Consider the following 72,089-nt stretch of genomic DNA (forward strand, 5'->3'; position numbering starts at 1 on the left):
ACTATCTTATGTTTGTTGTCAGTAAGTAGGCGGAACATTCTTTTTCAATATTAATCCTCTTGTTTTGCATTTTGTTGTTTGTCTTACTCATGCTGGAATCACTTTCTATTTCAGCACACCTTCCTTTCTATAGATAATCTATAATCTGCTCTGCCCTCCACTTCTTGGGAGATACATGAAGTGTTCGACGGCCAGTCAGGCAGCATAGGCCCAAGTTGCCATCATTTAGTCTGTGGTTAGGGTTATACAAATTCCAGCTGGAACCACCAGGGACTGCAGGGTTGGGATCTCTAGTCTGTTCAGGAACTGGCAAGGTCAGTTGAAGTTTTTTGGCGTGTTACCCTTACCCTTTGTGAGTTGCTGTACAAACATAACAATGCTGATCTAAAAAATTCCCACAGATACACAATGTCAGGGGGTGCTACGTTGGCCCTGCAACTGTAGGCCCTGTGCTCGCCCTGACCCTGGAGGTACCGTTGATGGGAGGGAAGTTTATGTCACCACCCTAAGCCCTGTCTCCTTTCCAGCCCTGTCCTTATAAACACCAATCCCGGGATGGGCAGGACTCCAGGTGTTATGATCCGGAACCATGGAAGATCACAATAGATCATTGGCAAAAAAGGTGACAAGAGCATTGGCAACTAATCTGGCTGCCATCCCCTTACTAACCATCAACACTAGAAGTAGCTGAGGGGTGAACGAACATCCTATGCACGGCGAACCCAGCCGGAGAACTATCCTAAAGGAAGGAAGGATGAATAACTCTCTGCCTTAGAAATAGACCGCAAAGGTATAGCAAGCCCCCCACATTCAAAGACTACGGTGATATAGGAAAACACAATACACAGATGGATGATAGGATTAGCAAAGGTGAGGCCCCATTGGCTAAATAGGAAAGGATAGGAAAGGGGCTGGTGGTGGCCAGAGAAAAACCCTACAAAAATCCAAATACCTGATAGTACAAAGAGTCCTCAGATCACGCGATCTGAACTCCGTCCTATATCAGGTGCTCTTGTCAAACCAATGAACAGAAAATAGGAACAATTACAAATTCAAGAAGCAACAAAACACATGGACTTATAGGAGCAATAATCCAAACATAGCTGCAGGGAGCTTCCCAGCTAAGCAACAGAGAGGGAAGATTCCTGCATGCAAATGAACTGACAATTACCACAGTAAATGACAAACCCAGATAAGAACAAAAAGAACAAAACAACATAAGAAAGAACAAAGCACTTATCTGGGGTAGATGTGGTCTGGAGGAAGATGAGCAGGCTAGTAAACTAAAGAACAAATGACAACCGGCTCAGACTGCTAGCAGACCATGGCTTAAATAGGCAGGGAGTTAGCAATGGAAACGTCCATTGCTCCAGCACACCTGGTCTCTGTCCAAACCATTCCTGGCCACAAGAGGGAGCCTCACAGCAGCAAAAGCATAACTGACATTCACAACACCCAGGTAACAATCTTTCAAAAGGCACATACAAGGGGATAGAATTGAAACACACTTAAACCGCAAATGACTACAGATGAGAGACAAAACAACACCAGGAGGGAATAAACCCAAAAGAGGTAGGAGAAATTCACACCAGGGAACTCTCAAACCGAGCAGACAATGATTAGCTGGTCACCAAATAGAGGTATGCCACGGAAGCCGGGATTTCACTACTGCAATCTGGGACTATCTTCGGCGGTCTCCTACTACACACCTCAGGCTTAAATAGGAGACCAGCTATGGAAGGAAATTAGCAACTTGGCTCTCAGCACGCTGCTCTTCAAGGATTAACTCCTGCATGACTGGGAGCAAATAAACAACTGAGCCAACACCCAGCCGAGCTGATCACTTAAGCGAGACTAGGTTGTCTGTCAGAATCTGCAATGTGAACAGAGATCGACGCCGTAAAAGTAATCCACGTGCATGGATACGGAGGGCACATGACACACATTCTTGCATGCCTATGAATTTAGAATAGGAGACCATAAATCATTTTGTAGGTATAATATATAGATGTCCGAATACTTGTGTATATGAATATCATACACTGTATATAATAATATACAATATTCAGTGCACAGGTGTGATTATATTTTAGAAATGTATATTCATGGTGGAAAAACATTCCTTAAATTTAGAACATCAATATGGCGTCTCCCTTTTATTTGTATAACAACTTAATTTTTGATAAAGGGAGTTTAATTTTAAAATAAATGTCACGTTGTACAAAGGGATGGTAAGACGTACACCACTGTGCAGACTTAAACAAGTTGTATTTTAGCGGATTTTTTATTACTAATCAACAACTATGTTCTCAATCGACCCAAAAGACTCAAATATCAAAGCTTAATAGTTTTGGAAGTTGGAGTGGGTTTTTTTTTAGATTTGGCGATCTTAGGAGGATATCTGTTTGTGCAGGTAACTATTACTGTGCAAACGTATTAGGCAACTTAAAAAAACCAAATATATTCCCATCTCACTTGTTTATTTTTACAAGGTAAACCAATATAACTGCACAAAATTTAGAAATAAAAACATTTCTGACATGCAAAAACAAAACCCCAAAAAATGAGTGACCAATATAGCCACCTTTCTTTATGATGACACTCAAGAGTATACCATCCATAGATTCTGTCAGTTGCTTGATCTGATTACGATCAACATTGCGTGCAGCAGCCACCACAGCCTCCCAGACATTGTTCCGAGAGGTGTCCCTCCCGTAGATCTTACATTTTATGAGGGACCACAGTTTCTCTATGGGGTTCAGATCAGGTGAACAAGGGGGTCATGTCATTATTTTTTCATCTTTTAGACCTTTACTGGCTAGCCATGCTGTGGAGTAGTTGGATGCATGTGATGGAGCATTGTCCTGCATGAAAATCATGTTTTTTCTTAATGATACGACTTCTTCCTGTACCACTGCTTGAAGAAGTTGTCTTCCAGAAACTGGCAGTAGATCTTGGAGTTGAGCTTCACTCCATCCTCAACCCGAAAAGGTCCCACAAGTTCATCTTTGATGATACCAGCCCATACCAGTAACCCACCTCCACCTTGCTGGCATCTGAGTCGGAGTGGAGCTCTCTGCCCTTTACTGATCAGCCACTGGCCCATCCATCTGGCCCATCAAGACTCACTCTCATTTCATCAGTCCGTAAAACCTTTGAAAAATCAGTCTTAAGATATTTCTTGGCCCAGTCTTGACGTTTTATCTTATGTTTTTTGTTCAAAGGTGGTCGTTTTTCAGCCTTCCTTACCTTGGCCATATCCCTGAGTATGGCACACCTTGTGCTTTTTGATACTCCAGTAACGTTGCAGCTCTGAAATATGGCCAAACTGGTTGCCAATGGCAACTTGGCAGCTTCACGCTTGATTTTCCTTAATTCATGGGCAGTTATTTTGAGCCTTTTTTTTGCCCAACACGATTCTTGCGACCCTGTTGGCTATTTGCCATGAAACGCTTGATTGTTCGGTGATCACGCTTCAAACGTTTGGCAATTTCAAGACTGCTGCATCCCTCTACAAGACATCTCACAATTTTGGACTTTTCAGAGCCTGTCAAATCTCTTTTCTGACCCATTTTGCTAAAGGAAAGGAAGTTGCCTAATAAGTATGCCCCACTTATATAGGATGTTGATGTCATTACACCACACCCCTTCTCATTACAGAGATGCACATTACCTGATTTACTTAATTGGTAGTTGGCTCTCAAGCCTATAGAGCTTGGAGTAGGACAACATGTATAAAATTAGCATGTGATCAAAACACTCATTTGCCTAATAAGCCTGCACACAGTATAGTACAGCGTATTCCCCACCAGGTGGCAGCAGAGTAGTGAAGGAGAGACAAAGTAACACTGTAACAGAAAGTCAGCTGCAGTACAGCAGAGTAACTTCAGCAGGCAGTTAACAGGTGAACCACCAGGGGGCAATAGAGTAGTCAAACAGTCAGAGTCTTAAGCCAGGAAAGTCGAGTCACTGCAAAGGGAGGATCAAAATCAAATTAAAAAACAGAACAGAGTCAGAAGCCGGGAGATCAGATATGCAATGGGAAACACAAACAACAGACAGGAGCGGGAAGTAAGGGACTGGGACAGGCGGACAAACAGGGAAAGGGTACAGCTCAGGGCACGGTAACAAGGAGTCAGATCAAACAGGAATTCTCACCAGAGCCAGTCATAGGCTGCAGAGCAAAACTATAAAGGCCATGTGCCCACGCTGCGTATTTTGACACGGATTTTGAAGTAGATTTTTAGAAATCTGCAGCAAAATCTTTATGCCCATTGTGAAGCCAGCAAAGTCTATGAGAATTCAAAAGTGCATGTTTCCCCCGTTGAGTATTTTTCCCTTGCATATCTGGTGATTTCTTTTTTTCTGCACCAAATACGCAAGGGAAAAATAAGCAACGTGGGCACAGCTCTTCTGAATTCTCATAGACTTTGCTGGCTTCACAATGGACACGCAGATTTTGTTGCATATTTCTAAAAATACGCGTCAAAACTACACAGCGTGAGCACTGGGCCTAACCAGCACCAGGATGCAACTGCAGAGGGCAGATATAGTGTCTCCTGAAACCAGAATGAGGCTGATGGGAGTTAACCCCTGAAATGACCAGGCCTGGGAAACTGGAGCGGAGAATCCCGCTTCTGGAACATGACAATAAAATTTTTTAAATTTTTGGGTTAGCTCTATAACATTTAACAAGAGTAGCTCACATAGAAAAGCATTTCCCATATTGTCAACATAGATATGGCTTCTTCTCTATATGATTTTTTTGATGGTTAATCAAATGTGATTTACACACAAAACATTTTCCACAGTCTGAACATAAATATGGCTTCTCCCCTGTATGATTTCTCTGATGTAAGCGAAGACTTGACATCTGATTAAAATCTTTTCCACACTCTGTACATGAAAATGGCTTCTCCCCTGTGTGAGTTCTCTGATGTGTAACAAGGTTTGATTTCTTTGCAAAACATTTTCCACATTTTGGACATGAAAATGGTTTCTCCCCTGTATGAGTTCTCTGATGTGTAAGTACAGATGATTTATCTGCGAAACATTTACCACATTCTGAACATGAAAATGGCTTCTCCCCTGTGTGAGTTCTCTGATGTTTACCAAGATTTGATATCTTTGTAAAACATTTCCCACATTCTGAACATGAAAATGGCTTCTCCCCTGTGTGAGTTCGCTGATGTGTAACAGCAGATGATTTATCTGCAAAACATTTCCCACATTCGGGACATGAAAATGGCTTTTCCCCTGTATGAGTTCTCTGATGTGCAACAACAGATGATTTATCTGCAAAATATTTCCCACATTCTGAACATGAAAATGGCTTCTCACCTGTGTGAGTTCTATGATGTCTAAGAAGATAATTTTTCAAGTTAAAACATTTCCCACAGTCTAAACAGGCAAATGCCTTTTCTCCTGCATGAATTCTCAGATGTACAACTAGTTTAGATTTTTCAGCAAAACATTTCCCACATTCTGGACATGGATATGGCTTCTCCCCTGTGTGACTTCTCCTATGAACAACAAGGCTTGATTGACAACTAAAATATTTCCCACACTCTGAACACAGAAATGTCTTCTTTACTCTGGTAGTTGTAACATCCCTTATGTGACTTTTATTTTTCTTAATATCCTGTGATGAATCAGAAGAGAGAACCTGTTTAATCGGATCAGATGGAAGATCTTTGCTGAGACGCACTGAGGATATAGCTGGGATAATGCAATATCCTTCATTTGTGTCTTGTGGTACACCAAGATCATATGGTTTAAAATGTGAAGATGCCAAAAGTCCCTCTGATCTCCTAATATAGTCACCTGTCAAGAATAACAGAATAATTTTTTTTTCAATAATATAAGCTTGGAAATATATATTTTTCATTAATACAGTAGGTTCAATGAAATTCGAAGTCATGTTGCAAAATACGATTATTCACGAAAATATTTATGACAAAAAAAGTTCACATTCTAACTGAAGACAACAAAGCAAGCACCACTAGATAATGATATTTGGTCACCAGGATCGGCTCTAGCAGTGTCCCAATTCAGTGTTGAATTCTGCATCTTCCCAGGTTCATTTCTCAGAGTGTCGGTCACCACTATTTTGTAGTAAGACCCACAGTGGAGAATCATAAATGAGGCTGTCGATCAGTACTATATGGGGGGATCTGTCCTACACAATTCTTAACAGCCACATGCATTTTAGAGCAGAAAGGAGGAGCAGTACAATTATGTATGAAGTTCTGACTTTGTAGAAAGTGTAAAACTGGAAAAGCAAATAAAAGTTGTCAAGAAAGTGGATTAAGGGAGAATGTGATAAATGAATATAAGCATTACTTGCCCGTTGAATACCTTGCCATTTCAGAGCTACCACTTTAGTGCTCATCTACGATATTGGTCTACTTGGCTATTATGACGAGCCCGATATCACACATGACTGTTGTTTCATGTATACTGTGAGGCCATTGATTGGCTGCAGCGCTTCCATATTGTATATGGCACATTATGGCTGCAGTCAAGTGCAGAAAGGCTGGAGATAAGCACCGAAGCAGCAGGGGCTGTGACTATTGAGTTAAGGTACCGTCACACTAAGCAACATCGCTAATGAGGCACAACTTGCTGGCGATGTTGCTTAGTGTGACATCCAGCAAGAACCTGGCCCCTGCTGTGATGTCGGTGGTTGTTGCTGAATGTCCTGGGCCATTTTTTAGTTGTTGCTCTCCCGCTGTGAAGCACACATCGCTGTGTGTGACAGCGACAGAGCAACAACTGAATGTGCAGGCAGCCGGCTTCTATGGACGCTGGTAACCACGGTAAACATCGGGTAACCAAAGAAGCCCTTCCCTTGGTTACCCGATATTTACCTTCGTTACCAGTGTCCGCCGCTCTCAGCTGTCAGTGCCGGCTCCCTGCTCTCTGCACACGTAGCCGGAGTACACATCGGGTAATTAACCCGATGTGTACTGTGGCTATGTGTGCAGTGAGCAGGGAGCCGGCACTGGCAGTGTGAGAGCGGCGGACGCTGGTAACGAAGGTAAATATCGGGTAACCAAGGAAGGGCTTCCTGGTTACCCGCTGTTTACCGTGGTTACCAGTGTCCGCAGAAGCCGGCTCCCTGCTGCCTGCACACGTAGCAGAGTACACATCGGGTAATTAACCCGATGTGTACTGTGGCTAGGTGTGCAGGGAGCCAGCGCTAAGCGGTGTGCGCTGGTAACCAAGGTAAATATCGGCTAACCAACCCGATATTTACCTTGGGTTACCCGATATTTACCTTAGTTACCAAGTGCAGCATGCTTCCACGTGTAGCGACGCTCCAGCGATCCCTGCCAGGTCAGGTTGCTGGTGGGATCGCTGGGGCGTCGTTTAGTGTGACATCTCACCAGCGACCTCCTAGCAACTTACCAGCGATCCCTATCAGGTTGTATCGTTGTTGGGATCGCTGGTAAGTTGTTTAGTGTGACTGGGCCTTACTGCTCATCTGATTTATCTTTTTTGCTTAATCACATACTTCCCCTAGCCCAAGGAGTGTCATGCATTGGTTAGCAAATGTATGACCTTGTGCTTTGTGGTAGTCTTATCTGTCTGCTTAGTCACAGCAGATTCTTTTTGTTACACAGACGTTTATACAAATATCGCCGAATGTCATGGCGGCGGCGGGAACTGTTCAGACTACTGATTCTAGCACTCTGCCTGATAACTTCCCTGAGGTCTGTAATCAGCGCAGGCTAACTCGGGCATTGACCAACAGTTTGGTAGTCCATAGGCAGACTAGCAAGATTTATCTGTTGTATTCCAAGATTTTGTTAATGATGTTTTTCTTTTCTTTTGGGGAAATCTGTATTCATTTACCTAGATGACATTCTCACGGGATTATGGCTCTCATATGGAACATGTCAGAATTCTCAAGAGAGAATAAGTTGTATGATAAACTAGAAAAGTATGTTGTCGCCGTACAGGAACTTCCTTTTTTATTTTACATAATTTCTGATTCTGGTTTTCAGATGAATCACACTAAATTACAAGCTATATTGAAATGGGAGCATCCTGAAAACCGTAAGGCTTTCGTTAAGGCAACGTTACTTAGGTTTTGAAAATTATCACAGAAAGTTTATTAAGAATTTCTCTGCCATTGCAAGACCACTTACTGACATGATTAAAAAAGTACGGACTTCTCGAAATGATCTGAGGGTGCTTTGTATACGTTTGATGGTATTAAAAAATTCTTCTCATCGGCACCTGTATTGATACACCCTAATATATCTGAAAATTGTTAAGTAGAGGTGTAAAGCTGCCACCAGGGGGAGCCGGAGCTCTGCAGCAGAAGAAACTACACAGAGCAACAAGAACCAGGAAGTAAATACACAGTGTTCTCATACACTGCCTCACAGCACAGCTGAGAAGCAGAGCTGCGGGGCGTGCGAAGAATAGTCAGGCAGGCTAGGTCAAACACAGTACGGGCAGAAGCAGGACCGGAGGAATGAGGAGAAATGGAGTCAAAGTCAGGCCAAGGTCAGTAACAGAGGAAGCAACCAAGTGGGGAGGTAGGAGAGGGGACAGAGGACAGGAGGGACGACCAGGGGACGGAACACAGACAAGGGCACGGGGGCACAGGAACAGACAGATCAGGATATCACTCACAGGACCAGCAATCACAGGCAAAGCAGTGCTAAGCTTATAGCCGGCGCTGGTTCACTGGAAATGTCAGCTTTTAAGTTATCCAGGCTCCGGAAGTGAGGCCCGGGAGAAGGCTCCGCCCCCTAGCCATGTGGACGGGGAGGCGAACCATGACAAGAGGTTGCTTCGTCCAAAGTGGGGGTGGGAGTTGTATTGTCTCAAGGTCCGTGTCTGGGTAAGTTGCGTCCATATGGCTTTTTTGCCAACAAACTATTATCGGCTGAATGCAATTACGATATTAGTAACAGGGAGTTACTGATGATCAAATTAGTGTTTGATGAATGGCGACACTTTCAAGAGGGAGCTATCCATCGTGTTACAGTAATTATTGACCATAAAAGTCTTCTGTACCTTGAGTCAGCTAAGCAACTTACACCAAGACAAGCCCAGTGGTCATTGTTTTTTATTAGGTTTAATTTTTTTGTAATTTATTTCCCAGTTTCTAAAAACATTACAGCTGATGCTTGGTCTAGGCGCTTTCCGGGAGTTTTTGAGTCTGAAATTGCAGAGGTTCGATGTGGTGTGTCGTCTGGGGTTCCGGTGAACAAGTCGTTTGTTCTCCTGCCTCTTCGTCTTGGGGAAGCAACATGGTTCTGTTCTGGCAAGTCACCCTGGGGTTAAACGTACTCTTGATCTCATTTTGCGTCACTTTTGGTGGCCCAAGATTCAGAGGAATGTGGTAGCCTATGTGTCTGCATGTGCCAAATGTGCGCGCTCTAAGGCATCCCATCCATTGACAATTTTTTGCAGCATTGAGTGTCCCCAGCCAACCATGGACAGATTTCTATTGATTTTATAATGGATTTACCCTCCTCTGCTGGTGATACGGTCATTTTGGTGTTGGTTGATGTGTCATTTTTAAAACCTATTTTATTGCTTCACCATCCCTACCGAATGCCAAGACCTTAGCCCAGGTCTTTAAACATGAGATTGTCAAACTCCACGAAATTCCCTCTAATGTTTCAGAGAGCGGAACTAAATTTATTGCCAAATTTTGGAGAGCATTTTGCTCTCTGTTCGGTATTAAGCTCTTTCTTCGGCGTTCCACCCTCACCCTCAGCCTAATGGGTAAAAATAATGTGTAAATCAGAATTTGGAAGCAGTATTTATGGTTTTTTTTGCATCTGAGAATCGGGAAGAGTGGTTCTCTTTGCTTCCTCTAGCCGAATTTGCCATTAGTAATTGTCATCATGAATCTTCTGGGGTATCACTTTTTTTTTGTGTGTCTATTGTCGGTATCCCCAGCTCTGTACGTTTCAGGAGCAGCACACCTCAGGGGTACTTGGAGAGGACCTATTTGTCTCATCATTATTATCTACATGGGAGAAGGTTCAGTAGCATTTGCATGACATGGGTTCTAAGTATAAATATGCAGCTGACTGTAGATGTGTGACTGGTCTGGAGCTATTTGTGGGTGATCTGGTGTGGTTATCCACCAAGAACATTAAACTTAAAATACCTTAATTGAATTTAGAACCGTGATTTATTGGTCTGTACAAAATTTCAGCTGCCATTAATCCTTTTGCTTTCCGTGTTGCTTTAACTACAGCTTTCAAAATCCATAATATTTTTCACTGTTCTATGTTAAAAAATAAATAAATAAATAAAAAAAAAATACGTTGATTCAGGAACCCCTCTTCTGTTACCCCCACCCCCGGTCTTAGACAATGGGTCATTCGAAATTCAGGTGTCCAAGATTGTTGAATCTCATTTTAGTCGCCATTTGTTGCAATATTTGGTACATTGGCGGGGTTATGGTCCTGAGGTACTTCGGTACCAGACTTTGATATCCACACTGAGGTTTGTAGTCAGCACAGGCCAACTCGGGCGTTGATCAACATATTGGTAGTTCATAGGCAAGTTAGCAGAAGTTAATCTCTGCTGGTCTGCTTGTGAGTCATCTTTGATCATATGTTGTGGGGGAGCCAATCACATTTGCTCCCCTCCTATACATGCTGGCTGGACACTTCTATTAGTGCCAGCTATAGTTTATCTTAGGCTGGATCACAACACTTCAACAGACCAGCTAACAGGTGGTTGTAGTACTTGCTGCTGTGTGTGGTTGTGGAGTTAACCCTTTTTGTCGCTACCTTCCTGCTCTTGCTTTTCTTTCGAGTTCTCATTGTTGGTTCCAGTGTATTTGCAGTGTGTCGGAGATTTGCTTTTTCCCTGTCTGTCTACACCTGTGTTTCCATCTCTCCTTCCCCTTCCTTCCCTGGTGGGAGGGAAGAATAAGATCAGTTCTGGCCATGAGCTTAGCCAGGCACTGGATTGAGGCATCTCCACCATTAAGGCCTGTTTCACACGTCAGTGAAAAATACAGACGTTATTCACTGACGTGTTAAAAACGCTTAGTCTCTCCGCGTGCCGTGGATCACGGCACACGTGGGTTGTCCATGTGCAATCCGTGAGACGTGTTCCGTCATCCGTGATTGCGCATGGCAATTAATTCACCTGTCCCCGCTCCTGCTGTCCGTGGTGCTGAACTCTCTGGCTCTGCTGTGTTTCCTGTTGCCGCTGACCTCGCTGCAGCTACTTCCGGGTTGGCTATGGCTGCATACATGAATATGCACGCCAGTAATTAGCCGGCTCTGAAGCAGCAGCATGCAGAGGCTGGAGAGAGCGTCGCTGGAGAAGGTGAGTAAAAACTGCTTTCAATTTTCAATGTCCGTGTTTTTCTGGTACGTGTTTCACGGATCACACCATAGTGTGGCCTGTGGGACATCAGTGATGGCAGAAAAAAACAGACATGTCTCCGTGTGGCAATCGCGGACACGCTTGTACGCCGGACGGAGACACGGTCAGTGAAAAATTACTGATGTTTGCGCAGACCCATTGATTTTAAGGGGTCTGTGTATGTCCGTGATTCTGGTACATATAAAAACTAGCACATACGTACCAGAATCACTAACATGTGAAAGAGGCTTTAGGGATAGCCTAGGGACTCCTAGCATGAGGGAGTGTCTAGGAGCCCCTATCTTTCGCTTTCCTGAAGTCACATTGTGATACTTTTCTCTGGGTGTTAATTATCTGTTATCCTTGCTTTTAGTCTTTCAGGTTACCAGGTGGTTTTTATTCATCCATTTGTCTGTCCAATTACTTTTTGTGTGCAACCCCTGCTAGTGTTTCCTGCTGGTGATGTTCTCATTTGGATGACCAACCATACAGCCATGTTTTATGCCAGTCAGTGTAAGACTAGTAGACTGGCGTTTATAGCTCTGCTATTATTGCTCTTCCTAGCTGCAAACAGAAGATGGGTGCAGAGTGAAGTAGGCGGCATACTATCTAGCAGTACTTACATAACCTTTTCATTTTGTTTTACATGGTTTATGTTTACTTAATCTGGGATCTCTTCTTATCTAAGCACTCATTCTTTACCGTAGGTAAATTGCACTCTGCTCTGTCCTCCGGTTATTTAGGAGAAACGTGAAACACTTGATGGCCCTTCAGGCAGCAAAGGTCAAAGTTCCCATAGTTTAGGCTGGTGTTGAGCCTAAAACACACAGCATGAAAATCGGAGCGAGTGGAATGCGATAAAACTACATGTACCGCCCTGAGAGGGGCCCAGCCGCTTCCTCCGCTTGCTCGAGCCGAGCTGCTCGAGGTCCGGGCTCGGGTTCTCGGTGGCACGAGCGCCTCCGGACCGGGGGCCAGGTCGCTCTTGTTAAGGGGAGGCGGTGATGGGTGGTGGTTGTGTAACGGATCGTGACGCCACCCACGGGTCGTGGTGACGGGGGATGCACCACCGCTGCAGCTGAAGTGATGGCGGGTTCGTCCGGGATCGGTTTTGCGGCCCCGGTGGGGGACGGTAAGGGCTGATGTTGTCGTCGGGGTGCAGGGCGCCGTGTCGCGGTGTAGCGTCGTGCCCAGATGGCACTGGTGTACTCACGATTGATTCACACTCAGAGTCACTGGTAAACCAAAGTTCGGAAGTGGTCGGTCCCCGCGGCCGGCTGCTGATGTCCCCTGTGGTCCCTTTGCCCGTGCACCTCTGGATGTTTGTGTTTCAGCCCCCCCTGCCTAAGCAGTGGTAGCCCGCTCCCCAGCGTTGAGCTGCCGGAGGAGCCCTCAGTTGCCCGCAGGTGCTGGCCCGTCGGGTGTTTGGCCCTTGGCGGTGGCGCTCACCCGGCCTCGGTGGGCTTTTGCCTTCCTCCGGGACTTTGGGTGTGGATGAACCCGTGAGGTCCGGCCAGCAATTAGTCAATTTGCCTATACTCAGTCGCTTCTAAGCTAGGACGGGGTCTGAGTACCCTTCTGTTGGTGCTCCGGTACACGGTTGACTCCCCGGTTCGGGACCGGCGGGTTCCAACCCAGGTCCGGTCCGTACGGTTCCGCCGGTTGCTGTATCTGTACTCCTGCAGACGGACACCACCGTCTGCCTGCCTGATGTTCTCTAAGGGGCCCAGGCTCCTACCCGGGTCCCTGACAGCTGCTCCTCTACCACTCACTGTCAACTCCAAAACTCATCTCTCCTTCTGCTCTTGAACTTCCTGCCCCAGGACAGTAGTCTCCTCGGTGGGCATGTCTTTCTGCCTGACTCCGCCCACCTGGTGTGCTCTACTAGCCCTGAGGGAGGCATCAGGTCTCCCTTTCGGGTGACAGGTGTGTAACCTCACAGGGGATGGGGGTGTGTGTGTATGTGGTAGATGTTATTACCTGTGACCCCTGGGGTCCAGGGCGCCACAATCGCATTCCACTCAGACGAATATTAACCTATGTGCCAGCACCCATGAGCGATTATTTTCTCAGCTCTAATCTGACCGAGAAAATAGTTGCAGCATGCTGCGACTGTAATGCGATACTTGTTTCTCTCGCACCCATTCAAGTCTATGGGGCGAGAGAAAAATCGCACTGCACTCGCATTACACCGGTGTACAGGGCCAGAAAAGCAATAGCCGGCAACAGAGGAGAGAGGGAGATAAATTCCTCCCTCCCCTCCTCAGTGTCGGCCCGCCTCCCACAGTTGTGGTCTGATTGCATGATCGAACCTCAGTCGCAGTGACGCTCAGCTCCCACTGTGCTTCCAGTGTCATGCGAGGATCGCATTAGTCCCCCGTGTGACCCTGGCCTTCGTGCCATTCTAGCCTATACACAATCTACTAAGGACTGCAGGATCCAAATGTCTAGTCTGTACATGAACCGGCTGGGGAAATTACAGCTTTTTAGTGTTTTACTTATTTTTCTAGTGTAAGTTGATTACTCAGTCATAACAGGGAGGTGGTGAACCTAAATTTTGAACCCAACTTCTACAAAAAAATATAATCTAATGGTCCATTAGGTCAATGTAAAACATTAATGACAACTGTAAAGGACCACAGGCCAATGCCTAATAAACGTTAGAAGTAAATCCACTAAGTCCATAAGTTCTGCTAAGTGAATGATCATAGGGTATGTGCGCACCAGCACCTGTAGCTGAAAAAAACGCATCAAAAAACGCATGTGTTTTTGCCACGTTTTGGTGTGTTTTGCCCCTGCATTTTTTTATTTATTTTTTTTAACATTGTCAATAGCAAAATGCAGGGAAAAATGCAGAAAAGAAGTGACATGCTGCTTCTTTATTCTGCAACCAAAACTGCAGGCAAAAAAGAAGTAACATGCACACAGTCTTTCTGAAATCTCCTAAACTTTGCTGGAGAAGGACTGCATGCAGTTTAGGGCCCCAAACTGCGCCCAAAAACGCAGCAAAAATGCCATGAAAACTTGGCAAAAAACGTACCTTGTGCACTGGGCCATAGAAAGTAAAATAGGTGATATTCCAGCCTACTGATCAATATTGTTGGACCAAAACCTTCAGGCTACGTTCTGCTGCAGGATAACTGTAACCAACTAATAGGACAGATATCTGTTGGGGACTGGATGGCTGCCTCTATATCTGTCCTGTCAGATGTACAGCAGCATTTTTCGACAAAAATATAATAAACTCATATATTAAAGGGGCGGTCCAGCACTACTCCACATCTGGAGGTTTTGCACATGTTAAGTGATGGGCAAACCCAAACTGTAAAGTTCAGGGTCCGAACCGGACACCACACAAACCCCGGACACCAACTTCCCAGAGAAGACAGTATTAGGCTGGTTTCACACTACGTTTATTTAACATCCGTCCATAACGTTTTTTTGCTGCAAAAGCGGATCCTGCTTTTACAGCAAAAAACGCATGTTTACTTTGCAGGATCCTGTCACTGGATGTTTAGGGAAGGGCATTGGAGTCATGTGATCGGGAGTGAGGGGAACTAGACTGGGAGCCGGCTTCTGACAGCTGCAGACGCTGGTAACCAAGGTAAACATCGGGCTTGGATACCCGATATTTATCTTGGTTACGAGTGTCTGCAGCTGCTAGGAGCAGGGCTGTCTGCACACGTAACCATCGGGTAACTAAGAGAAGTGGTTACCCGATATTTACCTTGGTTACGAGTGTCCGCAGCTCTCAGGTGGGAGAGAGAGGGAGGAGAGGAAGGGGGAAAGACAGAGATAGAGAGAGAGAGGGTGAGGGAGGGAGTAGAGAGATAGACAGATCACGCGAGACTGGTTCTGGGCATGCTCAGTACTTTCTGGACATGCTCAGTACAAAAGCAGGATCCTGTCTATCAGCACGCCAGCGTTCACCTGCGTTTGTGTGCTGTTTAGTCAGGATCCGGTGACTTGCAGTATTTGGACGCAGCTCAAAAACGCTACAAGTAGCGTTTTTGAAAGATGTTAAAAAACTGCAAGTCGCTGGATCCTCACTATAACGCACGCACACGCAGGTGAACGCATGTTAACGCGAGTCCATTGCAAATGCATTGAAATGAAAACGCATTTGCACTGGATCCGCTTTTCCGCTAAAAAAACGTTATGGACGGATGTTAAATAAACGTAGTGTGAAACCAGCCTTACTGTTCGGATTTGGGTACTCAGATAAAAAGCAAAAAAAGCAAAATGGGGATTAACCCCTTAACGATCACGGGCCGTAAAAGTACGTCCTAGCGGTCATAGTGTTAATCCCCCCTGGCAGCCGCAGGCAGTCATGGGGGATCCACGCACGTTAGCTGATTTATACAGTTGACATGAGTGTCTACCAGGTACGAGCAGGTCCACGATCCACCCGTACCTGTTAACCCCTTAAATGCCACTGTGATACTGTGGCAACGGCATTATAATAGCGGTCTCGGTGTTCCGTTTACTCACCACCCGACACCGGAAGTCACGTGACGTGATCACGTGGATCCGATGGTTGTCATGGTAGCACTGGGTCATGTGATGACTCCTGTAGCTCACAACTCACTTCCTGTCTCACACGGCCGAGAGCTGTGTGAGATAGGAGATGAGCATATCTGGTGATCACAGCTGTGTAGCTGTGATCAGCAGCCATGGAAGAGCTAACAGACTGAAGATTCTTATAGCCCCCTAGGGGGACTAGTAAAATTAAAAAGTAAAAAAATAAAGTTTTGAAAAATTAAAAAAAAAAACCTAAAAAGTTCAAATCACCCCCCTTTTGCCTCATTGAAAATTAAAGTGTTCAAAAAAAAAAAAAAATACACACACATTTGGTATCGCCGCTTTCAGAAATGCCCGATCTATCAAAATATAAAATCAATTAATCTGATCGGTAAACGGCGTAACGGCATAGAAATTCCAAACGCAAAAATTACGTTTTTTGGTCACCACAAATTTTGCGCAAAATGCAATAACAGGCGATCAAAACGTAGCATCTGCGCAAAAATGGTACAGTTAAAAACGTCAGCCGGAGATGCAAAAAATAAGCCTTCACTGAGCCATCGATCCCGAAAAATGTGACCGCTACGGTTTGCGGAAAATGGTGCAAAACTTACGCCACTTTTTTGGGACAAAATTCAGATTTTTCTTTTTAACCCCTTAGATAAAAAGTAAACCTATAAATGTTTAGGGTCTATGAACGCTCACCGACCTGAGGTATCACACAGACACATCAGTTTTACCATGTAGTAAACACAGTAAATATCTCAAAATTAATTGTGCAATCACAATTTTTTTCCTATTTTTCCACATTTGGAATTTTTTTGCCATTTTCCAGTACACTATATGATAAAACTTATTATTTCATTTAAAGCATTTTTGCTCAGGTACTTGGACTTCGTTCTGTGTCCAAGTCCTGTGCTGTGCCTACTGAACATGCTCAGGCTGATTTCTGAGACTAAGGGTATGTGCGCACGTTGCTTTTTACCTGCTTTTTACCTGCTTTTTTGCTGCTTTTTCTTCTGCGCTGTTTAATGCCAAAATGGATGTGTTCTTCTATTCAAGCAAAGTCTATGGGAATTTGGGTTTCTTGTTCACACTATGTTGTTCAAAATGCTGCCTTTTTGTGGCAGAACTTTGGTCAAAAACTCAGCTTTTCAAAGAAGCAACATGTCAATTGTTTTTGCCATTTGGGTTTTGCACTGCAAAGCTGAGTTTTTGACCAACGCTGACGCGACGGTCCGATGTTGCTCCTCGTTCCAGCGGCAGCACACATCGCTGTGTGTGAAGCCGCAGGAGCGAGGAACATCTCCTACCGGCATCACTGCGGCTTCCGTAGGATATGCGGAAGGAAGGAGGTGGGCGGGATGTTTACATCCCGCTCATCTCCGCCCCTCCGCTCCTATTGGCCGCCTGCCGTGTGACGTCGCAGTGACGCCATACGACCCGCCCCCTTAATAAGGAGGAGGGTCGCCGGCCAGAGCGACGGTCGCAGGACAGGTGAGTCCATGTGAAGCTGCCGTAGCGATAATGTTCGCTACGGCAGCTATCACAAGGATATCGCAGCTGCGACGAGGGCGGGGACTATCGCGCTCAGCATCGCAGCATTGGCCTGCGATGTCGCAGCGTGCAAAGTGCCCCTAAGTCTGTTGTTCAGGCTTGTTCTGAGCATGCTTAGAGGCTAAGTCCGGTACGGACTTCACTGGGCATGTCCGTGAGGTGGCAGGCCCTGATAAGCTGGATAGCGTCAGGTGTCCTGATGATGTGGCCACTCCAGACTGGCTCACGGAGGCCCGTTCTTATGACCTGGCACCCTATCATTGGTCATCAGACGACTGGTAGGGTGTTTGGGGCGGTGCTGCCATTGTGTCATCAGTGACGTGACCGTTCCGGATAGACCGATAGTGACATCACTGATGATGTGGCACTCCGCTATTGGCCCCTGAGGGCGTCATTGTGGCTCATACTGGGTTTGGGGTGGACCCTAGGTGTTAAAAGGGCCTGGAGACCACACCATGGTGCGCAGTCTTCACATGTGCTGAAGTCCTCATGTTTAGAGCCACTTTGCGGCTACAGCCAGTAGTTCTGGAAGCGGTAGGTAGGGATAAGGCCTAAGCCAAGATTCGTGACTCAGCTTGTTAGGGTCAGGTGCCGGACTTCCCTCCGCTATCGCTTTAGATCTGTTGTAGCAGCCCAGTGGAGTGAACTGGGCTGCGGCTGCTGCGCCGACTGTCCCGGTGTGTCCCTTACGCACACAGACAGCGTACCCCAGGACTCCTCTGGTGCTAACAGGAGGGGTCCTGTTTTGAGTGTGTGGACCCTGTGGCGTTAACTGGCTTCACAATAGTCCTGGTCCAAGTGACGTGTAACTTGGATCAGGTTCATATTATTTCGGAGCCACCCAGTATTAGCCGCCTGACCTACGGGTTGCCAGCAGCTCCTTTACCATCTTGGTAAACCCTGACTGGCGATTGGGATATTCACCACCTTTATCCTAATCTGCCAGTCCCCAAGTTTCCACGTGGTTGTCACACTGCCTTTGTGTTTGTGCATTAAATTTCATGAACATTCACTGCTTCCCCCACCCTCCTTCTGTGACAGCGTCTGTGATTGGTTGCAGTCAGACTGCTGGGGTCTGTGATTAATTGCCCTCACACCAGCTATCCGGGTCCCCAAAGTGGAGTGTAAAAATAATCGGAAAAAAAATGGGAGTAGGGTCTCTCTTATTTTGAGTCCCTGCGCAGTTAAAGCAGACAGTTGGAGGCTGTCGCCCCCAGATATGTGCGTCATCTTGTCTGTGTACGAGGGACCCCAGGCAGCTTCATTTTTTTTGTTTTTTAAATGATTTAGATAAAATTTTAAAAAAAACAGCCTGTGGTCCTCCAAATTTTGATAGACAGGCAAGATCAAGCAGACAGCTGGGGCTGGTATTCTCATGCTGGGGATGGGCATGGTTATTGGGCCCTGCTCATCCTAAAAATAGCAGCCGCCTCAGAATTAGATGCGCCAATCCTGAAATTTACCTGGCTCATCCCGATTGTACTGGAGTGGAGGCAATTTAATACAAGGGGTTAATGACAGCTGTGATTATAAAATAAAAAAATAAATAAAAAAAAAAAAAAAAAATAATCACAGCTTTCACAAAGCCCCACATTACTAATCATGTAAGTAAAAAAGAAATAGTTACATAGGTTGAAAAAAAAAAAAAAAAAAGACTTGGGTCCATCTAGTTCAACCTTCCTCCACCAAGTATACATTTTGTCAATAAGTCATTTATAACCAACAATCTTATACAATGTTGTACTGTGTAAAACACAGTAAAATCCTTTATTGACAAGACAAAACAAAAAAACCCAACACTCTCTTTCTCCAATTTATTAACCCTCAAAACACCCATGCAGATCTGACGTAATCCATATCATGATGTACCACGACGATCCCGGCTCTGCTACATCCTGAGCTCTTTGGTTAACTGATTATTGACTTCAATGATGTCAGATTACATGATTAACCGGCACCATTAAAGTCAATAATCCGGTAATCCAGCAGTATTGGGCTCAGGGATTGTAATCCGGGATTGAGTACAATGAGTTCACCTCAGATCACAGTTAGAGTACCATGGGAACCCCAGATGTAATTTCTGTTCAACTCATTGCTGGATTACCAGATTAGGCTAGATGTGCATTGCATTTTTAGTGCATTTTTTTCTGCGAGATGCAAATCTGGTGCAGAAATGTCTGCAACCAAATACTCAACGTGTACACATAGCCTAATCCGGTATTTCGGCATTCAGTTCAATGAGTTCACCTGAGGTCACAGCTGGGGTGCCAGTGGAAGAACCAGCTGTGACCTTAGGTGAACTCACTGACGTCACCGCTGACACAGCTGCAGCTCCATCAAGTGTTTCCCGGACACCACAGTGATCATTCACGTTTTCTAATATGACGGCTCACTGTGATTCTAGATGTAGCAGAGCCGCGATTGTTGTGAAATGTCATGATATGGATTACGTTGGACCAGCAGGGGTGCTTTGGGAGTTTGGGGGCTATTAAATTGAAGAAAAAGGTTTTGTTTTTTGGATTGTTTTGTTTTAAATAAAGGCTTTTTCCTCTCTGTTTTGTGTTCATTTCTTTATACTTACACAATTAGCCTGTTACCTTCATGATCAGACCAATTTTTTTAAATTCTGACCAGCTACAGTTTATGAGGTTATGATTGGAACGATTCAACAGATCTTAATAATTCCAATATTGCATTTTTCCATGACATATTGTAATTCATATTATTGGAAAATATACTATAATATTTGTGTTTACTTGTGAAAAAAATTGGAAATTTGGTGAAATTTAAAAAAATTGTCATAGTCTGATTTTTACTTTCTATGCCCTTAAACCAGAGAGTTAAAAGGGGTGGTTCACCCATTTTTTAATTTTTCACTATCAATTGAAATCCCGACTACAAGTATCTTTTTAATTCCCTTCTATTTTCAGTTCTGGCACTGAGCGACGCTATCCTGCTCGCTAACTAGTGCCGATCACATGACTCCCGGGTGCTGTGGCCTCTGGCATCCACTGATGTCACGTCAACTTCCGAGCTCTGAAAGTTGACGTTACATCAGCAGCTGCAGCGGCCACTCATCCTTAGTGACTGGACTGTGGGCGGTAACTACCGCACATCACAGCCCAGCAACAAGAGGAGAAGGAGAGGAGGGTTTACTTACCCATCCTGCAGCTGCACGAGCGAGAGGAGGAGGATGAGTCATATCGGGTGTGTATGTTATCGCATGGGTGTGGGGCGATGAGCAGAGCGCAGTGTGTGCGTGCAGAGAAGTGGTGTGCTTGCAGAGCAGTGTACATGAGCAGTGTGTGTGCGAGCAGAGAGCAGTGTATGTGCGGGCAGAGAGCAGTGTACATGAGTAGAGAGCAGTGTGTGTGTGTGTGTGTGTGTGTGTGTGTGTTTGCAGAGCAGTGTACATGAGCAGAGAGCAGTGTGTGTGGTGTGCAGAGCAGTGTACATGAGTAGAGAGAAGTGCGGTGGAGGCAGAGCAGTATAGATGAGCATAGCACAGCCCCACACCACCATTTGGCTTTAACACAAAATTGTCTGGAATCGTAGTGAACACCATGTCGCGTTTGTAGAGCCCATGATGTACCTAAATGGCGGAGCTCCCCCAAAAGTGACCCCATTTTGGAAACTACACCTTAAGTAATTTATCTAAATGTGTGGTAAGCACTTTGAAAAGTCAGGTGATTCACTGAATTTTTCAACACTGACCTGTGAAAATGAAAAAAAATAAATAAATATTCCCCCACAAAAAATGTTAAAATGTTTCTTGAGCACCAACTTATTTTATTTTCACCAGTATAGCAGGAGAAAATGGAACCCACAACTTGCTGTGAAGTTTCTCCCGAGTATACTGATACCCCATATTTGGTGGGAAACTACTGTTTGGACACACTGCTCTCCAAAAGTCACTCCTTCCTTTTGGAGCTTGGCAGACTTTGATGTGATGCTCTGCATTTGGAGAACCCCTGATGTGCGTAAACAGTGGAAACACCCACAAGTAACCCCATTTTGGAAACTACACCCCTCAAGGAATTATCTAGAGGTAGAGTTAGTAAAGATACTAATACTTTTGGTTTTACTGGTGCACAAATTAATAATGTGGTTGTATGTGTAAGTTGTGCTGAGTAAATCAGACTATAAGAAAAGCATTGTGTCAGAGAAACATGTCTCCCTCTTCCCCCAAAGCCTGTGCATGTCACATAGGTTCCCCGGGAATGCACTTAGGGCGAGCACACTAGTCCTTCTCTTAAAGGGCTAGTGCACCAATTCCCAGAGATGCTTCTCAGCCTATGGCTGAGAGGCACTATGTATTTAAAGAACCCTCCCATTAGGGGATGTGCCTGTGCAACATCTTAGTTAGTCAGTATACTAGTCTGCTAGCTAGTTGTCAGGTCCCAAGCTCCTGTCCAGTTATTCCTGTGTCTGTCATTTGTACCTGCCTTCACATACCTATCTGTCCCTGCCATGCCCACCATATCTGTCTGTACCTGCCTCTGCCATCCCGCCTGTACCTGCATGCAAGGTGTACCTGGCATCCGCCTCGCTGTGGGTGCTTAGTTAAGCTCCTCCAACTAAAGGGTAAGCCTTTCCTTCCTGTGGTCCAGGGGGTCCACTAACACTGCTTGTTGCCCCTACACCAGCTGCAAGCGTTACCGTGTGTACAGGCCATGGACTCCACTCACTCCGACACCTTTTCTCTCCTAGAGCTGTATCGGGAGATGTCGCAAATGCGGGAACAAGAAGAAAATATTCTGTCCTTCCTGTGGACCATCAACACTCATCTGAACAACTTGTGTCTGGCTAGTTCTTTGGCACCCATCCAGCCTGCAGCCCTGGCACCAGCAGAATTCTGGCCTTGTTTGTCTGCTCCATCTCAATTTCACAGTGATCCCAAGCAGTGCCAAGGGTTTATAAACCAGTGCTGACTGCACTTTGAACATTTGCCTCATCAGTTCTCTTCCGAGCAGGCCAAAGTTACATTCCTCATGTCACATCTCAGCAGGAAGGCTTTTGCTAGGATCAATCTCCTGTGGGAGAGAAAGGGTCCGGTCACCTCCAATATCCTGGACTTTCTTGTAGGCTTCCAGAAAGTCTTCGATAAACAGGGTCTTGTGATCGCAGCTGTGCCTTCCCTCCTGCAGTTACATCAAGGTGCATAGACTGTTGGACAATTAGCGTCTCAGTTCTGCACTGTCTCCTCAGAGCTAGGCTGGAATGACCAGGCTCTGGTGACCGCCTTTTATGGATGGTTTACACAGGAGAATTAAAGATGAACCGTCTGGCCATGATATTCCCATTTCTCTGGATGACCTTATTTCCTTGGCTACACGGGTTGACCTTAGGTTCCAGGAGCGATCCATGGAGGTGAAGCGTGATAGGGGATCTATAAATGAGGCTCCATCCTTCCAGAGGCTGCCAAAGTCCCAGTTTCCAGTTGCCGCTCCTGCTCCTGCTCCTGAGCCCACACAGATTAACCATGTCAGGATGTCGGATCAACGTTGAACTACTGTCGAGCCATGGGACTGTGTTTATACTGCAAAGGTACAGAACACTGCATTCATGCCTATCCCGTGAGGCCGGAAAGACATTTTTTTTCCTGAAGTTCCAGTAAGACCTACTCTGTAAGTTGGTGCAGTCTTCCTTTTAGGGGCCATGAAGGATTCCCTACAACATCCGCCATCCAGTCCTCCCCAATCACTGGCCATGTCTACACCGGCCATCTCTGAAGACAAGGCCTGGAAAAGAAGGGAATAAAAAAAAAAAAAGGAAGGGGGGGGAAGGGTACTGTAGCTTTGGTGATTTAGTCACTGCTGCCAGGTTGCTTCCTCTCCCACAGCTCAGCGGTCGTCCATGTGCTCGTGTCCACCATATCTGTCCATACCTGCCTGCCTCAGCCATCTCTCCTGTACCTGCCTGGACTTGTGCCTACACTTGAGTCAGTCTCCTGTCCTGAGGGTCAGCTGTCACAGTCCTGGTCACTGCCCTGTGAATAGTACCTGGCGTCCACCTTGTGGTGGGTGCATAGTTACGCCCCTCCCTCTAAAGGGTAATCCTTGGTTCCGTATGTGGTCCAGTGGTCTAATAACCCCGCTCGTTGCCCCTACACCGGCCGCTAGTGTTACACACATTTTATCAATTAAATTAACATGTGGTATGCTCTGAAGCAATCATTAATGCATAGGCCAAGTTTCTCATGGCAGGCTTCATAATGGTAAATTGTGTCCTTTCATATTCCCCTCAGAGCATTCTCAGAAGCTTTTCTGTGTTATTTCCTTCCTCACAGTTTGGGGACCGGAACTGAAAAATATTGACCTGGTACAACATGGGCACCATCCATTTCAGAAGTACATGGAACATTTCAGCCTTGATATCTCCCTCCTGAAACTGAAGGAAGCTCCATATATTGCCTGCACATTGAAACAGCCCAAAAGCATTGTACAGTACCATCTGTAAAATGTGCATGGTCAACTTTTCATAGCATACTTTGGTCTATTGCATGACACTGTATGGTTTGAGGACCTGATCTGAGATATCTACAACCCCATGAATTATAATCCAGAATACAATGTGGCTTTGGGATGTCTGTTGTTGTACCTTGGACAGTGACAGGGAAGTTGTTATCACAGTTTATTGTGGTCAAGATAAGGACATCCCTTTTGTTCTTATACTTGACCACCAGCATGTTGACAGTATTGCCAAAGCTCTGTTTTTTCACTATGCCCATATGCAGCACAATTCCTGAACAAGTTATAATTTCTGCTGTATATACAGTGGTCCATCTGGCATAGGATGACTTGGGATTTTGAGTGAAAAATTGACTTAGCTCTGCTCGTTATTTGATCAAGCATCCGGGTGCTCGGGTACTCAAGGAGCTTGGACAAATATTGTGGTTGCTTGGTTGTGTCACCCGTGAAACAACGACCACAAAGCACAGGTTTGCTTCATTGCATGATGTGAGCAGGCACCCCAGGGAGAGCCATTCGCAGTCCCTGAATTATTCTCACTGGTGTTACAGCAACATTTTCAGATGCAGTGTGTCAAATGAAAACAAAACCACCCTACTTCCTCCCGGAAATGCTCAGTTTATGGCTAACTGAAAGTGGACATAAAGCTGAACTGCCCAGTCATTGACTTCCATTATACTCGTTACTCGAGTTGAACACCTATAGAGCGTCTGACCTGCTTAACTTGAGGGCCGGTAACACACACACATATATACATATATGTGTGTGTATATACATACACACACACACACACCCAGTACAGACCAAAAGTTTGGACATGACTTCTCATTCAAAGAGTTTTCTTTATTTTCATGACTCTGAAAATTGTAGATTCACATTGAAGGCATCAAAACTATTAATTAACACATGTGGAATGAAATGCTTAACAAAAAAGTGTGAGACAACTGAAAATATGTCTTATATTCTAGGTTCTTCAAAGTAGCCACCTTTTGCTTTGATTACTGCTTTGCACACTCTTAGCATTCTCTTGATGAGCTTCAAGAGGTAGTCATTGGAAATGGTTTTCACTTCACAGGTGTGCCCTGTCAGGTTTAATAAGTGGGATTTCATGACTTATAAATGGGGTTGGGACCATCTGTTGTGTTGTGCAGAAGTCTGGTGGAAACACAGCTGATAGTCCTACTGAATAAACTGTTAGAATTTGTATTATGGCAAGAAAAAAAGCAGCTAAGTAAAGAAAAACGAGGGGCCATCATTACTTTAAGAAACGAAGGTCAGTCAGTCCGCAAAATTGGGAAAACTTTGATAGTGTCCCAAAGTGCAGTGGCAAAAACCATCAAATGCTACAAAGAAACTGGATCACATGAGGACCGCCCCAGGAAAGGAAGACCAAGAGTCACCTCAGCTGCGGAGGATAAGTTTATCAGAGTCACCAGCCTCAGAAATCGCATGTTAACAGCAGCTCAGATTAGAGACCAGGTCAATGCCACACAGACTTCTAGCAGCAGACATCTCTAGAACAACTGTTAAGAGGAGACTTTGTGCAGCAGGCCTTCATGGTAAAATAGCTGCTAGGAAACCACTGCTAAGGACAGGCAACAAGCAGAAGAGACTTGTTTGGGCTAAAGAGCACAAGGAATGGACATTAGACCAGTGGAAATCTGTGCTTTGGTCTGATGAATCCAAATTGGAGATCTTTGGATCCAACCACCGTGTCTTTGTGCGACGCAGAAAAGGTGAACGAATGGACTTTACATACCTGGTTCCCACCGTGAAGCATGGAGGAGGAGGTGTGATGGTGTGGGGGTGCTTTGCTGGTGACACTGTTGGAGATTTATTCAAAATTGAAGGCATACTGAACCAGCATGGCTACCACAGCATCTTGCAGCGGCATGCTATTCCATCCGATTTGCGTTTAGTTGGACCATCATTTATTTTTCAACAGGGCAGTGACCCCAAACACACCTCCAGGCTGTGTAAGGGCTATTTGATTAAGAAGGAGAGTGATGGGGTGCTACGCCAGATGACCTGACCTCCACAGTCACAGACCTGAACCCAATCGAGATAGTTTGGGGTGAGCTGGACCGCAGAGTGAAGGCAAAAGGGCCAACAAGTGCTAAGCATCTCTGGGAACGCCTTCAAGACTGTTGGAAGACCATTTCCGGTGACTACCTCTTGAAGCTCATCAACAGAATGCCAAGAGTGTGCAAAGCAGTAATCAAAGCAAAAGGTGGCTACTTATTTTCAGTTGTATCACACTTTTTTTGTTAAGTATTTCATTCCACATGTGTTAATTCATAGTTTTGATTCCGTCAATGTGAATCTACAATTTTCAAAGTCATGAAAATAAAGAAAACTCTTTGAATGAGAAGGTGTGTCCAAACTTTTGGTCTGTACTGTGGGCGGCACGGTGGCTCAGTGGTTAGCACTGCAGTCTTGCAGCACTGGGGTCCTGGGTTCAAATCCCACCAAGGACACTATCTGCAAAAAGTTTGTATGTTCTCCCTGTGTTTGCGTGGGTTTCCTCCGGGCACTCCGGTTTCCTCCCACACTCCAAAGACATACAGATAGGGACTCTAGATTGTGAGCCCCTATGGGGACAGTGTTGCCAATGTATGTAAAGCGCTGTGGAATTAATAGCGCTATAAAAATTAAATTATTATTATTACTGTAAATATGTGTGTGTGTGTGTGTGTGTGTGTGTGTGTGTGTGTGTGTGTGTGTGTGTGTGTGTGTGTGATTGGCATCTGCACAGTCGCAGCTACATCCACCAAATTTTGCCCACTCACACGTCTGGACCCTTAGAGCGTCGTAGGCTATGTTGTGAGCCGAAATTTTAACCCCGCGCATTCCAATTTACCACTCTATTTTGCCCCTATCTACATAATGGGGAAAAAGTGAAACGAAAAGTGTATCCGCACCGTCGCATTTACAATCACGAAATTTTGCACGTGACCCAGGGAACGTCATAGACTAGGTTTTGACAGGAAAATGTAACCCTGCGCTTTATAGTTACTCTCCAAAAAACATGCCTCCATTAAAGTAAATGGAGCCTGGAACTACAGGTTATTAGTAGGAGCTGTGATTGGTTGCTATAGGAACAAAGGACATTCATAGTATAAGAAGCTTATATGTGAGGTAATAAGATGTTGGTGGGGAGACGGATAGAGGGAGACAGACAGACAGACAGACAGACAGAGATAGACAGGAAAAGAGACAGACAGACAAACAGTGAAAGAGACAGAAAAAGACAGACCTGGAAAGAGACAGATGGGGAAAGAGACAGACAGACATGCAGACAGGGACAGAGACAGGCAGACAGGGAAAGGAGGAGACAGCCAGAGAGACAGACAAAGATAGATGGGAAAAGACACAGAAAAAGAGACGGGGAGACAGACGGGGAAAGAGACAGATCTGGGAAAGAGACAGAGATAGAGACAGACAAAGAAAGAGACAGACAGAGACAGGCAGACGGGGAAGGAGACAGGCGGGGAAGGAGACAGGCAGGGAAGGAGACAGGCGGGGAAGGAGACAGGCGGGGAAGGAGACAGGCGGGGAAGGAGACAGGCGGGGAAGGAGACAGGCGGGGAAGGAGACAGGCGGGGAAGGAGACAGGCGGGGAAGGAGACAGGCGGGGAAGGAGACAGACTGAGTACATTACTTGGCCAATTTAGTTAAATCTGTGTGGAATATCTGTAGTGTTGAAATATATGTTGTGAAATGCTTCTATTAGCTTAGTTTTTGCCTTTTAATAATTACATTTCTATCTATTTGTTTTGTGGTTTTTGTGTGCAGAATGCATTTTTGTTAATACATTCTATTTTGTTACAGTTATTAACCCGGGCGTAGCCGGGTAGCACAGCTAATATATATATATAATTATATATATGTATCATACATAGATACAAATTTTTCTGGGCCACTAGACCATTTACTATATCCTCACTGAAAAAGATTTGAATTTCAGTGAGGGCTATAGCATCAAGTTGGATTCCTGAGCTGCCCAAGTAATCTGCAAGAACAGTCTGAATTTTTTTGGGGGGGTAGATTCAATATAGAATCAATTGCTGGAGGGGTTACCTCAGTCCTAGGGCACCTTGCTGGGAGTCCATCCTCACTAGATGAAGAGGAGGAATTACAAACTAGGAATGTGGGATCTTCCTCACTGCTCGAATCTGTGCCATAATAGCGTATGCCTTCTCTGCTAAATAGAGTCTTCTAGATGATTTGGGCCATTTTTATGCTTTAAGTAATTAATGAAGCTTGTGTAAAAGGTATTAATTATTATTAATTTACTATAAAAAAAAAAAAAAGCTGAGAAAAAAAGTAAAGTAAAAAAAAAGAGGGAAAAAAAAGTGGTCGACGGAAAAACATTTGATTATTTGTCTGCAAGAGAATTATGGATGTCACTAACACTACGACATCCGCACTCCTAATGTGCTACCTTCCTACCATTAAAGCTACTAAGTACTATTGCTTTGTTATTCTGCAGACATCAATAGCAGTGCGGCATTCACTACAGTACTTTTAGGTAAAAAGAAAGAGAAGCAATACTGAACAGAGCACTGTGACTGCATGAAGTAAAAACGTTAGTGTCGCAAAGAAAACTGTGCCAAAAACGGAGTACAGATACTCAATGCAAAAGTGAAATTTAGGTGTATATGCAAGATGCGAAAACACACAAAAATGAGGAGGAACAGGGATGGGCTGCTGTCAGTCAGCAGCCATCTTAACTCAGTCGTTGTGCGATGCAGCACGGTGAGCGGAACGGGTGGTGCCGTACTTGCATGGCGGATGTCATGAAATGGTTCTTTTTAAGATACCGTAGTTATATTCATTCTTTTAAGTTGCTGAATGAGAAGAATCTGTGACTTCTCTGCATTTAGTGGTCACTACTCACCTGGGCGGTTATCTGTAGGAATCTCCTCTTTACTCCGCTCATCACCCCTCACATATGTCTCTGTAGTATTAATATGGGTCAGATCTTCACCCTGAAACAAATATTGTAAAAGTCACAGACAGATGGAGAAGTCCCATCTATGATCAGCTCTAATCCTGCCATCTCCACCGCTCTCATTACACAAGTATAACACATATAATACTGGAGGATAAAACAAGACTGAGCACAAGACCTTCACAGCCGTCTACACATCATAGGGAGATTTCACGGCACCTTCTCTCCATCTACCTCTTGATCCTGAGGAACATCGGGATCTTCTTGTTCACAGTCCTGTGGGAGAAGAGGACGGGGACATCTCTCTGGTGTTGTCCTCTTACTGGATAGACCTGGAGGAGACACATACAGGGACTGAATTCATTCCTTACATACAGATAATTATAGGCCGTGTGTATTTAGTCCTGTCTATTACCTGGTGATGTGAGGAGCTGGGGAACCTCCATCATGACGTCCTTGTACAGATCTTTGTGTCCTTCTAAATACTCCCACTCCTCCATGGAGAAATAGACGGTGACGTCCTGACACCTTATAGGAACCTGACACATACAATGATACCGTCACCCCCGATCCCTTCATAGCGTTACTGTATAATGTCCCAGCATTCCCAGCAGTGTCACCTCTCCAGTCAGCAGCTCAATCATCTTGTAGGTGAGTTCTAGGATCTTCTGGTCATTGATGTCCTCATGTATCGGGGGGTGAGGTGGAGGCCCCGTGATTGGGCTCAGGGGTCTTCCCCATCCCTCAGACACAGGGTCCTGACAGCGGTCACTAGAGGTCTTCTTCACTACTGTGTAATCCTGGTTATGGAGAGACACAGTAAGAAATCTCACTCCAGACATTTCCAGAGTCCTCACCTCTCCAGTTCTGTCCATCTGTTATTCCCATAGATAAGAATGGTGTAATGTGACGTCATCAGAATCTCTCACCTCTCCAGTAAGCCGAAAGAGGATCTCTAGGGTGAGGTGTAATATCCTCTCCGCCATCTTGTCCCTGTCCATATCCATCCTTCACGGGGCAATCAGGAGAATTCTCTTCTATAGAGCGATTGTTCTCCCCCAGCATCTAATGTGTATGGAGCCTGAGCCCAGTAATGGGGAATCTCCACACACCTCCTCCTGCAGAGCCGCACACTAGATATATGGCTGCTCTGTGCTTCCAGGACCTTTGATGATGTCACATGGAGGGGAGGAGTCAGGGGTCACATGATCAGCTCCTCAGTGTATGCAGGACTCTGCTGTGCTGGGTGTCATGGTGCTGGGTGAGGGGAAGTTTACGTGTGGAGTCACGAGGGATGGATATGGCAGAGATACGATGTGTATGGAGCGGAGCTGTGTGAGTGTAAGGGGGTGTGATGCTCGGCCGCCCCAGACCTGCAAATCTACTGTGTATGAAATGCAGTGTAGTTTATATTATGGTGTAATGTGTTTAAACGGCCACTAGGTGGCCACACTGTGTAAGCTGCTTCCCTGGTGCTCCTGAGGTAAAGGGAGTTAGTGAAGGGGAGGGGCTTAGTTTGAAATATAACGGTTAGGAAGTCAGTCAGAGTGAGGAGAGTCCCTGAGGGAGAGGAGCAGACTGTGTCTGTGAGAGGTGTGGTGGAGGAAAACCCCAATGACTTAAATTTGGAGTGACCTTCTGTGTCAAATCTGGGTGCCGAACATGCAGTGCGGTCCGGGCGTTGGCCATTCCCTGGTGGATACCTAACAAACCCTCTCAGTCAGTGGAAAGTCAGTGGGCCTTTGAGAGAAGAGTAGGTCATGACTGATCTGAAAGACTGTTATTTCTGCTGTGAACAATGAAGCGGAAGGAGAGGATGAGCCCGAGTACCAGGGAGTAGTCGACCGGCAAAATGTATGAATTATCCATTGCTAATGGTAACCCCTTTGGGGAACAAGAATGTGCCCACCTCAGGGGAGATAAAAATTTATTTTTGAAGTTAACAAGTAAAGAAGTTTGGTTGAAAGAACCTGTGACAGTGTCAGCGCTGGTCACGCATGAAGAAACAGTATGCGTATTACTGTATTGTACTGTAGTGGTGGTTGGGGTGCAGAGAAAGACCACTGGACTGCGCTGCAGCCAAACAGCAGGCTCTGCCACAACTAACGAGGCCCCCGACCACCCGTTTACTGTGTACAGGGTGTTTGGAACGGAGCTGTGTGTGTACAACATGTACAGAGCGGAACTATGTGTGTACGAGAGGTACAGAACAGCGTCATGTGGGTACAACGTGTATGGAGCGGAGCCGTGTGTGTGCAAAATGTAAGGCACAGAGCCGTGTGTACGATATGTATGGAGATAAGCCAAGTGTCTTCAACATTTCTGGAGCCGTGTGAGTATTATTATTATAGTGCCATTTATTCCACGGCGCTTTACATGTGATTGACATGTACTGAGCCATGTGGGTGCAGCGTTTGCTCAATGGAACGGTGTGTACAAAGTGGGCTGAGCAGAGCGGTGTGTGTACGGAGCGGAGCTGTGTGTACGGAGCGGAGCTGTGTTTACGACGTGTGCGGATCGGAGCCTTGTGTGTGTAACATGTATGTGGAGCAGAGCTGTGTGTGTACAACATGTATGAAGCAGAGCTGGGTGTGAATGACATGTGCGGCGTAAAACTGCGTGTGTACGGAGCAGAGCTGTGTTAAAAGCATGTGTTACGGCCTAGATTACTTCCTTAAACTGAAGCAATGCTCCGCTCTGTCCTGCACACGGTGATGTTATACGGAGCCGTCTGGACGCTCTGCACTCACACCTTATTGCTCCTCTCTGGTGCACTGTTTTCTGCACTGACTCGCTCAGACATCTCCTCCCTCCCCTCCCCACCTCCAATTTTCTCATTGCACCACCTGAGGCAATCTGGTTTGAAGGTCTGTGGGTCAGGGGTGGGGCAAGTTATTTTGGTGCCCTTGGCAGATGAGGTTAAAAGACGACTCCTCCCTGCTAGGCCCCTTTCACACGTCAGTGATTCTGGGACGTTTGTGCTTTTTTTAAAACGTACCAGAATCACTGACATACGCAGACCCATTATAATGAATGGGTCTGCTCACACGTCAGTGATTTTTCACTGCACGTGTCTCCATACTCGTACCCGCGTGTGCGTGATTGCCGCACGGAGACATGTCCATTTTTTCTGGCATCACTGATGTCCCACGGACCACGCAGTGGTGTGGTCCGTGAAACACGTGCCAGAAAAAAACGTACTTTTAAAATAAAAATCATTTTGTTTGGAGGGGAAGGAAACCCAGAATAAAACTGCGCACGTTGATGAAGTCAGTGGAGGAGGGAGGAATAAATTTCCCGGATGTCAGAGGGTATAACATTGTGTGCATCATGAGACACGTAATTGACTGGTTGAGAGGAACGAGCAGGCACTCAGATTATGAAACGGAACTCAAGTATGCAGAACCATGGGACCTGAAGTCCATTCTACACTCCCCACTGTCCAAGGTTGAAGGTCATATAAGAAACTCGGTTATACTCCGAGACACAATGTTGGCCTGGAGATTGGTTAGACGGAAATTGGGACTTTCATGGAAGGTATCAAAATACCTAAATCCCTGGGCGTCACCAAACTTTCCCCAGGGGAGAGAGAATAAACTATTCCTCAAATGGAAAGAGAAGGGCATTAGGAGAATGATAGATGTCATGAATGTGGAAGAGAGAAGATGGATGACAGGTCGGGAAGTGCTTGATAAATACAATCTCAACGGCCTCCACATCATTCAGTACGAACAATTGAAGCATGGAATAATGAGAGAGCTTGGTGAGATTGGAAGGGAACTGAACAAGAGCATGATTGACGAGCTTATGGGATGTAGTGTAGCAAATGTAAATGTTTCTCGAATATACCAGACATTTAGAGCTGTGCTAATATCCAGGGAAGATAGTCGTACACTTCTAGCATGGGAAAAACAACTGAAAGGGCAAGAAGTGGTGGAGGTCATACTGAAAGGATGGGTTCAGATGAGGAAACAAGTCACTAACGAGAGCTGGAGAGACACCCAATTTAGGATATTACACAGGGCTGTTTTGGGCTTCAACATACCAGGCAGAGTGGCACGGTGTCCTAAGTGCCACAAAGAAAAAACAGACATGCTGCATGGTTTGTGGGAATGCAGGTCAATAAAGAGGTTTTGGAATCAAGTCAGAGCTTTAGTTCAGACAACATGGAGAATTTCCTGCACACCAGAGTTAATGGTGTGGATCTTCCATTTTTTTGAGGGTGGAGTCAGAGGGGGATTGAACACTCAGGACAAAAAGACATTTGCAATCATACATGACATAGCCATGATAGCTAAAAGATGCATCCTAAGGCACTGGATACAGGAGGAGGCACCATCCACTGGGGAAGTCATTGGTGAACTACATAATCTTTTGAGGCTGGAGAAATTAGAAACAGAAAGGGACAAGGATAATATGACAACCAAGTTTTTTGGGAGGTGGAAAGCTTATAGAAGTTTATTTCAAACAGGAAGACATAAATCATTTAGTGACACCTTTCAGGCATACGGAGTGGTACCTCCTAAATGAAATCCAGGATAGCTTGGGAAAGCTGAGGATTACCTAGCGGGGACCCAGGTGAAGGACAAAGGTGAGATGGTATGGCATCATCAAGGCACGGCATCGACATTAGAAATATTAAAGAATGGCACAGGGGTTCAAGGGTTTGTTTCATGTATGTTACGTTTGGATTTTCTAATTCTAATTTACTATTTGTCAATGTAATCTGAAATGTGATTTGAGATAGAGAGGGGATTTTACCCCTTTCTTTGGTGCATATTGACAGCTGAATTCTTGTCTTTTGTAAATCATACTACTTTTGATACGATATTGAATAGAATCTGTAAAATCAATAAAAATTGTTTGGAAAAAAATAAAAATCATTTTTACTCACCCGGCGTCCAGCGATGTCCTCTGCAGCCCGTTCTCCCTGCTGCTTCTGAGCCGGCTCATTATTGTCACGCATATTCATTATGCGCGACACAGCCGACCCGGAAGCAGCTGCTGCGGGGGTCACCGCCGGCCGGATGCTGCACCGCGGGAGCGTTCAGCACCATGGACAGTGGGAGAGCGCACAGGTGAGTTGTTTTCTAAGTGCAATCACGGGCCACGGAGAACGAAGCCCGGATTACACTTAGACAACCCACGTGTGCCGTGATTCACGGCACACGCAGGGACATGTGCGTGTTTTACACGCCAGTGAAAAACATCAGTGTTTTTCACTGACGTGTGAATCGGGCCCTAAGCCAAGGAATACTATGATGTCCACTATAGCCCCTGACATAGCATGATATCCGAAACAGCTGTCCAATATAAAGTAGGATATCCACCACAGCCATCTAATATAAAGTAGGATATCCACCACAGCCCTCCAATATAAAGTAGGATATCCACCACAGCCCTCCAATATAAAGTAGGATATCCACCACAGCCCTCCAATATAAAGTAGGATATCCAAAATAACCCTCCAATATAAAGTAGGATATCCACCACAGCCCTCCAATATAAAGTAGGATATCCACCACAGCCCTCCAATATAAAGTAGGATATCCATCACTGCCTCTCGTACAGTATAGTCACCAGAGGTGACTATAGAAGGTAAAATATTTCATGGGACGTGCCCCTGTGGCCTAATATACGTTGGAATGACAACCCATAAAATGAAAGTTTGGATCCGGGAACATATTTTGGATATTAAGAATGCTGCAAAATGTGAGGATGACTCTGTTTTGAAACCTATTCCAAGACACTTTAGGAGATTTCACAATTGCAATGAGAAGCTACTAAAAGTAAAGGTTATTTACAGAGTGATCCTCAACAGAAGAGGAGATCTGAAGCAAGTATCGATTCACCTCGAATCAAACTGGATTTGGAGATTACAAATGGTGCGCTCAAGGGGCCTTAATGAGGTCCTTCATTTTGCCCCCCATTTAATAATCTTGAGTTTTTACATTGTTTTTAACTTTAAGATTTTATATGTAGCCAGTTACAGTATAATTTTTGATAATCAAGCAAGTTCTCCTTTTTTACCTTGGTGCAGGAGTCAGTGTTTACTTATTACACAGTGTGTCCACCCATATCCTGTCCACCGCCATTAACTTGAGAACGGTGGCAGCTATAGGCATAGAAGTGGTGTCGAGGTATAGTAAAGTAGCCATACGCTATGCAATGAAACCACCTATAGCGCCACCTGGTGGAAAACAACGGAGTTATCATTTTTATCTCGAAAACGGAACGAGATAGAGAAAAAAAGTGAATTACAAAGTTGTAGGGCATCATCAATTCAATACGAATCGACACCTTGCATACAGAAATGCTATGATTAGAACGTGTAAAATTCACAAGGCTGCGGACGTGAAGCGATACCTCATGGTACCGCTATTTAAGAAAGGTAAGAAGGTGGATACATGCAACCCTCCAGTAAATCTGGCATCACTAGAGTGCAAAGTTCTTGAGGTCATTATAAAAGATGAAATGCAAAAATATATTGCAGAGAATAAGGTAATAACTGACAACCAGCATGCATTCATGAAAGAAGAGTGGTGTTTAATGAACTTGATCGGGTTCTATGACAAGGTAAGTGCAAATCTGGATGTTAGTAATTTGTCTGATGTGATTTATCTTGACTTTGCAAACACATTTCATATGGTACTATATAACAGCTTTATAATGACATTTAAGCAGCAGGGACTAGGGAAAACTACAAGCAGATGGGTAAGGAACTGGCTAAAAGACAGGAAACAGAGTCGTAAATGGTACATACTCTAAATGGGATATAGTCAGCAGTGGGTTACTGCATGGATCTGTACTGGAAGCAGTGTGGACCACAGGGATGTATGCTGGGATTGATTCCTTTTAATCTCTTTATTAATTAGATTGAGAGTAAAGTGTCAGTCTTTGCTGACGAATCCAAACTTTGTAGCTTATTAAAAACGGACCTTGATAGTACAATTCTACAAAACGATCTGGAAAAGATGTCAGAATGGGCAGACACTTGGCAAATGAGATTTAATGTTGATAAATGGAAAGTAATGCACCTGGGACTGAGTAATCCTATTGTACATCAGGAATTCCATTGCAATCTCTGAATAACGGGCTTCAGATGACACTCATGATAGATACATTGACTAAAATGAGGCAACTTAAAACCGATTATGCCAATACAGATGGGTATACAATCCAATGATCCAAAGATATAAATATACTGTATCTCTAACACAAAAATCATAATAAGGCCGTTGCAATACAAAGAGAAAACGGATTCACAAAAAATAGCCACATAATAATAAAACCAAATATTTTATTACAAATAAAAAAAAAACAAGAATGAAAAAATAGTGGAATTAATAAATATTATTCCGACACAGTGGGAGATATGTGAAAATGTACAATTGTAACCTACCAAATATCATATATTATTTATATGCAAAAAAACCTAATATATATATATATATATATATATAAAATTAATTTTTTGAGCACCGCACATCCAATGATAGTGGGTGTGATTGGAGCTGTCTCAATGCTTCTATAGTGACTAGTACCACTGTATCTACTATATATTATATTGTTAGATTCTATTGGCTATTGTATTTGCAGGACTCTGTTTAGACGATCATTAGATGTGTGGTGTTCAAAAAATTAATTTTAGTGCATTTGTTTTTCGGAAGGCTTTCACACAGGGCCCCCTGTTCATTTGGAGCTCAACCACTGCAGTAGCGCCGGTGTTTGATTTATTTTGTTTTATAACTTTATATATATAAATAAAGTTAAAGTGCTAATAAATTGCAACAATGTGCAAAAAAGTGCAATATAGTGCAAACAATGTAATCAAATATGAATCTAAACAGCTCTGGCAAACTTAAGAAACCACTTCCAAATTTTCAGTTTTTCAGATTTTTCTCTTTATAGGTATATTTTTAAGTAAAATGTAAATTGTTCTTTTATTCTATAAAGTTCTGACAACATGTCTCCAAATTTCCAAGCGAAAAATGTATTTATTTTCTGAAAATGAGAAATTGTCAAAATAAGGGCGCTTTCACACTTGCGTCCAGCGCATTCCGCCACTATGGAGAATAGACTTGTATTGACGACGCACTGTAACGCAAGTGTCTGCGTTTCATCCGCTGGACGACGCTGTGTCGGTATTTTGACGCAGCGTTGGGCGGAGGGAACGCTACATGTAGCGTTTTTTGGGTCGTTAAACTAACGCACCTTGACGGATTCCGTTGGAATCTGCCAAAGTGTCTAATGAATGTCTATGGTGGCGGATTCCGCCACTATGCGCTAAGCGGCGGAATCCGCTGATGGATTCCATCACGTTCTACTGCTCATGCTCAGCATTTCCTCATGCTCATCTAAATCGTTTAAAATCACTCCTGGTCTCTCTCCCCCCTCTCACCCCCTCTCTCATACTCACCGATCATGGGCGTGATACTACACAGTTGTCACAAAGCTTCGGTGGCTTTTCCTCTTTTGAAAATGCCGGCCGCTCGTTATTCAATCTCGTATTCCCCCGCCCACCGGCGCCTAAGATTGGTTGCAGTCAGACCCACCCCCACGCTGAGTGACAGCTGTGTCACTGCAACCAATCACAGCTGCCGGTGGGCGGGTCTATATCGTGCAGTACAATAAATAAAATATGTAAAAAGCAAATTAAGTTAGCTAAGTTTGAGACAGAGAGACTCATTGCAAGAGAAAGTAAAAATAATCCTAAAATATTCTTTAACTACATAAACAGTAAAAAACTGAAAAGCGATAGTGTTGGCCCCCTTAAAATAGTCTTGGTGAAATGGTGGAAGCGGATGAGGGTAAAGCCAACCTGCTGAATGACTTTTTTTCTACGGTTTTTATACAAGAAAATGCCATGGCAGATGACATGACCAGTGATACCATAAATTCACCCTTGAATATTACCTGCTTAACCCAGCAGGAAGTACGCCGCCGTCTCGAAATCACTAAGGTTGACAAATCTCCGGGCTCGGATGGCATACACCCCAGAGTACTACAGGAATTGAGTTCTGTGATAGATAGACCATTATTTTTAATCTTCTCAGATTCCTTAATATCAGGGTCGGTACCACAGGACTGGCGCATAGCAAATGTGGTGCCAATATTCAAAAAGGGGACAAAAACTGAGCCGGGAAATTATAGGCCGGTAAGTTTAACCTCTATGGTTGGTAAAATCCTTGAGGGTTTCTTGAGAAATGCTATACTGGAGTATCTCAAGAAAAATAACCTTATGACAGAGTATCAACATGGGTTTATGAGGGATCGATCCTGTCAAACTAATTTGATCAGCTTCTATGAAGAGGTAAGTTCAAGCCTGGACCAGGGAAATGCAGTGGATGTTGTGTATATGGACTTTTCAAAAGCTTTTGATACGGTGCCACACAAAAGGTTGGTACATAAAATGAGAATAATGGGGATAGGGTAAAATATGTGTAACTGGGTTAAAAACTGGCTCAGTGATAGGAAACAAAGGGTGGTTATTAATGGTACGTACTCGGACTGGGTCTCAGTTCATAGTGGGGTACCACAGGGGTCAGTATTGGGCCCGCTTCTTTTCAACATATTTATAAATGACCTTGTTGGGGGCATGCGGAGTAGAATTTCAATATTTGCAGATGATACTAAACTCTGCAGGGTAATCAATACAGAGGAGGATAATTTTATATTACAGGGAGATTTATGTAAATTGGAGGATTGGGCTGAGAAGTGGCAATTGAAGTTTAATGTAGATAAATGTAAGGTCATGCACTTGGGTAGAGGAAATAACATTTATGATTATGTACTTAATTGTAGAACACTGGGTAAAACAGACACAGAAAAAGACTTGGGTGGATGGTAAACTTCACTTTAGTGGACAGTGTCAGGCAGCTGCTGCCAGGGCTAATAAAATAATGGGATGTATTAAAAGAGGTATAAGTGTTCATGAAAAAAATATAGTTCTACCTCTGTACAAGTCACTAGTGCGACCGCACTTAGAATACTGTGTACAATTCTGGTCACCGATATATAAGAAGGACATAGCTGAACTGGAGAGGGTGCAGAGAAGAGCGACCAAGATTATTAGAGGAATGGGTGGGCTGCAATACCAAGACAGGTTATTAAACTTGGGGTTATTTAGTTTGGAAAAATGAAGGCTTAGGGGGGATCTAATCACAATGTATAAATATATGAGGGGACAGTACAGAGACCTTTCCAAAGATCTTTTTACACCTAGGCCTGCGACTGGAACACGGGGGCATCCGCTACGTCTTGAGGAAAGAAGGTTTAATCATAATCACAGACGAGGATTCTTTACTGTACGAGCAGTGAGACTATGGAACTCTCTGCCGCATGATGTTGTAATGAGTGATTCACTACTAACATTTAAGCAGAGCCTGGATGCCTTTCTTGAAAAATTTAATATTACCAGTTATGTATATTAGATTTTATGACAGGGTATTGATCCAGGGAACTAGTCTGATTGCCGGATGTGGAGTCAGGAAGGAAATTTTTTCCCCATTGGAACTTGTTTGCCACATTGGGGTTTTTTTTTTGCCTTCCTCTGGATCAACATGTTAGGCTACGGGTTGAACTAGATGGACTTAGAGTCTCCCTTCAACCTTAAAAACTATGATACTATGAAATAAATAATTTAAAAAAAACAGTGTGCGGCCCCCTTAATTTTGACTCCAGCCAAGGTAAAGCCACATGGCTGAAGGTTGGTATTCTCAGGATGGTGAGCCCCACGTTATGTGAAGCCCCCCAACCTAAAAATATCAGCCAGCAGCCGCCTGGAATTGCCGCATCCATTAGGTGCGGAAAATTAAAGCTGTGGAGAGAGAGCGCAATAGGGTCTTACGCCAAAAACATACAGGGTGAAATGCACGTGAGGTTACTCACCAAGTAGAGTTGTGAAAGTCACAACTACTGTATAGGCATAGACAATCGGTCAGCGGCAGCAGTAACCCCTCGACTGGTAGTAGAAATTGGTAAGGAAGGGGTGATTTCAATACCGCGCCAACGACCACTCATGAAGATGATGAAATTAATGTTACTATATTTCATGCTCAGGTCTGGTCTATGCGTTTCAGGAGGCTCTGCTCCCTTCCTCAGGACAATCTGAGCATGAAATAAAGTAACATTAATTTCATCATCTTCATGAGTTGTCGTTGGCGCGGTATTGAAATCACCCTTTCCTTACCAATTTCTGCATCCATTAGATGCGACAGTCTCGGAACTCTACCCGGCTCATGCCGAATTGCCCAGGTGCGGTGGCAATCGAGGTAATAAGGAGTTAATGGCAGCCCTTAGCTGCCACTAAGTCCTAGGTTAATCATGGCAGGCGTCTATGAGACACATTCCATGATTAACCTGTAAGTGAAGTAAATAAACACACACACCCGAAAAAATACTTTATTTGGAATAAAAGACAAAAAAACCACCCTCTTTCTTTACTTTATTAAAATCCCCAAATACCCCTCCTGTTCCGGCGTAATCCACGAGGTCTCGCGACGCATCCAGCTCTGCTACATGAAGCTGACAGGAGTGGCAGGAGAACACCGCCTTTCCTGTGAGCTCCACACAACAACTGAAGTGAATCGCGCTGTCAGCGGGGACGTCACTGAGGTAATGCCTGCCTGTGTGTGTGCGGTGATGATGGGTGCGGTAGTGCCTGCATGGGAGGTGATGATGGGTGTGGTAGTGCCGGTGTGTGTGCGGTGATGATGAGTGCGGTAGTGCGTGCGTGTGTACGGTGATGATCGGTGAGGTAGTGCCGGTGTGTGCGCGATGATGATGGATGCGGTAGTGCCTGCGTGTGTGCAGTGATGGGGTCGGAGGTGCCTGCACATCCGGTGATGATGAGTGCGGTAGTGCCTGCGTGTGCGCGCTGTGATGATGGGTGCGGTAGTGCCTGCGTGTGTGCTGTGATGATGGGTGCAGTAGTGCCGGGGTGTGTACGGTGATGATATGGGCTGTAGTGTCGGGATGTGTGTGGTGAAGATGAGGCCTTTCTCTCTCGGCTAAAGAAAACTTAACGCAATGCGTTATTTCACTGGAATCTGTTGCCTTTATTATCACACTTTTTGCAAGGCATCCGTCACATGCGTTACACAACGCATTGTGACAGATGCCGCACAACGTAAGTGTGAAAGCGCCCTAACAAAAAAATGCATTGCTTTCAGATCTCCAAATAATGAAAAGAAAAGTTCATAATTATCTAGAAACAACACTCCTAATGTTTAACTCAGAAGTTCAGAAATCAACATGTTGTGGAATAACCATGAGTTTTAATCACAGCTTTCATGCGTCTTGGCTGCTTTCCACCAGTCTTTCACACTGCTTTTGGGTGACCTTATGCCACTCCTGGCGCAAAAATGTAAGCAGTTCTTCTTTGTTAGATGGCTTGTGACTATTCATCTTCCTCTTGATTACATTCCAGAGTTTTTCAAAGGGGTTCAGGCCTAGAGATTGGGCTGGCCATGACAGGGTTTTGATGTGGTGGTTCTTCATCCACACATTGATTGACATAGCTGAGTGGCATGGCACATTGTCCTGCTCGGAAAAAGTCCTCAAAGTTGAGGAACACTGCTTGAGCAGAAGGAAGCAACTGTTTTTCCAGGATAACCTTGTATGCAGATTGATTTATACATCCTTCGCAAAGATGTTTGTTGAATTTTTTTCACCTAATTTTCAGCTTTGTCCAACACCTAGTCATCTAATGCTTAGACGGAGACCTGGAGAGGCGTACAAGTCACAGTATTTTGCACCCACTGTGAAACTTGGTGGAGGATCAGTGATGATCTGGGGATGCTTCAGCAAGGCTGGAATTACTGCGGAAGCTTCATGCACCTAAACTGCTTCTGTCCCAAGAAGCCGGGAAACTTTCCAGCCTAGGCTCAGTAGGAGAGGCTAGCCTAGGTGAATGCAAGTCCTCTTCACCTCTATGTATGACTCTGTCTAACCAGTGGCGACTCCCGGTTCTTCGAAGTAGCTCTTCTGGACTCTGGTGTTGATGGGAATTTCATACAACAGACTATAGTGAATTGGTACCAGATTCCTGTTCGTCAGCTGCAAACTCCCATTATGGTGTTCCTTCAATGGACAAAAAACCTCTGCCCAAAGTTATCCAGTTCATAACTGAAGAGGTTGTCATACGTGTGGGAATGTGACATACAGAGAGAATCGCTTTCCATGTCCTTCCGGAAATGTTGCATCCACTGTTGCTGTACCTACCATGGCTTCAAATGCACGAACCGGTTCTGGACTGGACATCGGGAGATGTGCTCAGGTGGGGCCACATCTGCCACGAAAGCTGTTTCGTTTCCATGCAACCCCCTCAGTTGCCAGTGAGACCTTCTAACCTTTCAGGGACAAAAAGAAAGATTGGTATCCGCTCACCTGTAGCCAAAGGAGGGGTCACCGTATCCAGGACTCGTGCAAGGGAAAGGGTATACTGGCAATCCAGATTGTAGACAGAGGGTAATCCAGCAGCAAAGTCCAAGGGATATTAAAATCCAAAATTTTATTAAATCAAATTAAAATCCATATAAAAAAGGTCCAAACAGGGTATAAACAACTGTCAGAGAGGATGCATTTCGAACCCAATGGCTCTTAGTCAGTCTCACTGACTAAGAGCCATTGGGTTCGAAATGCATCCTCTCTCACAGTTGTTTATACCCTGTTTGGACCTTTTTTTATATGGATTTTAATTTGATTTAATAAAATTTTTGTCTTCTAACCTTTCAGGTCTGCCGTCCCCCTACTGGACCTATGCAGATGTCTTTGACAAGAAAGAGGTCAATACTCTGCAGTCACACAGACAGTACGACTGCCCTATTGAGCTACTCCTCCTACCCATCCTTGTGGTCATATTTATCCTCTGGCTCAGGCTAAGATCCAAGCTATGTGCAACCGGAGAAGAAGGGAGATGAGGCAACACTTAAGTTTAGAAAAGTACATTTTATTGATTAAAATCAAGTATTAGTATTGTACTACAAAATCAAGTCATGGGATACGTCTAACAGTTATGTGAGAATGCAAGGATAGTCATGTGGGAGCGATCACTTGCCTCACAGAGCCAGCCAATTGTTGTAAAAGGGTAAAAATTTAATATGCCACCATATTCATAAAAGGTGTAATAGTATAAAGTTGCAGTAGAGTGACAACCCACATGAAAAGGGGGGAGAGAAAAAAGTAGCAGTATTATAGTTTCTGCAATAAAGCAGAGAACAACAATATAATACACCCCAGGGATTCACTGCAGCAGCAACAATTAGGGGATTGACTCAGACGCTGCGCAGATCCACAGGCAAGGATCAAAGTAACCAGTGGTTCCCAGCATAAGTATGCATACTAATTATCCAAGCCTGGGGAGCTGCACAAGCAGAGAGAATCAACAAGTGATAGAGGCAAGATCAAATTACAATACCTGGTGCCCTGTATGCAAGGCTGGCTGTGGAGGCAAGGAGGGCCTCCTTGACAGCTGTTTCGCAGCTTGCTTTTTCAAAAGGAGGTGTTTAGTCAGTGTGCATGCTGAACCTTTATTGGGGACATACAGATTGAGAACAATCAATCCTAATTGCGGTGAGTCAGGCACGCGTGCGCCGACGGCAGAGTACGGAGGGCCGGAGGGAACAAGAACCCCCGCTGTGTGCGGCGCACGGGCGGGACCACGGGACGCGTCACCATGGTACCCGCGCGCACCAGACAGGCTCGCTCCCAGCCGCCGCCCGCAGTCGGCACGCCGGAGGACGTGTGCGACCACAAGAAGGTGAGTGATGAATTATACAGAAGCAGTTGCAAAGATGAATATATCACATAAAAAATATTATTGCAGAGCGAAAGATCCAATAGAGATCCATGAGTTTCACAATGAATCGATTGTAGGGAGATATTGTTGTCCCACTATAGGATATAGAAGAACCTAGAAAGCATAAAAAATACAAAATGACAAGGGTTAAAAGTGTATGAAGCATACACAATTAAAATAAAAGCCCCACAAGGCCACTAATTTAACAGAATTATATATCATGTGGCAATATCCATGCCACAAGTGACCCAGGAGAATTTCCCTTGAATTGAAGAAAATTCTGACTCAGGCTCACCAGCAGGGCATCATTGATGAGAAGATGCTCTAGGGGTTGCTCACTAGCTGTCCACGTGTCCCGTTCTACTTGTTACCCAAAATCCATAAAGATGCCCTCAACCCCCCGGGACGTCCGATTGTGTCCGGCATAGGAGGGTTATGTGAACCAATTTGTAGATTTATTGATTTTAATTTAAAACCCTTAGTTTAAAACTTACCCTCCTATGTCAAGGACACCACGGACGTCCTGAGGCGTCTTGATGGCATCTTTATGGATTCGGATATGCTCATGGTCTGTGCCGACGTGGAGTCTCTCTACACCTGCATCGGACATACTGACGGGCTGGAGGCAGTCCGCTTCTACCTCTCAACCTCCGGTCTCGATGGCGCCATGGTCACATTGGTGATGGAGCTGCTCGACTTTGCCCTGTCACATAATTTTTTTGTTTTCAAGGATTTATTTTATTTACAGCGGCGCGGCACTGCAATGGGTGCTTCCTGCGCGCCCGCCTATGCCAACCGCTTCCTGGGTTACTGGGAGAGGTTGGTATTTGGGGACGGTGGTGCTGTGGGGAGCTCCCATGTGCAGTGCTGGCTCCGCTTCATTGATGATGTTTTTGTTGTTTGGCAGGGCACAGTCGGGCAGCTCGATCAATTCATGGCTGACCTTAACTCTAATTCCCTTAACATTAAACGGACTTATAGATCTAGTAAAACTCAGTTGGATTTTCTTGATGCTAATATTTATGTGGATGCGTTGGGGGGCATTCAGACTGACGTCTTCCGCAAGGACACGTCGGTCAATGCCCTCCTTCACGCATCCTCGGGTCACACCATGTCAACCATACGCGCCATCCTGACCGGACAGTTTTTGAGGATGAAACCCAGTCGTCCGATCTCCGACGCAGGTTTAGAGAGAGGGGGTACAGCAATAGATGCATTAAGGGAGGTTATCTAAGTGCTAAGAGTACCCCCAAGGAACATCTTCTCCAATATAAACATCGTCAGCCAACCATGGACAATCAGATCCGTTTTATTGGGACGTTCAATCACGAATGGGACACGATGAGGGGAATCCTTGAGAAGCACTGGTCGGTACTTTTTACTGGCTGAGGTGCTTCCTAGGAGACCCCTCATGACAGCTAGGTGGGCAAAAAACCTGGGGGATCTTCTCGTCAGGAGCCACTACGTCCCTCCTAGACAGAATCTCTTTGGATCCAGGGGCCCTCTCCGGGGCTGTTTCCCATGCGGCCATTGTGCCGCATGTAGTAACATCATCAGGGTACCATCCTTCACCTCTTCTGATGGTAAAAAAGTATTTTCCATCAATGAATATATCACCTGCAGCACCACACATGTGGTCTAGTACGCTACATGCTCGTGCTCCCTGATCTACGTGGGGCTCACGTCACGTGAGCTCCGCGTCAGGGTCAGGGAGCACGTGAGAGATATTCTTGCGGCTGCCTCAGTGGAGGATATTACCCTTTTGAAAACATTGCCCCGCCATTTCAGGGCTGTCCTTAATTGTAGCCCTAAGTCACTCCAGATTAGGGGTATTGACGTTATTCACGGGGGTGTTCGGGGTGGCAATCTACAGAAGACTCTCGCACCGCGGGAGTCAAAGTGGATTGTCTCCCTGAACACCCTCATGCCCTTCGGATTGAACAAAGTAGTTAGCTTCGCACCATTTTTATAATGGGCAGTTCTGGCATAATAACAATAATAATAAATAAAAAAAACTGTTTTCACCTTGGCCAGGCATTATAATTGAAGTTTGTTTAACTTCTCTGGAAGTTTTACATCCTTGTTTTTCTCCTCTTGTCATCTCCCTGTATTCTCCTGGGTCTCTTGTGGCATGGATATTGCCCCATGATATATAATTCTGTTAAATTAGTGGCCTTGTGGGGCTTTTATTTTAATTGTGTATGCTTCATACACTTTTAACGCTTGTCATTTTGTATATTTTATGCTTTCTAGGTTCTTCTATATCCTATAGTGGGACAACAATATCTCCCTACAATCGACTCATTGTGAAACTCATGGATCTCTATTGGATCTTTCTCTGTGCAATAATATTTTTTATGTGATATATTCATCTTTGCAACTGCTTCTGTATAATTCATCACTCACCTTCTTGTGGTCACGTGCGTCCTCCGGCGTGCCGACTGCGGGCGGCGGCTGGGAGCGAGCCCGTCTGGTGCGCGCGTGCGGGTACCATGGTGACGCGTCCCGTGGTCCCGCGCGTGCGCCGCACACAGCGGGGGTTCTTGTTCCCTCCTGCCCTCCGTACTCTGCTGTCGGCACACGCGCACCTGACTCACCGCAATTAGGATTGATTGTTCTCAATCTGTATGTCCCCAATAAAGGTTCAGCATGCACACTGACTAAACACCTCCTTTTGAAAAAGCACCTGCGAAACAGCTGTCAAGGAGGCCCTCCTTGCCTCCACAGCCAGCCTTGCATACAGGCCACCAGGTATTGTAATTTGATCTTGCCTCTATCACTTGTTGATTCTCTCTGCTTGTGTAGCTCCCCAGGCTTGGATAATTAGTATGCATATTCATGCTGGGAAACACTGGTTACTTTGATCCTTGCCTTTGGATCTGCATAGAGTCTGAGTCAATCCCCTAATTGTTGCTGCTGCAGTGAATCCCTGGGGTGTATTATATTGTTGTACTCTGCTTTATTGCAGAAACTATAATACTGCTACTTTTTTCTCTCCCCCCTTTTCATGTGGGTTGTCACTCTACTGCAACTTTATACTATTACACCTTTTATGAATATGGTGGCATATTAAATTTTTACCCTTTTACAACAATTGGCTGGCTCTGTGAGGCAAGTAATCGCTCCCACATAACTATCCTTGCATTCTCACATAACTGTTAGACGTATCCCGTGACTTGATTTTGTAGTACAATATTAATACTTAAGTTTAGAAAAATACATTTTATTGATTAAAATCAAGTGTTGCCTCATCTCCCTTCTTCTCCGGTTGCACATACTTCATGGAGTAGGCTCTTACCTTAGGGGGCACCACTGAGTGGCTCCCCTTGGTGTGATATATACATTATGGCTAATTTTTCTATCTAAGATCCAAGCTATGTCCGAGTACATAAATGGGAATCTGGCAATAGAATTCATTCAAAAGTCTTTCTCACTGGCTGGAGCCGGCTTCTTCTTTGTTAAGAAAAAGGACGAGTCTCGTCGGCCATGTATCGACTACAGAGGGCTCAATCAAATCACAGTCAAAAACAAATACCAGCTGCTGCTCATACCAGAATTGTTCGACCAACTCCGAGAATCCAATCTGGAGAATCCAAAACAATCTGGTTCGGATACGGTCGGCCGACGAATGAATGGAAGACTGCCTTAAACATCCATGATGGCCACTATGAGTATCGGGTAATGCCATTAGGGCTCAGCAATGCCCTGGTGGTCTTTTAAAAAATTGTCAACGATATTTTCTGAAATCTGCTGTACACATGTGTAGTGGTGTACCTGGACGATGTTGTTATATTCTCACTACCTTCGCACAGAAGAAATGATCGTCATGTGCTACAGAAGTTAAGGGAGAACAGTCTATACGCCAGATACAAGAAGTATCTGTTTGAGCAGTCATCGCTGGCTACATCATCTTGGGTACAAGCCTGAAGATGGATCTAGACAAGTTGTCAGCAGTACTGAAGTGCCCACGACCTGACAGTCTGAAAGTGATCCAACGGTTTCTAGGGTTCGCCAATTATAATAGGCGGTTCATACCGCGGTTTTCATCCCTGCCTCTTCTCATCTGAGCCTTGAGCCGCAAAGGGGTGAATCCGGAAGCATGGACTCCAGAGTAGAAGACGCCTTTATGTCCCTCAAACAGGCCTTGGCTTCAGCTCTGGCGTTGCATAGACCAGAGTCTAATAAGCAGTTTTCCCTCAAAGTGGATGCTTCATCCTCTGATGCCGGTGCGGTTCTCATACAGAAGACGTCTGCTACAGGTAAGATTGTAACCTGAAGTTTCTTATCAAGGGCTTTCTCTTCAGCCAAGCACAACTACTCGATTGGTGATCAGGAACTCTTGGCAATCAAAATGGCTCTGGAGGAATGGCGTTATCTGCTGGAAGAAGCAATTCAGCCTGTTATCATCTACACTGACCACAAGAACTTGGCCTACGTTCAGTTGGCTCAGAGATTGAATCCACACCAAGCCTGGTGGTCGCTTTTCTTCCCTTGCTTTAACTTTGTGCTGCATTTCCACCTTGCTGAAAAGAACGTCAAACCTGAAGCACTGTTGCGATCATTTCTGTCAGTTGTTCAGGAGGAAGAGCCTCAACACATAAATGAGCAGTCCTGGATAGTGACAGTGGCTCCATAGACATGTCCCAGGTTCCTCCCAGTAAGACATTCATTGCTTAAACAGACAGAAAGCTAATTATTCAGTGGGGTCATTCCTCTCAGATGGCTGGTCGCGCTGAATAGCAGAAATCTTTGCAGCTGACTTTGCGGCATTATTGGTGGCCTACATTTGTCAGGTCTGGTGGTTCTGCCGCACTCCTATGCATGCTCTGGCTCCCCGACGGGACACCCGTCGCCCTTCGCTGGCCACAAAGGGTGGGGTGTTGTCGTTGGGGGGCAGAGCTTGCATGAGTGCCCGCTCTGACCACGCACGTCGTGCCTTGGGGGTCGCTAGGAGGTGGGACACCGCTGTAGTGCGACAGCATGCACCAAGTGCAACCGACACATTGCGTTTGCTAGCGTGCAGCGGGTCTGGTCCCACTATCCCGCATTACATATTAATCAGCCCAAAATGGATCCTGCTGAACAACTGGTGGAGCAGATGCAGAATCTGCTGGTTATTTTCCAGGATCTTGCAGCTACCATGGGGCACCACTCTCAGACCCTGGCTCAGTTGGCCCCTGTAGCATCTCCCCCTGGAGTAGCCCCGATACCCTCTGTATCAGCTTTTGAGTTGGGTGCTCAGGCATCCCCTGAACCGCAGGTTCTTTCCTCCGAATTCTTTTCAGGGGATCTCAAGAATTTTTTTACTTTTCATGCTAATTGCACATTGTATTTTCAACTCCAACCCATTTCTTCAGGGAATGAGAGATCCCGGGTGGGCCTAGTTATCTCTTTTGTCAGGGGTATCCCCAGACATGGGCCTTTTCTTTAGCTGATAATTCTCCAGCCCGTATCTCTGTTGAGATGTTTTTCCTTTTCAGGGAACTTAGGCTCATTTATGATGAACCAAAAAGAGTTGCTGTGGCTGAATCAAACCTCAGAGCACTTGTTCAAGGTAATCTCCAGACTGAGGAATATTGCTCTCAGTTCAGGCAGTGGCCTGTCGAGGTGGGATAGAATGATGCTGCACTGCTGAGTGTTTCTGAGTGGCCTGGCGTATGTCTTAAAAGATATGCTGGTACACCATTCACCACCTCAAAGTCTAGAGGCCGTCATGACTCTCGCTGTGCAGCTGGATCATAGGAGATGGGACCTGTTATGAGAAAAAACCTCCACTAAAGGGAATACTGGTCTATCCAGGGAAGTCTCCATCTCCTGAGGAGGAGCCAATGCAACTTGGAAAGGTGTCTTCTTCTCGGGAGTAGATACAACGTCGCTGGAAGTGGAGATCATGCCTACTCTTTGGGTCAGTCAAACACCTCGCGTGGGACTGTCCTCGTCTGGAGCAGCAGGAAAAACAAGCTCGCCTAATTGGAATCTGGGTTCCCCAACTAGGCGCACAGGTACCCCATTTTAAAAAAGTAGTTTTTCTTCATTATCTTGGCTTATCGGGGTAACGAGGTCAAAGGTCTTGCTTTTGTGAATTGTGGGGCAAAGTAAATTTTTTTGGATATCTCCGTGGTTAAAACCTTGGAGATTCCCATCAAGCCTCTTAAGACAGCCATTACACTCACTTCACTGGACAATTCCCAACTTTCCCAGCATGTTGAAACTTGCACGAATGACACTGTATCCCTTCAGGTGGGGTGTCTCCACAGAGAAGATATTACGTTTTAGGTATTTGAGTTTTTTTAGGCCTGCCTTGGCTTAAGCAACATAATGCCTATATCGATTGTGTTAGGGCCATTTCACACATCCGGCATTTCGCTGGATTGATGGATCTGGCATACTTCAGTACAGTGTTAATACTGTACAATAGCATCGCGGCAAGCTTCGGTCACATGACATCATGTGACCAGAGGTTGCCACGATGCCATTGTACTGTATTACACTGTACTGGAGTGTGCCGGATCTGGCAATCCGGCGAAATGCCAGATGTGTGAAACGGCCCTTAGTGGGGATGTCATCGGATGGGGGGAGGGGTGTGAGAGCAAATGTCTCCAAGAGGTTCCTCACGTGAAGTGTTTTACCACTCAAAATCAGTGGTACTTGGGGAAATTTTCTGAGGTTCTGAAGTGGGAAGCTCTGTGTTGCCCTCCCATAGACCCTATGACTGTGAGATTCGACTCAATGCTGATGCTTCACTGCCTAAAGGTAGCATTTCTAATCTCTCAGAGCCTGAAAGGGTAGCTATGAGGGATTATATTAAGGAGAATGTAGCCTATGAGTTTATTTGGCCCCCTAAGATCCCGGTGGGAGCTGGGTTTTTTTGTGTCCAAAAATGATGCTGACCATGAGGGGTGGGGTGTTGTTGTTGGGGGGCGAAGCTTGCACGAATACCCACTCTGACCGGGCACTTCGTGCCCTGGAGGTCGCTGGGAGGTGGGATGTCACTGCTCTCAGCAGTGGTGTCACTCAGGGGTCCTGGGACGCTGGGTACCCTGGTGTGAGCTGTTGCCAGCGGATATGGGACGCTATATCCTCTGACACAGCTAGATGGTGGGAGGTTCCCTCCATTCCACTCTCCTCCTCTCCTTCTGACGTTCTGTGGACAGAGGGTGGGGATTGCATGTTGCCTCAGAAAGTCACATGAGCTCTCAGAGGCAGATTTAACCTGGTTGTTGGTTTGCTTGTGCTAGAGCTCTGTGGTTTTCCTTGTGTTTCTCCTGCTATGGGTTACAGCTTCTCCTTGGTTATAGCTGGGTTAAGCTTTCTCTTTAGTTTGGTTAGCTAGGTACAGTTCCCTTTTGTTTCTGCTGTGGTTTCAGGCTTATTTTTGTTTCCTTTTTCATTAGGTTATTTTCTTGATGTGATTTTCCCATCTGCCGCTGTGTGCCCGATCGTCAGCTGCCACACTGTTTGCTGCTCGTGAAGGGCTCTGTTAAAGTTCCCCCTCGCCAGGACCGACAGGCGGGTGAAGTATATCCCCAGCCATTAAGGGTGTGCTGCAGTGCGACAGCTAGCGCCAAGTGCAACCGACACATTGCGCTTGCTAGTGCACAGCGGTTCTGGTCACACCATCCCGCATTAAAACATTGCGACAAGATGTCCTTGAGTTTGTGTCGGCCTGTCCTTTGGGTGCCCGCAATGAGACACAGAAGAAGCTTCCTGCTGGTCCACTGATCCCTTCGCCAGTGTCATCTGCCCCCTGGCAGCACATCAGGATGGACTTTATTACAGATCTGCCGAAGTCCTCTGGTTACTCCGTCATCTGGGTGGAGGTGGACAGATTCTCTAAAATGGCCCATTTCACGCGACTGATCGGTTTGTCCTCCGCACCAGTGCTCACGAAGAACTTCATCCAGCACATCTTCCGGCTGCATGGTTATCCTGGAGGGCCACCTGCAAGCTGCTGGATGTCACCCTGGACTTCTAGTCCAATGGCTAAGCAGAACGGGTGAACCAGATCATGATGAACTTTCTGAGACACTTCATCAATGAGCATCAGAGTGACTGGCTCAAGCTCCTTCCTTGGGTGGAGTTCTAGTATAACAACCACATAAGTAAGTTCTCTGCCAAGTCTCCTTTTCAGCTCAGGTACGGACAGCGACCTAGAATCCTGTTCCCAGTGGTGCTCACCTCTGGCAATCCTGCGGCTGATTCCCTTGTTAAGACGTTCTCCGATATCTGGGAGGAAAACTAAATCCTCCCTGGAACAGTCCTCTATCCGTATGAAGAGGCATGCAGCCAACAGATGCCTAAACCCTCCATCGTTCTGGCCCAGAGACAAGGTATGGCTTTCTTCCAGATATGTCCGCCTCAGGTTGCCATCCTAGAAGTTGGGTCCCCGCTTGTTATACGAATGAGACAAGTATGAGTGTGTGACTGGGCTAAGATAGGTATCGAGTCTCCAGAATAGGTGATTATGGAAGTCATGCTGTCCATGTGCTACAATCTTAGAGCATTATGCCTGATCATGAGGAGTTAACTTTGTGAAAAACAACATACCAGAGAACTTTGAAATTATATAATCATTAGCAAACAAACCTTGCAAACAAACCTTGGGTTATGTTGTAATTAATAACAAACAACCTTGAAGCACTGTGCTGTGGTCATAAAACTTAAGTGATCATAAAACTTTAACTTTGTAAAAAACAACATACTGCGCAGCTGCAAAAAACTGATGATCTGGCTAAAACATACTGCGCAGCTGTGATTGAGAAGGATGTGAGAGCTGTGTATAAAAAAGGGGGCCCTGTCCAGCGAGTTATAGACGCTCCAGAAGGTATAGTGGACGCACTACTTCTGTGATGATAAGACCAAAGTATTCTCCTTCTCGCTGACACTCCAGTCGAAAAGTGATGTTACAATACTTAGATAATGTATTGATACTTTATTTCTCTATATACTATGATTTATATTGATTGTATGATTTACATTAATTGAATCAATAGAACAGGGTAATTGAACATTATCCTGATGCAATCTTAATAAATTGTTACATTATTGTTTTACCATAAAACCTGTATTCAGTGTGCCTAATTTGTATATTAGTGAGCGCTACGTAAGTAAGGGCGTATCCGCCCTTTCACTTTGATGTGGTAAGACACCGCTTTATCGGTCCCTTTGAGGTGCTCCAGCGGATTAATAAGGTGTGCTACAAACTGAAGCTCCTGGCCTCCCTTCACATCCACAACTCTTTCCATGTATCCCTTCTCAAACCTGTCGTCATGACCCGTTATCACAGGGACTCAGATACCTCTCCGCCTCCGCTCAGTGATGAAGACATCTATGAAGTAAAAGCCATTCTTCCTGAGAAAGAGGTCAGGGGTAAAACCTACTACTTGGTGGACTGGAAGGGGTTTGATTCTGAGGAGAGGTCATGGGAGCCAAGGGAGAATATTATTACCCCTCTTCTCCTTAAGAGATTCCTGAAAAAGTGGGTGTGTAAGGAGGGGGGTACTGTAATGCCCACACGTCCTCGCACATTTTGCTCCTCTCCCACGGCACAGGCATCAGTTGGCTTACCCACCAGTCCTTCCTGCGGTGGCCGCTCTGTTCCCATCCCGTGCTGCTATCTCCCGGAGGCTGCATTCTCATGGTAGACTTCCTCCTTCTGCTCTAGGGGATTGCATGTGGCCACACCCCTTTCTTAAAGGGCAAGTGTACCCTTAACCCGAATGTACTTTGCAGGTCATCTGAGAGGCTGCAGGTACTTAAGGCACTTCTGCCCTACGGGAGGTGCCTGGGCAATAAGTCTAATACTTTGGTAGTTCTCAGGTCACCTAGCAGTGTCCTGCTGCTGTTACATTGTGCTAGTTCTGTTGCTGATTTGTTTGTATTCCAGTATGCTGCAGCAGTTATCCCTAACCTTCAGCTGCTGCTGTGAGCCGCCACACTGGCCGCCAACCACGCTACCAGCAGCCAGTCACCAGTGGCTGCTGACGAATCCATCCATCCCGGTCGGAACCTAGACACTGGCTGCGGCTGTAGTCTATCCAAGAGACTGTCGCTCCCATACCACTGGGGCCAGCCATCATAGCACCAGTCCTCCAGAGTGGCACCCAGACTTACACCTGCAACATAAAATCTCTACTATGAGAGGCTTGGGGAAAACCAAGTGTAGGCTCATAGTTAAGCCCCTGTGGGGTTTCTGTGTGCCGTGGCCCAGTGGGTTTGCTAAAATCTCTGCCCAGGGGGGGCGTGGCCTGACAATGGTGCTGGAGGGCTGTGAATTCTAAGGGTCCCAAGACCCCCGGCTTTCCTCGGCCTGGGAGACAGCTCCAGCGAAAAACTGCAGCACCTACTAAATCCCCTCACCTCTCTGCACATGGAGGAGCTTGTATTACTGTTATCAGGGACCAGCCAGTACTCAGAACAGCTAAGTTGCAGTAAGTAAAGGGAAGCATTGAATTCCCAAGATGGCTGACACTGAGTGAAAGAGACTGCGCAGCAGAAGCAAGCACTGGGAGAGGTGGGTGAGAGCCATCCTGGCGGGGACCTCTTGTTTCTTAACTCCAGGGAAAGCTTGAGGGATTTACTATATGTGGATATTAACTAGTTAATATAAACACCTGCGCTTCTGATAAGACGGAGCTGCAGGTAAACAGGGGTCCCTGTGTGACAGCCTCTCAGCAGGAGAGTGATAATCACTGTGCAAGTCTTGTGAAAGCCTGCAAATTAAAAGACACTAAAATCCAGCTGAATGTTAAACAGACACACTAGTGCCTGTTTGTAATAAAGCAATAAACCGTCCCAATACACCTTAAGGCTATGTGTCCACGGGAGAATGTATCTGCGGATTTTTCTGCATCAAAATCCGCAGCTTTCCCGCAAAATCCGCACCTTTTCATAGGTGCGGATTTGCCGCGGATTTACCGTGGAATTGACGTGGATTTGATGCGGATTTTGGTGCGGATTTTTTTTTTTTCTTCCCAATTTTAAAGCCAAAATCCGGAAGAAAATCCGCAACAATAATTGACATGTTGCAGATTTTTCCGGACGAAAATCCGCACAGCATTTCCCAAATGCCATAGAAATGGCTGGGGAGTAGCTGTGCTGCAGATTTTCGGGAAATCCGCGGCTTTTCCGCGAGAAATCCACGGCAAAATCCGCGCATTTTCCGCAGCGTGGGCACATAGCCTAAATGCTCAATCCACAAACAATTATCTAGATTGCAGCACTTAGGGCGGTGTCACACACAGCGACGACGACAACGACGTCGCTGCTAAGTCACGATTTTCTGTGACGTTGCAGCGACGTCCCGTCACTGTCGCTGTGTGTGGCATCCAGCAACGACCTGGCCCCTGCTGTGAGGTCACCGCTCGTTGCTGAATGTCCAGCTTCATTTTTTGGTCGTCGCTCTCCCGCTGTGACGCACACATCGCTGTGTGTGACAGCGAGAGAGCGATGAAATGAAGCGAGCAGGGAGCAGGAGCCGGCATCTGGCAGCCTGTGGTAAGCTGTATCTAAGGTAAACCTCGGGTAATGTTGTGAATGTTAGTTATGTTTTGGTTGCTGGGAGGCTCCCTCTGGTGGCCAGGAATGGTTTGGACTTGGACCAGGTGTGTTGTGCAGTGGGTGTTTCCTTTGCTAACTCTCTGCTTATTTAAGTCCTGGTCTGATTGCAGGCTGTTGCCGGATGTCAGTTGTTCTTTGTATCTCCAGCCTGCTTAATCCTGCTTTACACCACATCTACTCCAGATAAGTGCTTGCTCTTTATTTATTGTCTGGTTCTTTTGCTTATTCCCTTCCAGGGATTTTCCCCCTCAGTGGATTGTTGAGGAACTCCCTGCAGTTCTGTGTGGAGTATAGCTCCTTTGGGTCCATGTGTTTGTGGCTTGTTGAATTTGTTATAATTCTTGTTTTCTGTTCATTGGTACGACAAGGGCACCTGGTATAGGACGGAGTTCAGATCGAGCCATCTGAGGGTCTTTTTGTACTATCAGGAAGTTGGTATTTTGCAGGGTTTTTCTCTGGTCACCATCAGTCCCCTTTCCTGTCCTTTCCTATTTTAGTCAGCGGGGGCCTCACCTTTTTCTAATCCTGTCATCTACCTGTGTATTGTGTTTTTCCTATATCACCGCAGTCTTTGAATGTGGGGGGCTTGCTATTCTTGTCTATTTTCTGAGGCAGATAGTTATTCATCTTTCCTACCTTTTAGGATAGTTAGTTCTCTGGCTGGGTTCGCGGTGCACAGGATATTAGTTCACCCCTCGGCTACTTCTAGTTGTGATGGTTAGTAAGGGGATGGTGGCCAGATTAGTTGCCAATGCTCTTGTCACCTTTTGCCAATGATTTGTGGTGGTCTTCCATGGTTCCGGATCATAACAGTACATCCGGCCAACAAATTTAAAGGGTACTCTTAAGAAGGAAAAAAAAAAAAAAAAAAACTGCTGAGAAAATATATATTTTTTTTTTTGGTGTTTTTCCTCTTCTTCTTTGGGTTCTGTGGAAGATTTCTTTTTCTAGCATGGATGAATTGGGTGAGCGTGTTGCTCATCTTGATGCTAAGGTTCATCGTATAGAGTCTTATCTTGCACAGACTCCCCTTGCAGAGCCTAAGATTCCTGTTCCTGAATTTTTTTGGGAGATAGGGTGAGATTTTTGAGCTTCAAAAATAATTGTAAATTATTTTTTGACCTGCGCCCTAAGTCCTCAGGGAATCCCGTACAGCAGGTTAAGATTGTTATCTCCTTGCTGCGTGGTGACCCTCAGGACTGGGCCTTCTCTTTAGCCTCTGATGATCCGATTCTCAATGATGTGGACTCCTTTTTTCAGGCCTTGGGATTATTATATGACGAACCCAATATTGTGGACCAAGCAGAAAAGGTCTTGTTGTCCTTAACTCAGGGTTTGGATTCTGCAGAAACGTTCTGTCAGAAATTTCGAAAGTGGGCGGTCCTTACCAAATGGAATGATGATGCGCTTGCGGCTCTTTTTCGCAAGGGTATTGCTGATGCTGTGAAGGATGTAATGGTAGGATTTCCCGTCCCTTCTGGTCTTGATGCCTCTATGACCTTGGCCATTCAGATTGATAGGCGTTTACGTGAACGCAGGAAGATACCTGCTGGTTTTGTGCCTGTGGAACAGCCTTTGTAGCCTATGGAGTGTGATAGGGTCCTTTCTAATGCTAGTCGGCAGGGGTTCAGACGGAAGAATAGACTGTGCTTCTATTGTGGAGACGCATCTCATAACATCTCTGTCTGCCCTAAACGTGAAAGGAGATTGGCTACTTCTGTTACTGTGGGTTCTTTGCAACCAAAGTTTCTTTTGTCTGTCACATTGATTTGCTCATTGTCTTCTTTTTCTGCATTTGCCTTTGTGGACTCAGGGGCAGCGCTCAATTTGATGGATTTTGGGTTTGCTAGGGATTGTGGTTTCCCCATGGTTCCTTTGCAAACTCCTATTCCTGTAAGGGGCATTGATGCTACCCCTTTGGCAGAACATAAACCCCAATTTTGGACCCAGGTGCCTATGAGAGTTGCACCAGCGCATTAGGAAACTTGTACATTTTTAGTATTGCATAATCTACAGGATACCTTGGTACTGGGATTTCCGTGGTTGCAGACCCATAATCCGGTTCTTGACTGGAGATCCTTGTCGGTAGCTAGTTGGGGTTGTCAAGGTGTGCATCAGGACCTTTCCGTGTCATCCACGTTTGCTCAGGCAGTTCATGTTCCAGCCTTCTTGTCTGATTTCCGTGATGTATTTAATGACCAGGAATCTGATTCTCTGCCCCCACACCGGGACTGTGACTGTGCCATTGAGTTGGTGCCCGGTTGTAAATTTCCCAAGGGGCGGATTTTCAACTTGTCTGTGCCCGAACATGATGCCATGCGGTCATACATCAGGGAATCATTGGAGAAGGGGCACATTCGGCCCTCATCTTCTTCTTTGGGTGCCGGTTTCTTCTTTGTTGCTAAGAAAGATGGTTCGTTGAGGCCTTGTATTGATTACCGTCTTCTTAATAAAATTACGGTTAAATATCAGTACCCTTTGCCTCTGATGTCTGATCTGTTCTCTAGAGTGAAGAGTGCCAAATGGTTTACAAAACTGGATCTCAAGGGTGCGTATAATCTCATCCGTATTAAGGAGGGTGATGAATGGAAGACGGCTTTTAATACTCCTGAGGGGCATTTTGAGTACCTAGTGATGCCTTTTGGGCTCACTAATGCACCCTCCGTCTTCCAGGCCTTCATGAATGATATTCTTCGGGACCTTATTGGTAAATTTTTGATTGTGTATTTGGATGACATCTTGATTTTTTCTGATGATTGGGACTCTCATGTTGGGCAAGTACGGGATGTTTTTCAGATACTTAAGGATAATGCACTGTACGTTAAGGGGTCAAAGTGCCTCTTTGGGGTGCAAAGGATTTCCTTTTTGGGCTTCATCCTGTCTCCCTCCGCTATCGAAATGGACCCAGTTAAGGTTCAGGCTATTTGCGACTGGGTGCAACCGACTTCTCTAAAATCCCTGCAGCGGTTTTTGGGGTTTGCTAATTTTTACCGTAAATTTATAGCCAATTTTTCTGCCATTGTCAAACCTCTGACGGATTTGACAAAGAAGGGAGCTGATGCGGATCATTGGACCCCTGAGGCTATTGTGGCCTTCCAAGAGCTTAAAAGGCGATTCACTTCTGCCCCAGTTCTGCAGCAACCTGATGTGTCTCGCCCATTTCAAGTTGAGATCGATGCCTCAGAGATCGGAGCAGGTGCTGTTCTGTATCAACGAGACGCTACTTCGGGTAAACTTAAGCCCTGTGCCTTTTTCTCTCGGAAGTTTGCTCCTTCTGAACGGAATTATGATGTGGGGACCCGGGAATTATTGGCTATGAAGTGGGCATTTGAAGAGTGGAGGCATTGGTTGGAGGGGGCTAGGCATCAAGTTGTGGTGCTTACGGACCACAAGAATCTCATCTATCTGGAATCGGCCAAGAGGTTGAATCCTCGGCAGGCCAGGTGGGCTTTGTTTTTTACCCGGTTTAATTTTGTGGTCTCTTTTTTGCCGGGCACCAAGAATGTTAAGGCCGATGCCCTTTCCAGAAGTTCCTGCGCTGACTCTTTGGAGGTTATCGAGCCGTCTACTATCCTGAATGATGGTGTAGTTTTCTCGGCTATTTCGCCTGATCTGCGGTTGGCACTGGCGTAATTTCAGGGGGATAAACCTGAGAGATGTCCTACAGGGAAACTGTTTGTCCCGGACCAATGGAGAGACCAAGTTGTCTCTGAGGTTCATTGCTCAGTTTTGGCGGGTCATCCTGGCATTTTTGGTACTCGGGATCTTGTGAGACGCTCTTTTTGGTGGCCTTCCCTGTCCCGAGATGTCCGTCGTTTTGTGCAGTCGTGTGGAGTTTGTTCTAGGTCCAAGCCCTGTTGTTCACGTTCTAGTGGGCTATTATTGCCTTTGCCTGTACCTAAGAAACCTTGGACGCACATCTCTATGGATTTTATTTCAGAGCTTCCCGTCTCTCAGAAAATGACTGTGATTTGGGTGATCTGTGACAGATTCTCCAAGATGGTCCACTTGGTTCCCCTATCTAAGTTGCCGTCTTCATCAGAGTTGGTGCCTTTGTTTTTCCAACATGTTGTTCGTTTGCATGGTATTCCCAAAAACATTGTCTCTGACAGAGGAGAGCAGTTTGTATCCAGGTTTTGGAGGATTTTTTGCTCCAAATTGGGTGTTCAGCTGTCTTTCTCCTCGGCGTTTCATCCTCAGACCAACGGTCAGACTGAAAGGGCTAACCAGACCCTAGAGACCTATTTACGGTGTTTTGTTTCTGCGGATCAGGATGACTGGGTTTCGTTTTTGCCTTTGGCTGAATTTGCCCTTAACAATAGAGCTAGCTCTACCACATTGGTGTCCCCCTTTTTCTGCAATTTTGGGTATCACCCTAGGTTCCTCTCAGGGCAGCTTGAGGCGTCTGACTGTCCGGGGGTGGATTCGGTGGTCAATAGAATGCAGCAGATTTGGGGGCAGGTAGTGGATAAATTGTTTCAGTCCCAAGAAACTGCCCAAAAGTTTGCCAACCGGCGTCGGACTGTTGGTCCCCGGTTTAAAGTAGGGGACATGGTGTGGTTGTCCTCTAAAAATATTCCTATGAGAGTTCCATCTCCTAAATTTAAGCCCAGATTTATTGGACCTTATAAGATTTCGGAGATTATTAACCCTGTATCTTTCCGTTTGACTCTGCCTGCGTCATTTAAGATTCACAATGTCTTCCATAAGTCCTTGTTGAAGAAACATGTGGAGCCAGCAGTTCCTGCAGCAGCGTCTCCTGACCCTGTTTTGGTACAAGGGGATCCGGAGTATGAGGTTGAAAAAATTCTGGATTCCTGTCGCAGTAGGCGTCAGCTTCAGTACCTTGTGAAATGGAAGGGTTATGGGCAGGAGGATAACTCTTGGGTTGTGGCTTCTGACATTCATGCGGACAGGTTGGTTCGCGCCTTCCATCATGCTCATCCAGAGCGACCCGGTTGCGTGGGTGAGGGTTCGGTGACCCCTCCCTCAAGGGGGGGGTACTGTTGTGAATGTTAGTTATGTTTTGGCTGCTGGGAGGCTCCCTCTGGTGGCCAGGAATGGTTTGGACTTGGACCAGGTGTGTTGTGCAGTGGGTGTTTCCTTTGCTAACTCTCTGCTTATTTAAGTCCTGGTCTGATTGCAGGCTGTTGCCGGATGTCAGTTGTTCTTTGTATCTCCAGCCTGCTTAATCCTGCTTTACACCACATCTACTCCAGATAAGTGCTTGCTCTTTATTTATTGTCTGGTTCTTTTGCTTATTTGGGTTTGTCATTTGTTGTGGTTGGTTTCAGTTTATTTCCTTCCAGGGATTTTCCCCCTCAGTGGATTGTTGAGGAACACCCTGCAGTTCTGTGTGGAGTATAGCTCCTTTGGGTCCATGTGTTTGTGGCTTGTTGAATTTGTTATAATTCTTGTTTTCTGTTCATTGGTACGACAAGGGCACCTGGTATAGGACGGAGTTCAGATCGAGCGATCTGAGGGCCTTTTTGTACTATCAGGAAGTTGGTATTTTGCAGGGTTTTTCTCTGGTCACCATCAGTCCCCTTTCCTGTCCTTTCCTATTTTAGTCAGCGGGGGCCTCACCTTTTGCTAATCCTGTCATCTACCTGTGTATTGTGTTTTTCCTATATCACCGCAGTCTTTGAATGTAGGGGGCTTGCTATTCTTGTCTATTTTCTGAGGCAGATAGTTGTTACGAGGGGGACCCGGGGAAGCGTGCCAAGATGGGAAATGGACTGCTTCCGCCGGTCAAGGTCCACTGTGCGGTGTAAGGGACCGCCGCTATGGTGGGTGAAGAGTGAGCGGGTTGCTGCTAGCGATCGTCTGGAATGTCACAGACGATCTATGTACACCGATCTGCCCTAACCCCTGAGGGTTGTATGGCACAGATCTCACGGCTCGGTGTACCTGTTGCACGGGGAAGCACAGAGGTGCCCACGCACGTGTGCCAGTGGAAGTCACGAGAATATGGCACGAGGGTAGCACAGAGGTGCCCACGCACGTGTGCTTTCAATAACCAGGTGAGTCCAATGGAGACTTGAGGAGCTCACCTGGGACAGGAACACGGCCTGTTGACGGGGGTACTGCCGGAGCAGCAAGGCAGGAACACGGCCTGCAAACGAGGTACTGCCGGAGCAGCAAGGGCCAAGCCCACAAGAGACAGTAATGCCTGAGCAGTGGCGTGGCAGCACGCTGCCAGACCTCCAAACATAGAAGGATGGTCGCGCGCCGCCATGATGGCAGGGGGAGCTTTTAAGGAGGTGCAGCTCCACCCGAGGGCGGGCGCGAGGCGGAGATGACGGACTTGACCCAATCAGGGTCCACGACGTCCCAGCCTGGCCAGTCAGGATTCACCACGTCACCAGCCTTGTCATCAAGCCGTGTGACGTCAGTGAGCGAATCAGGACCCACCACGCATTGCACATGCTCACCCTCCTGCCTCTGGGAAATAGAGGCGGGATCCTCGGTCTCACAATGTGCAGAGATAACGGGAATCTCACTGCTTCCCTGAGCAGTAAGCCTCTGCACATTGCGCAGCCTCGCAGACCTTCGGGGCCGCTGAGCAGGAGAGTCTGTGGCAGGCCAGGAATGGGAGACCGCTTCACTCCTTGTAACAGGAGAACCACTAGGTGTCACCCTTCTGCTGCCTCTCTGAGAAGGTATCTCCTGCACACTGCGCAGTCTGGCAGACCTTCGGCGCTGCTGAGCAGGAGTGCTCGTGGCAGGCAAGGAATGGGAGACTGCCTCAGTCCTTGCCTCAGGAGAGCCACGAGATGTAACATTACCCCCCCGTCTAGGCCCCCCCCCCTGTCCGTGCTCGAAGGCCGCTATCAAACCCGGGGCGCGGATATGATCCTCCAACTCCCAGGATCTATGCTCCGGACCACGGCCGGCCCACTCCACGAGGTAGTACCTCTTGCCCTGTATGACTTTTGTCTCCACAAGTTTTGCCACCTCAGGGTCGTCGGACGGGGAGTCGGTTTGAGCCGGCAGGGACCCCGAGAATTTATTAAGTCGTACGGGTTTCAGGAGGGACACGTGAAAGGTGTTGGCTATAGCCCAGCGTGGAGGGAGCTGGAGTCGATATGCCACTGGGTTTACCTGCTGTAGTACTTTAAACGGACCCAGATACCTAGGGGCAAATTTGGCTGCCTGTTCCCGTAGGTTAACATTCTTAGAGGACAGCCATACTAGGTCACCAGGGGCGAAGGATGGTGCAGGGCGGCGGCGAACATCAGCCGTTGTCACCATCCGGTCTTTGGCCCTTTTAAGAGCCTCTTGGGTGTCATCCCAGATCTCCCGGGCCTTGGTCGCTCAATCCTCCACTCTAGTATCGGGTGACGTAATGGGCATCGGAACCGGGATTCTGGGATGTTGTCCGTTATTGAGTAGGAACGGAGTCTGGCCAGAGGATTCATGGACCGAATTGTTAATGGCAAATTCGGCCCAAGGAAGGAGGTTAGCCCAGTTGTCGTGGTGCGCGGATATAAAATGGCGGAGGTAAGTTACCAAGGTCTGATTAGTCCTCTCCACTAGTCCATTGGTCTCGGGATGGTATGCGGAGGAGATGTTCAGCTCTATCTGCAGGAGCTTACAGAGCTCTCTCCAGAAGCGAGACGCGAACTGGGGACCCCGGTCGCTCACCACCTTGTCAGGCATGCCATGCAACCTAAATACATGCCGAATGAACAAGGTGGCGAGAGCACGTGACGTCGGGAGTCGTGGGAGAGGCACCAAGTGGACCATTTTAGAGAAGTGGTCCGTGATGACCCATACGACCCTGTGCCCTGCTGACTTGGGCAGATCTCCCAGGAAGTCCATCCCTACCACTTCCCAGGGACGATCCGGCACTGGCAGTGGGTGAAGAAGACCTGCCGGTCTCTGCCGGGACGGCTTATTCCGAGCACACGACATACAGGCTCCCACATATTCCTGTATGTCCTGGGGTAGTCTCGGCCACCAATAATGCCTGGTCACCAGGTCTCTGGTCCTTTTGACCCCGAAGTGGCCCCCGACCTTGGAGGCATGGGCCCACGATAGCACCTCGTTCCGTAGTTCGGGGGAACGAGGGTTTTGCCAGGTGGCACCTGGTCCAAAGAAGTGGGAGTGACCATCCTCAAGCTGTCCGGGGGTAGTATAAGACGAGGCTCCTCCTCGTCCTCCTCCAACACAACCATACAACGTGACAAGGCATCGGCCCGTACGTTCTTCTCACCGGCCAGGTGGCGGATAATAAAGCGGAACCGGGAGAAGAATAAAGACCAACGGGCCTGCCTTGGGTTCAGGCGTTGTGCTGTCTGGAGGTATGTGAGGTTTTTGTGGTCAGAAAAAACCTCAAATGGATGCTTCGCACCCTCCAGGAGATGCCGCCATTCCTGGAATGCTAGTTTCATCGCCAGTAACTCCCTATCCCCTATGGAGTAGTTCCTCTCGGCCGGAGAAAAGGTCTTGGAGAAAAAGAAACACGGATGTTTCCTTCCTCGTTCGTTTTTCTGGTACAGGACTGCACCTGCACCGACCGAAGAGGCGTCTACCTCCAGTAGGAAGGGTTTGGAGATGTCTGGACGATGAAGGATGGGAGCTCTGGAGAAGTGAGTTTTGAGAGTGTGAAATGCCTCTACCGTTTCCCGTGTCCATGCTTTGAGATTAGCGCCCTTGCGGGTAAGGGCAATGATGGGTGCTGCCACCGTCGAGAAGTTGGGAATGAACTGGCGATAATAATTGATAAACCCCAAGAATCGCTGGATCGCCTTCAGCGAGCGGGGCTCAGGCCAGTTCATCACTGTCTCCAACTTCCCCGGATCCATTGCTAACCCCTGACTGGACACTATGTACCCCAGGAACGGCAAGGATTCCTGTTCAAAAACGCACTTTTCCAGCTTAGCATATAACGAATGGGTGCGGAGCCTCTTAAGTACTCGGATGACATCCCTCCGATGGGTGGTAAGATCGGGGGAGAAGATAAGAATGTCATCCAGGTATGCAACCACGGAAAGATACAAATCCCGGAAAATGTCATTCACAAAGTCTTGAAATACGGCGGGGGCATTGCAGAGTCCGAAGGGCATTACTAGATACTCGTAGTGACCGTCCCTGGTGTTAAAGGCGGTCTTCCACTCATCGCCCTTTCGGACTCGCACTAGATTATACGCCCCGCGTAGATCCAGCTTTGTGAAGACCTTTGCCCCGCGGAATCGATCAAATAGCTCAGTAATGAGGGGCAAAGGGTATTTGATCTTGATTGTGATTGCATTTAATCCCCTGTAATCGATACAGGGGCGCAGATCCCCTTCCTTCTTCTGCACAAAAAAGAACCCTGCACCAGCCGGTGAAATAGACTTGCGAATGAACCCCTTCGCCAGGCTGTCCTGAATATATTTGGACATAGCCTCCGTCTCTGGAGCAGAGAGTGGATACACTCTGCCCCTAGGGGGCTCGGAGCCTGGCTTCAGGTCTATTCAGCAATCATATGGCCGGTGGGGAGGAAGAGTATCTGCGGCCCTTTTGGAAAAGACATCCCTGTAGGCCTCATAAGGTGTCGGTAAACCCGGCCCCTCAGTATTCCCTGAGGACCCAACCGATCTAATGGTAGCGGGTGGTTCGGTAGTCACGAGGTGCTCTCTACAGGATCCTGCCCAGGATGAGATCTCCCCTGTTGCCCAGTTGAGTATAGGAGCATGCTGTCTCAACCAGGGAAGACCCAGTAGGATCTCATCCGTCCCCCCTGGAAGCACCAGGAAGGACACCTGCTCATGGTGTCCCGGTGGTACATCCATCCTGAGAGGGATGGTGATCTGGGTGATAGGATCGAGTAGTATGGACCCGTCGACTACCCGGACCCTGAGTGGCTTGGGCAACAGAACCAGGGGAACTGAGTATCGGGTTGCCAGGGAGGTCGAGATGAAATTGCCTTCAGCGCCTGAGTCCAAGCAAGCCAGGGCAGAGAAGAGAGTAGTGCCGAACTGCAACTGGGCGCTGATAGTCAACCTAGAGGGAGAAGTAGCGTCTAGAGTCCCCCCTCTGATAGAAACTAGACGCTGTCTTTTCCCGACGGTTTGGGACATAGGGTAGCTATGTGTCCCCTCTGCCCACAGGAAAAGCAGATGACACAAGACCGAGAACCTGGGGCAGAGGAGACCACCTTGGACACTTCCATTGACTCCACGGAGTCGCCTACAGGACTGGCTGGGGGACCTGTCTGATGGAAGACGGGAGTCAGACGCTTTTTAGGCCGAGAAGACGTGGGTGCTGAAGAGACCTCGAGCCTTCGCTCCGCCTGGCGGATGTCTATGCGAGAGGCAACCTGAATCAAGCACTCTAAAGTGGCAGGCACCTCACGTGTGGCCAGTGCGTCTTTGACAAACCCTGCCAGGCCCTCCCAAAACACAGGGACAAGGACCTTATCCGGCCAGTCCAGCTCTGCGGCCAGTGTCCTAAAGTGTACAGCAAAGTCCCCGACTGAAGCAGACCCTTGCCGAAGTCGTAGGAGGCGCAGCGCGGAATCGTGGGTGACTTGAGGCCAGAGGAACACCATTCTCATGGCCCCAAGATAAGCTGCTAAGTTATTCACCACACGATCTCCGCGCTCCCACAACGGCGTGGACCACTTCAGCGCTCTCCCTGTGAGCAGGGACTGGACGAAGGCTACCTTCGCCTTCTCGGTAGCGTAAAGAGTCGCGGACAGCTCTAAGTAGGTGGTAACCTGGTTTATAAACCCACGGCACTCAGAGCTGTTGCCGCTAAAGCGCTTTGGAAGCGCAAGGCGAGGAGACCTTCCGCCCAATAGCACAGCCTGGGTAGCCGCCTGGGTGGCGACTGTCGTCAGAGTAGTCTTATCGGAGGAAGACTGCTCCACTGCTGCCAATCGTGACTCCAACTGCTGCACATAACGCAGCAACTGCTGCTGCTCTTCAGCCATAGCCAGACCTTTGGCGCGACCGTAATGTTACGAGGGGGACCCGGGGAAGCGTGCCAAGATGGGAAATGGACTGCTTCCGCCGGTCAAGGTCCACTGTGCGGTGTAAGGGACCGCCGCTATGGTGGGTGAAGAGTGAGCGGGTTGCTGCTAGCGATCGTCTGGAATGTCACAGACGATCTATGTACACCGATCTGCCCTAACCCCTGAGGGTTGTATGGCACAGATCTCACGGCTCGGTGTACCTGTTGCACGGGGAAGCACAGAGGTGCCCACGCACGTGTGCCAGTGGAAGTCACGAGAATATGGCACGAGGGTAGCACAGAGGTGCCCACGCACGTGTGCTTTCAATAACCAGGTGAGTCCAATGGAGACTTGAGGAGCTCACCTGGGACAGGAACACGGCCTGTTGACGGGGGTACTGCCGGAGCAGCAAGGCAGGAACACGGCCTGCAAACGAGGTACTGCCGGAGCAGCAAGGGCCAAGCCCACAAGAGACAGTAATGCCTGAGCAGTGGCGTGGCAGCACGCTGCCAGACATCCAAACATAGAAGGACGGTCGCGCGCCGCCATGATGGCAGGGGGAGCTTTTAAGGAGGTGCAGCTCCACTCGAGGGCGGGCGCGAGGCGGAGATAACGGACTTGACCCAATCAGGGTCCACGACGTCCCAGCCTGGCCAGTCAGGATTCACCACGTCACCAGCCTTGTCATCAAGCCGTGTGACGTCAGCGAGCGAATCAGGACCCACCACGCATTGCACATGCTCACCCTCCTGCCTCTGGGAAATAGAGGCGGGATCCTCGGTCTCACAATGTGCAGAGATAACGGGAATCTCACTGCTTCCCTGAGCAGTAAACCTCTGCACATTGCGCAGCCTCGCAGACCTTCGGGGCCGCTGAGCAGGAGAGTCTGCGGCAGGCCAGGAATGGGAGACCGCTTCACTCCTTGTAACAGGAGAACCACTAGGTGTCACCCTTCTGCTGCCTCTCTGAGAAGGTATCTCCTGCACACTGCGCAGTCTGGCAGACCTTCGGCGCTGCTGAGCAGGAGTGCTCGTGGCAGGCAAGGAATGGGAGACTGCCTCAGTCCTTGCCTCAGGAGAGCCACGAGATGTAACAGATAGTTATTCATCTTTCCTACCTTTTAGGATAGTTAGTTCTCCGGCTGGGTTCGTGGTGCACAGGATGTTAGTTCACCCCTCAGCTACTTCTAGTTGTGATGGTTAGTAAGGGGATGGCGGCCAGATTAGTTGCCAATGCTCTTGTCACCTTTTGCCAATGATTTGTGGTGGTCTTCCATGGTTCCGGATCATAACAGGGTAACCAAGGGAAGACCTTTCCCTGGTTACCCGATATTTACCTTCGTTACCAGCGTCCGCCGCTCTCGCTACCAGTGCCGTCTCCCTGCTCTCTGCACATGTAGCTGCAGTACACATCGGGTAATTAATCCGATGTGTACTGTAGCTAGGAGTGCAGGGAGCCAGCGCTAAGCGGTGTGCGCGGCTCCCTGCTCTCTGCACATGTAGCTGCAGTACACATCGGGTAATTAACCCGATGTGTACTGTAGCTAGGAGAGCAGGGAGCCAGCGCTAAGCAGTGCGCGCAGTGTGCGCGGCTCCCTGCTCTCTGCACATGTAGCACAGCAACGCGTGTTGTTATGATCGCTGCTGCTTCTGCTGTGTTTGACTTACAAGGTCGCTGTTACGTCACAGAAAATGGTGACGTAACAGCAACGTCGTTGTCGCTGTCGCTATGTGTGAACCCAGCTTTACTCAACACAAGGATAAAAAGAACTTAACCCAAACAATTACCTTTTATAACTCTCTGCCCAGTGGATAAGCTCTGTGTGCAGCTGAAGCATCTCGGGCCTCCCATGCTGACCGGGTTCTGACATCCCTGTGTGCCTCTGGCTGTCAAGGGACCAAGTTACTGATAAGGCATTACTGGGCATTTTAGAGCTACCTCCCTGCCAGAGACCCTGCGTCTTGACCAGTGGCTCTGCCATAGAAATCTCTTGTTTTCCTGGACTTTTGGAGCCCTCCTCATTCTAGTGTGCCCTGTTATACTCGCATAGAAGCAATATGACTCCTAAAAAAAACCCAGCCCCCCAATTGCTGCGATGAGCACACCCAAATCTAAATCCAAGGACGGGAACATACAGAAATTCTTGGCTGAACCCCCGGATGTGTCCCCGGCAGTCACACCGGTCCCCTGCGGGGTCCCTGAGGGGTCCCCACGCTCCACTGAACCCCTGGCTTCCAATGCTCACTTCTCTGAAGCCTCTGGTTCTGTACTGGGAGAGATTAAAGACCTGTGCTCCATAATGTCTAAAATTCCTACTAAAACGGACATGGAGGGCTACATATCCCGCCTTGAAAGTTTCTGCAGAGCTGAAATACAGGGACTCAGCACCTCTATCTCACAAATTTCTGACAGTTACAGCTACAGAAACAGCCATTGCTGAAACAATCACTGCTCAGTCTGAATATGCTGCTCAGTCTGAATATGCTAAGACTCTAGATCTTCATGCGGACCAAATCTGTTCTCTCTTCAACCAAATCGAAGACTCCGAAAATAGGGACCGCCGCAACAACATACGCATCAGGTGTCTTCCAGAAGCGACAGGACTGTCGGATCTTACTTCTATATTACAAGGTCTACTGAATAATCTGATCTGCTGGACAGACCCCCAGACGCAGTCATTATCTTCGACAAGGCCCATCGAGCCTTGAGGCCTAGATCTCTTGACCCCAACAACCCAAGAGACGTTATATGGTGCCTTCACTACTATCATGAGAAGGAGGAGATCATGAAACAGGCCCGGCTCAAAGGCCATCTTGACTTTGATGGGGCTGAGGTCCATACCATGGCGCATCTATCCAGGGCTACACTGGTCAAGCATAGAGCACTCCGACCCATTACAGAAGCCCTCAGGGAGAGGGAAATCCCCTATTCGTGGGGGTTCTCTTTCCAGTTGCAGGTCCGGCATCATAGAAGTTTTTTTACTCTCCGTGGCCCGTCTGACCTGAGCTCCTTCCTGGAAGGACTGGAATTACCCGCAATCTCAATTCTGGATTGGCCCTCTAATCCATACTTACCCTTCCGCTGTGGTGAAGAGAGACATCTACCTTCATCCTCTCAAAGACCCCATAGCCGTGGTGTTGCGGGACCTAGCATGGCCGAGCAGTGACTTTGTCCTGATGATTCTCTTGGTCTGCTCCTCCATGAGATATGTTCATGTTGTAGCTAGGACTGAGTACCTATGACCTGTGGGCTGACGCTTGCCCATCCGTTCATAAATGAACATTTGACTCATCCTGGTATTTGTATACATAATGCAGAGGCGTATCTAAGGGGGGCTGGCGGGGCATCTGCCCCTGGCGCAGCTGTCAGGGGGGCACTGTCAGGCTCCCTGATGCAGCGCTCTGAGAGTCTCCCCGGCGGCTGTGTTTTACCGCCCTCTGTAGTGGGAGCCAGCTATTCTCAGAGTCCAGCAGTCAAGCTGACAGCCGGAGTCAGAGAAAGTATAGTGTGTGGCTCCCTGTGATCATTTGCATGGCCGGCGGCAGCTTTGTGTGACCTGTGTGCTGACACAGGGTCACCTGCCGGCAGACAACACTGGGGGGAGGACTTCCCCCTGCCTCTAGCTCCTGCCATGTCATGTCAGATTGCAGAGTGATGGGGGAGGGGCCTGCACGGCAGTGCTGCATAGTGCCATGTGCTCAGCCTGTCACCCTCCCATTCTGTGCACTTAGGCCTATGTGCTCGGCTCTAGCGCCGCAGAGGAGACAGAAGAGGAGAATGAAACCAGCGCAGATTGACCACACATTAACTCCTTAGTGTCCGGCTGCTGCCTCCATCTTACAGGAGGAGGGTGCGTTAGTCAGGAAATTGTGTTGCACCTGAGCATACAGAGGCAACTAAGCAGCAGGTATTTATATCTGAGCTAAGTGTGTTTATGTCTAATATACAGTATATCACCATATATCTGATGTATTAGTGACTTAAATGTTCAGTGTATGTGTCCTGTATATGTCCATGTGTGTGAGTGCTGTATAGAAGGTGTGAGTGCTGTATAGAAGGTGTGAGTGCTGTATAGAAGGTGTGAGTGCGGTATACGGGGTGTCAGTGCTGTATAGAAGGTGTCAGTGCTGTATAGAAGGTGTCAGTGCTGTATACGGGGTGTCAGTGCTGTATACGGGGTGTCAGTGCTGTATACGGGGTGTCAGTTCTGTTTACGGGATGTCAGTGCTGTATAGAAGGTGTGTGCTGTATAGAGGGTGTGAGTGCTGTATAGAGGGTGTGAGTGCTGTATACGGGGTGTCAGTGCTGTATACAGAATGTGAGTGCTGTGTATGGCTTGTGTGAGTGCTGTATACAGGCTGTGAGTGCTGTGTATGGTGTGTGTGAATACTGTATACTGGTTGTGAGTGCTGCATATAAAGGGTTAGTGCTGTATACGGGGTGTCAGTGCTGTATACGGGGTGTCAGTGCTGTATACAGAATGTGAGTGCTGTGTATGGCTTGGGTGAGTGCTGTATACAGGGTGTGAGTGCTGTGTATGGTGTGTGTGAATACTGTATGCTGGTTGTGAGTGCTGCATATAAAGGGTTAGTGCTGTATACGGGGTGTCAGTGCTGTATACGGGAAGTCAGTGCTGTATACAGAATGTGAGTGCTGTGTATGGCTTGTGTGAGTGTTGTAGACAGGGTGTGAGTGCTGTGTACGGCGTGTGTGAATGCTGTATACCGGTTGTGAGTGCTGTATAAAGGGTGAGTGCTGTATGCAGCGTGTCGCGTGTGTGAGTACTGTGTAGGGCGTGTGAGTGCTGTATATGGTATGTGAGTGCTGTATACAGCGTGTCGCATGTGAGTGCTTTGTACAGGGTTTGAGTGCTGTGTACAGCTTGTGAGTGCTGTGTACGGCGTGTGAGTGCTGTATACAGTATGTGAGTGCTGTATACAGCATGTCACATGTGTGAGTGCTGTATACGATATGTGAGTGCTGTATAAGATATGTGAGTGCTCTATATGATGTGTGAGTGCTGTATATGATATGAGTGCTGTATACAGCGTGTTGCATGCAAGTGTTGTGTACAGGGTGTGAGTGCTGTGTACGGTGTGTGAGTGCTGTATACAGTATGGGAGTGCTGACAGAGGGTAATCCAGCAACAAAGTCCGAGGGATATTAAAATCCAAAAATTTTATTAAATCAAATTAAAATCCATATAAAAAAAGGTCCAAACAGGGTATAAACAACTGTCAGAGAGGATGCATTTCGAATCCAATGGCTCTTAGTGAGTCTCTACTGAATGAATGGAAATGGACTAATTAAAATAAGCTGTGAACCCAGTGAGGACAGAAGTGGGAGGAGAGTAAAGAAGCCAGGATAAAGAAAGAGAAAAAAAAAAAAAAAGGAATCATGGAAAAACATTTTTTACAGGTACATTCAATAAATAAAGTGCAAATCGTTCTTGCGGTTCATGCCTAGAGGAGATCGTGTATCCATAGCAAAAATCCAAAATGTTTCTCTGCGTAATAATAATTCCTTCAAATTACCTCCTCTCTTTGGCAATCTAACCTTCTCAAGAGCAACCACCTGCAAAGTGTCGATATTACCAGCATGTTTAGAAAAAAAATGCTGTGATGCCCCAGATAGATTCCTGGTAATAGTAGTGTGATTAGAGTCATAAACATGCTCTGAAATCCTACGTCTCAAAGGACGGGTCGTACTGCCAATATACTGAAGGCAGCATTCACTGCAGGAAATACAGTAGATAACATGATCGGTGACGCAATTTATCATATCCTTAATTTTAAAAATCTTTCCATTAACATTGGAAGAAAAATTTTGTGCACCGACCATGAATCTACAAAGACCGCAGGATTTACCCCCACACTTGTAAGACCCACATGTTGGAAGCCAATTAAGACTAGTATTAGGATTAAGGGT

At 46.6% G+C, this 72,089-nt stretch overlaps 2 protein-coding genes across 2 annotated transcripts; both read right to left on the bottom strand.

Annotated features, from left to right (window-relative positions):
* Positions 1–4,471: 4,471 nt before the first annotated feature.
* LOC142312333 (uncharacterized) lies at positions 4,472–29,399 on the bottom strand. The gene is made up of 4 exons (XM_075351264.1): positions 29,276–29,399; positions 29,095–29,192; positions 28,807–28,897; positions 4,472–5,823 (listed from the first exon to the last, which is right to left on the bottom strand). The coding sequence occupies exons 1-4, from the start codon at positions 29,358–29,360 to the stop codon at positions 4,730–4,732; spliced, it is 1,368 nt and encodes a 455-aa protein (XP_075207379.1). The 5' UTR covers positions 29,361–29,399; the 3' UTR covers positions 4,472–4,729.
* Positions 29,400–29,435: 36 nt separating this feature from the next.
* On the bottom strand, positions 29,436–29,967 carry LOC142313033 (oocyte zinc finger protein XlCOF29-like). Its single transcript, XM_075352020.1, has 2 exons — positions 29,790–29,967; positions 29,436–29,660 (listed from the first exon to the last, which is right to left on the bottom strand). The coding sequence occupies exons 1-2, from the start codon at positions 29,865–29,867 to the stop codon at positions 29,436–29,438; spliced, it is 303 nt and encodes a 100-aa protein (XP_075208135.1). The 5' UTR covers positions 29,868–29,967.
* Positions 29,968–72,089: the final 42,122 nt, after the last annotated feature.

This window comes from Anomaloglossus baeobatrachus, chromosome 5 (genome assembly GCF_048569485.1).
Source record: "Anomaloglossus baeobatrachus isolate aAnoBae1 chromosome 5, aAnoBae1.hap1, whole genome shotgun sequence".
NCBI classification, from domain to species: Eukaryota; Metazoa; Chordata; class Amphibia; order Anura; family Aromobatidae; genus Anomaloglossus; species Anomaloglossus baeobatrachus.

Coding starts and splice junctions, on each gene's coding strand:
- LOC142312333 (XM_075351264.1), bottom strand. CDS start 29,360: ATGGAGGAGTGGGAGTATTTAGAAGGACACAAAGATCTGTACAAGGAC. Junction 29,193..29,275: donor CCAGCTCCTCACATCACCAG/GTAATAGACAGG, acceptor TGTCTCCTCCAG/GTCTATCCAGTAAGAGGACA. Junction 28,898..29,094: donor ATGTTCCTCAGGATCAAGAG/GTAGATGGAGAG, acceptor TATTTGTTTCAG/GGTGAAGATCTGACCCATAT.
- LOC142313033 (XM_075352020.1), bottom strand. CDS start 29,867: ATGGATATGGACAGGGACAAGATGGCGGAGAGGATATTACACCTCACC. Junction 29,661..29,789: donor TCTTTCGGCTTACTGGAGAG/GTGAGAGATTCT, acceptor CTCCATAACCAG/GATTACACAGTAGTGAAGAA.